Genomic DNA, 71,552 nt, shown 5'->3' on the forward strand with positions numbered 1-71,552 from the left:
AAGTAAACAATGCAATTAAATCAGATTTCATTTAAATTGATGTGTTATTGGTGCTTTGACGTGATTTTATACATTTAAAAATGAATTCTTGAATCATTGTGTTAACAAATATTTCATGAGTAGTGGTTGGTTGTCAATTGTTAATTGATATTAGTAAATAAAAACAAACATTTGTGTCCTGATAAGACTAACATAGAGTCTGTTGTGCACAGATATAAACACAGGTGTGCCTTGAGATTTTGGCTCGCACTTTGGTGTGCCTTGGGGCCAAAAAGTTTCAAAACCATTGGTATGGACAACAGATCAAGTTACTGTCAGATACATTTTGATAACTAAGGTCTGAAGTCATTTAGATTTTTACTTTTGGAATAAAATGAACAGAAATACCAACTTTTGAAGTTAAAATCCTGCAATCTATTAACAGAATATGCAGTGGGGAGAGAAGTGCGTAGACATTTTACTGAAGTAAAAGAACTAACAATACCACATACTACAATGTATACTGTAATGTAAACATACTCCATAAGTAATTAAAGCAGTCATTAAATATTAAAAAAAATATAGAGACGTTTATTTACATTTTACATTAATAATCTGAACATGCAAAGTAACTAGTATTGTCAGAATATAAATTTTGTGGAATAAACAGGACAATATTGGCTATTCAAAGTAAAGTCAAGTACAAGTATAAAGTAGCAAAAAGGGAATAGTCATCTTAAGCACAGGCACATCAAAATCGCGAGTATAGTGTAAATGTACAAAGTTAAATTCCATCACTGACAATATCAACATGAATGTTGAGGGTAGCGATCTGCAAAGGGTTTGAAAACGCAGCTGTACTCCCGCACTGTAGGGGGCGCTGCGCAGCTCTAAGTAACCTTACGTAGAGTCTTTTTGTCCCTACACGGTTGCCTTACACAGCGTGTGGAGTTCAATGACATTCGAGCTTTCGTAAGTCAGTTCAGTCCTGTAGGGTCCAAAGATGTCTCTATCATCTTTATTCAGAACAATTACCAGAGACGTTGCAAAGGTGAGACCATTAAGCTTTTCACGCAGTCATGTTTTTAATATTTGACCCGAGGCTCGAGCTGTCGCGAGCTAACTTATTAACGTTAGCTTCCTTGCTTTATGATTCAGTAGCTCTGCGTTACCGGTCAGTTCAATAAGTTACCTTCCTCATTTTTGTTCGATGTAATTGTGTCTGTATATGTGTGTAGAATATTTATCCTAAAAATGACTTTTGTCGTGACGTCGTTTTGGTGCATGCGACCCTCTACTTAAGACAAAGTAAGCCTGCGTCACAGGGTTTTAAAGTTGTACTATGCTCTGTGTGTTACACCTTCTCTTCTCTGTTATCCTCAGGTCAGCATAAGCCAGCATGTCCAGTCGTTACACACAGGTTGTCACCTTCTGGCAGCAGACAAAGCCCTTCTGATGAAATTAAGGAAAAGCACCGGCTACACTTTCATTAACTGCAAGAAAGCTCTGGAGAAGTTTGATAATGACATAACACAGGTAACCCCCTCTCTCAACCTCTCTATCTGCACTCATAATACAGATGTGGGAGAACAATATATCTATGTCGTGACTGCTGAAACAAACTGCTGTGTTGCTAATGTATTTTTCTGATCCTCCAGGCAGAGAGCTGGCTACATGAGCAGGCACAGAAGGAGGGCTGGAGCAAAGCAAACAAGCTGGAGGGTCGCAAAGCCAAAGAAGGCCTGATTGGCCTGTTTATAGGAGAAAAGGCTGCTGTCATGGTGGAGGTAAGGCTGGCAGCACAGGGATTAATAACCAGCATCACTATTTCAGTTGATCACTTTCCCGTTTGTTGACATTCAGTAATAACCGTTGTCTCTCCTCTTGTCCTCTTGATGCAGGTTAACTGTGAGACAGACTTTGTTGCTCGTAATGAGAAGTTCCAACAGCTGGTCAAGGATGTGGCGTTTGCTACTCTGGCTCACCACCAGAATAGAACCCAAAGCCAGAAAGGATATATGAAGGTAAAACCACAGACTGACATCAGGAGTTATACTACAACAACGTCTCTGTTCACTGTAGAGCTGCAAGCTGCAAGTTCCCATTATATGGTTTAATGTAATTTTCTCTAAATATGTGAAAAGGCACATTAAGTGTGCGGCTACACTGATCTGACTTTACATGCCAGTACAGCCAACTCAATGTAGAAAGCCTTTTAAACAGGAGTAGTAAACATTGGGGAAAACACTGGTGTAAATGATGAGTTTAACGATTTCTGATTTCCATTTAACTGCTTTGGCTTCACGGTCCTGGTATAATACATGTTGGCTCTTAATCACACTGTCATAGCTTAGAATATAACCAATCCATTGTAAATGGGATTAAGTTAAAGAAAGTCAAGCTTTTCCTGCTATGACAAGGTAGAATATCTGATGTGAAAAAGGCCTGTTGATCATTTACACAATTGCAGGCTCAACATTCACACTGTACAGCTCAATATTTGTTAATTAAGCTGTGACATTACTTATAATAATTGATTATTAGATGCATCCAGTGGTCATAAAACTACATGATCAGAGCTTTTTTTTTGTTTCTGTCGTCATGGATTTGCATTGAAATCATAGGACATGCACACACTATGATGTTATTAATCTGAGCTGGACAAGTTCATTTAGTTCAAACTGAACTGCAGTCAGTCATCTGCTGGCTTTTCTTTCCTTGGTGTGTTTATAAACAGTTTCTTCTGTTTTTAAATGATAACTGGGGGGAGTTAAAGTATTACCCACGCTTTCACATTTATTGTATATTAGTCTTATAGAGGTCAGTGTAACACTATATGGCTGCACACAGCTGTATGCACCGAAGTTACTGCAGGATGTCAGAATGCACTGGGCCAGTTCCTTTGCTGTGCTTTGATTCTGCTAACGTACTACATTTGTTTTCAGAGTGTCCTGGTAGGTGAGGAGTTAAACAAACTCTGTATGGATGAAGGAGTTTCACTTGCTGACAAGGTGGCTCTCACGATAGGTCAGTAAGAAACTGTTGTTTTTTGTTTTTTTCTTGAAGTGACATTGCTCAGGTTATCTCTAAAACACAGCTGGTGTGATCTGAAACACTCTTGTGCTCCTTCTACCAGCATTTTATGATTTTTGTTTAACTTAGATTAGATTAGATTAGATTATGACAGTGCAACACACATTTCTATTTTAAAGTTGATGTTGACTACATTCGTTTTCATGCATGATTTTGGTTCAAAACCTAGCTGGGCAGAAACATGTGATTCTGGATATGTTATAACAACCAAAGAGCATGAGAGGTTCAACATATGCACCTACATTTAGCATGTATTCCATACAGTTACAGACAAACATTTGTAAAGTTAGTTGGTGAAGTCTTCAGTTGAGCCATGACCTCACTGCAATATTTAATCAACATACTAGAAGTAATGAAACAACCCGTCATTATGGCACAAGGGATTAAACATTCTGTATATGGGAGAGCTGGTAATTCCACATCATGTTTATCTACTGTAAACTGACCTGAGTTATTGTATGCTGACATGTTCACAGAGATACTGACTTCAGTAACAAAAAACTGCATTAAACAACAGACAGACACATTTAGAGACTAGCTGGTTACCACAGCAGAGCATTAAGCAGCTAAAGAGTCAGATACTTCCCTCAGGAGTTGGTAAAGACCAAAAACAGCTACTGTAAAAGAGAGTGAATATTGGACTTACATTCATCAAGTGGACACAAATTACTGCTTACATTTTTTCATATCTGTTGGATGTTTCAATAAGCAGCTGCAAATCAGCTTAGTTTTTTTCCTATTGTATACACACAACAAATGAAACTCTGCGCACAATTCTCAACAGCAGGACTCCAGACTGCTAACCTCTCAGCACAATCCCATTGTTTTCACTTAAACAGAGATTCCAAATCACATTGTTGCAAAAGTCTGAGCACAAATCTCATCATTTTAACATACTTGGTTCACCTGGAAAACACTAACCTTCAAAATGCCACATGCTAAATCACCAGCTGGTCTCACTCATGTCTCACCTGTTCACACTTATTTAGCAAAACACTCCAATCACTTAAAGAGGCCCTATAAATATTTGTGTATTCCCAGAATAATCTAATGATGTTGCAGTGTCAACTACAGGTTTACAGTATGACTCCGGGAAGCTGGGTTGTGAGTTTAGCTGAGTTGGAGCTCATTGGACAGACAAATGTGTGTCCTGTAGTGACACAATGATTGTGTCAATGTGATATTTACTGTATATGATATATTAACAATACTATTTTACAATGTAATCACAATCTTTATGCTGTGTAGACTTTGTACTATAAAATTGCAAACTGTTTTGAGACGTTCATTTGATAGCTGTGTGAACTGTATGTTGGAAACAATCAATTTCAAGAGGAGAGAACATGGTTTTGAATGCAGTGTTTCATTTTGCAAAAGATTTTTGGAGTTTTGTGTTTAGAGAAATTAAGCTTTGACAAACGGAGCCATTCTTTAAGAAAACATGTTTAATCAATGGGGGAAAACTGTAAAAAGTAATATGTCAGTGGGTTTTTTTCCCACAACTCGTTTCTGCTGCCCCCAAGTGGGGAAAAAGTTCAGCTATTGCAGCTTAAAAAAATTGGTCATTGTTGAAAACACTTCTAGTATTCTGACATTAAGAGTAAATCAAACATGCCATTAAATACCATTACCTTGAAATCACTTAATCGCACCATTCATTGATAAAACATATTTCCCTCTTTCCTCTCAGGTCGCCTCGGTGAGAACATGTCGGTGAGGCGGGCGGTGACATTGGGTGTCCCTGCTGAGTGGCACATCGGCTCATACGTACATGGTGGTGTGAGCGACCAGACTGAGGTGGCTATGGGTCGGTATGGCTCCCTGGTTGTATTCCAGGGTGGAAAAGAGGGAGAACAGGAAGTTCTAGGGCGTAAGCTGGGACAGCATATAGTGGGAGAGGCCCCTGATTCCCTGGGCAACATGGATGACTTGCCTTGCGGTGAAAGTGAGACACGCCTGCTGCCTCAGACCTTCCTGGGAGATCCCAGCAGGACCGTGGCACAGTTCCTGAGGGGTCAACATGCTCGAGTGCTGGACTTTGTCCGATTTCAGTGTGGTGAGACGACCAGTGAAGATGCCAAGTGAAGAGAGGGAAGCCATTAGTTTAAAAGGAATTGACATGTGTCTTAATGTAATATGAAGATGAAATGCAGCTACCCATTTATTCTTTAACATCCAGACAGTCACACAGTGTCGTCATGAATTGCAAAGCAGAATATGTTCAGAAGGTTTACCTGCAGTGGTGCCTGATGAAGTCACAAGTCCAACAATAAAATTATTTTCTTTCTCTGTGGAAGTCCAGATTAATTTGCATATGTTACTTACTATTTTGAATTATAAGACCCACATGAACATCTTTCAATCAGGGAACCCACGGACACACACCAACCTACTGTCATAATTTTCTTTTTTGTATGTTTTCTTTGTTCTTTTTGTGAGATAAAATCCTTCCTGAGGCCAATAACATCAGATCTTTACCCACACTTGCTACTTTTCCAGTATAGAATATGCTGTCCATCAGAGTTTAATGTGAAATAGGTTCACTGAGAGAAACACTGGAGGGTTTCAATATTATATTCACCTTTAGGCTGTTCACATTCTCCTCTTGTTGTGGGCCTTGCTGCAGTGCTCTCCTATTGTAACACCCTCTGATCTCTACTCATTGCTCCTGTCACCATTGTTTCTTATCCTCTGAACATAGTGACATCACCTGAGTGCAGAAACACCAGTTTGAGTACAGATTGCAAATGCATACACCATTATCTTGTAGCTCTTTTACCACAGTTTGAGCAATGTGTTGCATCATGAATTAGAATTTTTGTTTCGGTCTGCAAATAGAAATAAGAACATTATGTATTAATTTACAAATACGGTACGGTAAGGTAAACTTTATTGTCCCCTAAGGGAAATTCATCTTTGGCAAAGTGCTACATTTCATTGCTTCACAGGACAAGATAACATCATCACAGGGACAGTTCTATCACATAAAACAGACATGGACTACATTTAACAATCACAACACAGAAACATACAGTGATGTCTAAAGTGCAAGAAAAAGTTGAGTGCTAAAGTGCTGTGTGTTTAATGCACGTTGCTCATTGCTCTATTGCACTAGTTTTTAACATTGTTCAACAGCTCAATGGAGGCTGGAACAAATGATACATGTAAATAAGGCCACAGCCTCTCAGAAAATGGCAGATTCTGAAAAAGCACAGTGCAAAACATTACAATAAAGTAATTTAACATAGACACTTGTGCAGTCCAAAGAAGGTGTGGCCTGAAGTTACAGCTGATAACACCTACCCTTTTAACAGCACATCATATGTAGCAATCAACAACAAAACAAACCAGAACAGGAGAACAAGGCAAAATAGCAACACCTGTTAAGTGTAGGTTTGCCCAAGAATTGTACTGTCACAATGATAACCATCAAGATCAACAGAATTGCAGTGTGAAGCTATGACATTGATTCTGTGGTATTCCTATTTAAGGTTCATTTTAAATCATGTGTTCTGTAAATTATATATGATTATTAAATATTCTCACACGTGGAAATGTCCCACAAAAATTACAGCTATGAGTTTGTTATTAGTAGAGGCTTTTTCTTATTACTATTAATGTAGTTAGTTATTCAGTCAGGATAATAGAGAGCATAGACATATATACATGTATATATGTCTATGATAGAGAGGCTGTGGCATGTCGCCGCGAGCAATGCGACTGTGAAATGGAGGCATGTGATTGGCTGTTGCTATTGAAGCTGAGGTGACATCATCAGGGATGTGCCATTAGCCGAGCTAGTCGGTGTCGTCCACTTTAGCTTAGAGAAGATACTAGACTCTCGCCCGTCTGTCGTCCAGCAGCAACCACAAACAGACATGGTGAGTAAAGATGTTGTCTCAGGCTAATTTATTACACAATTATACTTTTAATATTTTTATAACAAACAAGAAAGCGCTGTTTTTTTTCCATTGAAATATTCTGACAACATGTACCGTTAACACAGTTACCGTTAAGCTAACTAACGTTAGCTGCGTATCTCTACTGGCCTGCTCCAGTCAGTGTAGCTTAAACGTCAGTTAAGCCTTTAGCCAGCTGTACGTTAGCATTGATGGAGGATTAACTTGAAGCATTTGAACATCACACTAACGCCACTCTGTTACTCCCCTCTGCTTTTTTTTCCAACCCTGCCTGAACCAGTCTGACTTCACAGAGGACCAGATCATGGGTGAGTCAACATCTCATTAGCAATTGTCTTTCTGTTTTTAATGGTTACGGTTATATGAACATCGTCGTAATATTTGAAATAGCTTTGTGAATGCGTCATTCTGACCCTGTAGCTCGGCTGTTGTCTCTGCAAACCACCGGACCTCTTCAGGTACCTCATGCTGACAGACTGAGATACAATAAACTCATCATTTTCTAACTGTGTGAGGTTCAGTGTTAGTTTGTTCACGCTTTTCACCCGACAAATTACATCTGAATTCATCACGAGTGCCACAAAATGTTATACTAACCTGCAAAAAATGAAGTAGTAAAGCATGTTAGTGTTTCTGCATGCTGATGCCGAAATATATTATAGGTATTAGCAGTCATCTTAGAGACAGGGTGTGTTTTAGCAGAGTAGTGTATGCATTGGGGTGTATGGTGGGGTGTCACCAGCTACTCTGTGGTGTTGTTTAACATGACAGACGTCTCTCATTCAGTCGTCCACAACCCCCACCCACTGACACTGACACGAGTCACTGTAGGCCAGTTTTTAGATTGTTTGGTTGATCGGTTTAAACAAAACACAGCATATATTTCAGGCTTTCCTTGAAAGTCTGTTCAGGTAATACTCTGACTGGAAAACCAATCATTAAAGCTACCAATGCACTATCAGGCAGTGTCATTGTGTGTCATTGTTGATGAAGTGAATGCATCATCAGTAGGCCACAGTACTTCAAAGAGTGTTTATGTTTTATCACGTTCATGTTCCCAGAACTTTGGCATAATACATTTTTGTCACAACAGTGTCACCTACCTATGCAGCAGTGTTGGGAGCTGCTCCTGCCAAACAACTGGAAAAATGACCTAATTGCATGTGTCTACTGTCAAAACGACTTGCGCAGAGGAATCAGCTGATCTTCTACACAAACAACTTTAATTACACACATACAGCAGCATCTGTAGTGTTTTAAGCCTTGGTGTGATGCACATGTGTTTGCTTGCATCCTCAGCATTTGTGAGTAATGTTTATGAACGTGCTGCATAGCTGGATGTGAGTTCTACCTCTCTGTCTCCATATTAGAGTTCAAGGAGGCCTTCCTTCTGTTTGACCGGACGGGTGAGGGGAAGATCACCTACAGCCAGTGTGGGGATGTGATGCGGGCCCTTGGGCAGAACCCTGTCAATGCTGAGGTGCTCAAGGTCCTGGGAAACCCCAAGTTAGAAGGCAAGTCTCTGATTCACCAGCCATAACTTAAAAAAAGATCAGTTCAGCGTACTACATCATTGTTACCCTGGCTAACAGTTAAGTGTGTACAATGTAATCCCTCATTACCACCTCAGAGAATCAGTATGTGACGAACTGCTGTTTTTCAGTCTTGTCTGGGGTACAGATATGAGAATACAACTGTTTGATCTGAGTTTGAGAGAGAGAAAGCGAGGGATGGGGCTCTTAAGCTTGATTCTCTACTATACTATTTGTGTCTGTGGTGGCAGGAATATGTGGAAGTACAATCTGTGGTTCGAGCAACAGCCAGCCAAAATCTGCTGGATGATGCGAAACGCACTGTCAGTCAGATATAAGCAGAGACATGAGCAGAGAGATCTGGGTGCTGGCAAGATGGAGGGAAGTTAACTACAGTTCATTTACACATACTACCCACACTGTTAGGATACAACAGGCAAAGTATCCCTCTAACTTCCACTGAACAAACTGCTGTGGAAGATTAACAATGGCAAATGGACTGTGATGTGATACATATCCCTATGCTGTGAATGAAGAGAGACTCTCTAAATCCTGTGCCAGCTTCCTGACATCCATACAAATCTGTCCTTTTCATAACACTTTTGGAGGTTTTTGACCCCATTGTTATTGACTGACCCGCAGAGATGAACTACAAGATGCTGGATTTTGAACAATTCCTGCCGATGCTTCAGGCCATTGCTAAGAACAAGGACCAGGGCTCCTTTGAGGATATCGTAGAGGGTCTGCGTGTCTTTGACAAGGAGGGAAACGGTACAGTGATGGGAGCGGAGCTGCGTCATGTTCTCACTACACTCGGTAAGTCCACAAAAGCCTTCAAAACACAAAGAAGATTTGTCATTAATCCTTATCCAGCTGAGCTGACTGTCTTCTCGTCATGCAAAGTAAAATCCCCTCAGGCCGTTCTCTGTGCCAAGAACAGTGTAAACAAACGTATTGTCTCTTCTTTTAGATTGTCGCTTCTTTTCTTCTTTTCTTATCGCATCTCTTTTTGTGTTCCAGGTGAAAAAATGACAGAGGAGGAAGTGGAGACTCTTTTAGCGGGACATGAAGACGCCAACGGCTGCATTAACTATGAAGGTAAGAATGCACAGCATGTGGACTCAGAAGTCTCCATCAAGGCTATACTGTACATTGTGCCTCATGAAAATGTGTGACACCACTGTTATGGAAATACAAAACAACAAGAGTCATTGTGTCTTTGTGTCACATGCTCACTGACATGATGTTCCCGCCTCACAGCCTTTGTCCGTCACATCATGTCCGGCTGAACAGAGGGTATGAGCAAACCCTTGAAAGTCTTCCTCACTGCTGATCTCCTGACTCAGACAGAGAAACAGCTCACTACTGCACAGAGGCCTCACTTTCACGTATGGATAGTGAGTGAGGAAGGGAGACAGTTTGTGCACGTCTGAACATGCAGTGGCAGTGCAGCGCAGCAGTTTAGATAACTTTCTCACACCCAAAACATGTTAGGTTAGTTCCAAAAATCAGCTAGAGTGGGTTACCCATGGCGTCATGCTAACGGTGACAGCAAAACAAATACATGAAATTATAAGTGCATATTCTTTGAAAAATGTGGCCCCTGTAATATGAGAACTTTCATCGCTCTGTGGCCTCTGAGCATTGGTGTTGTTCTCTGCTTTTTGTCTTTCTGGCTTGTTGACCTTTTAACCTTTCTCTCCTGCAGTGGCCCTTTGCCTCCCCTGGCTGTAGCATCCCTGCATGTTTCTATTCAGTTTCTATTCTCCTGTGATCCACATCCTCTGTGGCTTTGAAATAAAAAAAAGCCCTACAGACACTAGGTGTACAAAAAGTGAGACAGTGAAAGTGTTGCAGACAGTTTGAATCTCATCTTTGATCACAACATGTCAATATGGACTTTAAAAGTAGGTTTCTTACATTGACCTGAGTGTCAAGAGCTCATCAAATCTTAACCATATTCTCTGCTTATTTAGTTAAACGGGCTGATTATGTCTTAAATGTTCTCCTTCAGTTGCCTTACTTGGGACGCTGCTGCCAGCTCTGTGGCCATGCTACACCTTCGTATTTATGTCTGAATGTTTTTGTTATCTTTCCAGAAGTCTGACCTCCTGTTCTTCCCCTCTTTTTTCCCCCCAGTTGTTTCTCATTTTTTAGTACTGTACCAAATGTCAATCAGATCTGTTTTATTTTTGTCCTCTATGCTGGTGAGGACAGAGCTTGTATCCCTGCTGACAGATGTTGTATGTGATGTTTGTTCCTGCCCAGATTTAACGCTGATGTTGTGTTTGTCCCTCTCTGTCGTGACAGAACTCGTCCGGATGGTGATGAGCGGTTGAGGATTTCAGAAACACTTCCAGCTTTGATTTTACTCATGAATATTTTTGTATTTTTTGTCTTGTCTCTCCCTGTCATCCACGTCCTCCTACCTCCAACAAGTCTGTGTTTTCTTTTCTCTCTTTTTTTGGACATCTTTATTTTATTTAAAAAGTGCCTTTTCTGTCTGATGTGAAGAAACCCTTTCATCTCATTTTGCAAACACTATTGAGCCTCACAGGACCTCCCTGACAGTAACGCCTCCTTGATTATGTCACCTGTTCTGTACTTCTCAATCAACCTATCAGTGTTGTTGTTACCGTTTTGTTTGGATGGATATAATAATGGGACATATTACATTAAACACTAATGAATAAAATGGTTTCCAAACTGACTGAGTCTTTGGCTTGGATCAAATATTTCTTTTTGGTTTGAGATATTACACATTTTCTATTGCATTACATTAGAAAAACATTATTATCAGTAAAATATTGGAAAAATTAACATGTTGGAAAAAATATCAACAGTGAAATTTTGACAAAATGACACTAAAATGTCTGAAAAAGATCAGTAAAACATTAAAGAACGAGCGACCATCTTGCAATGGGATCGCTCCAGCTGTGATACAGTGATCCGCCTCTTAGAACATATGTTGGCCCGCACAAGAATATATTTGGTTTAAGTGCTCTATATTGACTGAAATGTCTATACCCAGCAAAAATGAAGAAAAAAAGAGGCATCATTCAAATACAATGTCTTAAATCAACATTAAACCATGATAAAAAGCAGATTAACAGCTTGACAAAATAATCTGAACTCAAGGTCCACTTACTTGAGTGTTCTGGAGCTTTCGATTGTATCACATGGTCCTCACCAGCAGTTGGCAACTGGTTAGTATGTGTGAACTTTGCATGATTCTGAGCACCTACAGGACTTTGATTCAGTCATGAGCTTCGTTAGACTGTGTGACAGTGAGCCAGCATTCACACAAGGGCCATCAACTCAATCATTAACTTATTTATCTGTTTTTCCTGCTGTGACATGTCAAACATGTCCTCTGTGGATTAAGGCCTGTTGTCTGTAAACATTTATTAGCAAAAAAAAGAGTCTTGAAGTCTACAGTTGGTTGCCAATGGAGAGATTTCATATCAACATCAGTTGTGTGATACATCATTAATTCTCTTCTTCAGCATCCTGATTAACCTGCAAAGTAGTTTATTAACTTGTACATTTACCTCCTTATATGTGGGCTTATCTGTGTTAACTTCCAGCCTCCCTCTGCTCCCTTCTGTGTGTCAGCTCTGGTAGTTACCAGCTACGCTCCTCTAGGTGGTTGATTTTTAATGAACCCCAGGTTTTAACAGATCTGAGGAAAAGTTCCTTCTCCTACTCTGCACCTTGGACATGGAACAATCTTCAAAAAGATCTAAAATTAGAAACACTTACATCCATTGATGAATTTAAGGGCATCATAGACATATGACAGAGACATATGCTTGTTTTTCTTGAGAGGCCAGTATGTCTGAAAAGTTGTTGTTTTATTGTGGATTTTTGTTGTATTTGTTCCATTTTAATATGTTTTGATTGGCTGCTACCTTGGCAAGGTCTCTCTTGTAAAAGAGACTTTCAATCTCAATGGGACTTCCTGGGAAAATAAAGGTAAAATAAATAGATAAAGAGTCTGTGAGGTTACAGACAAAAAACACACCACACAGCGACTTCCTCTTCACATCTTTATTTTTTCCCCAACATTTTGTAATTAAAACCTGAACCTCTTTTGCTTTGCCTTCTTTCTTTTAATACAAACTGCCAGAGTAACTGTCAGCACGAATGTGATGATTTACGGAGGAAAAATTGATTTCTACTGTATAATAATCAATGCAATTGCTGCTACCTTCAGCATAGTGAAAAACATACAGAAACTTAACATACACTTATTTCATACCACAAAATCCACACAATGTAGTTATAACACAGATAAAAGAAGTCCATTTATGCTCACGGCTGTGGTGAGGTCTGCAATACTGGCTTGACGGACATCAACTGTAAAGTTTCACCATCTGACTGGACTATATTTCATGACACTGACGTGATGTGTCGTGTGCGGAACGAAGCATGTTATTTTTTTTGCGTTTTGTCGAACTCTGTGACACACGACAAATGGCACTGGAAATAAAACTGAACGGTAATGTGGTTTACAGATCTTAATGGCATGCGTTCACATACACACATGCGCACAGTCACATCTCAAGACAGGCCCGGCAGACCTGCCTGATCCATACACAACAGTGGAGAGGGTAAATATAGGCTACAAAGGTAATAATATACAGGTACAATGTCGACATATCAAAGAAAGAAGATGGAAAAAACGGACAGTAAAAAATATAAAAATCGATAGGATAAAAAGTGAGGATATTGTTGCAGATATTAAGGACACAATTCTCCATTGTCAGCTGTTTAAGGTGCGAGCTCCCTTGTTTTTTTTTGACAGCATTCACATTTCTTCCACGTGTAACTTGAAATGCACCAGCGAAAAAACAAGCTGCTTAAAAAAAAAAAAAAAAAAAAAAAAAAATCCTTTTCACTTCCCAAGCAACCACAATAAAACTCACTGAATAAATGTGAGATAAACATGACTATAAAAACATTTTGGTTTAGCAATCAACACAAAGTCATATTATGAATAAAACACTTAAGCGGTCGCTGATAGAATTATTATTCCCAGACTTTCAGATAAAACTACATTCCTCACAAAAACTACAACCTGGATGCTCTGAGTTCATCCAGATGTGAAAAACATGAAGCTCCTTGCCGACATGTTTTTCCTCTAAGTGCTGTCGAAAGGAGGGACATTATTGAGAAATAATAAAAGAGAGGTCTTTTCAGGATCTCATGCTGTCAGTACTTTCAAATATTATCATTACAGGGCAACACGAGGGTGTGTTTGTAACAGGAAATCCAGTTTACAGTACATTGTCTCAAACTGCATCCAAACCAACTTAATTTCAAACCGGCTTCTGATTTGTTTTCATTCATTACAGACATTTCTCCAGAGAGAGATGTTCGTTTTAGACATGTGACCTTCAGGCCAGACCCTGTAGAGTGACCGTTTGTCCATGTAATACAAATAAAAATAAAGGAAAAAAGTAACATTCCCAATCAAGTTTCCAAAACCTTCAGCGTGAAAAAGCATTTAAGACAACAAAAGGTCGATATATAAGTGCTAAAGTTCAATTTCATGGATGCTTCAAGTCTTTTGATGAGACCTTGGGAAACATGTCAAAAGTGCATTTTGTCTTACATATATTTTAATTAGTACCTACAGTACGAGGGGGGGACTCTGGAGAGACTGTGAAGCACAAGACTCCATGAGCTGTGACAAACTGCTGCAGCCAATATATGCAACAATTTCCGAAACACTAAAAACACAAGATGAGTCTTTTCTCTTCTTCTCGTCGAGCGGCAGCATGTTGGTGAGACCCTCTCAGTTCACCACGTCTCTGGTGTTTAGCTGAAAACTATGAAGTGAGATGTTGCAATCTGATCGACCGCACGCAGGATGAACAGCTTCTGTTTGGAGGAACATTTTTCTTCATAGGCAGATTCAATTTAAAAGGGACTTCTTTTTTCAACAGTCAGAGTAGAGCTGGTTTGATTTAGACGTAATCATTATTTCTTTCTCGCGTCAATTGTCCTGTTGGAAAAAACAAACAAACAAACAAAAAGAGCTGAACATGTAAAATGAGTTCTCTTCCTTCGGTTTATGACTTCTTCATTTCAGATGATACAGGCAGGATTCAGAGTGGTCAGAGTCATTCGGATTCTCAGGCAATGTAATTTTCTCTCACTGTGGAGGTGGGACTGGAGCTGAGGGGTGGAGTGTGTCCCCGGGAAGAGGGGCGTTGGGCTCTGTGGGGGGGGGGGACAAGGAAACACAACTGTGTTCACATTATATTAACAACTTCTTGACACATCTCTATAAAATGTTCTCCTTGCTTTGGGTGCTCAAGTAAAATTTCTGTTAACAGGACAAATAGTTCAAATAAAGCTCATAATATCCTCAAGAATTTCGTCTCTTACATGGGACTAAGGGGCACCCACCCACATAATATTCCTTTAATTATTTGATAATGGAAAGAAAAAAACAGCAGACAAATATATGTAATTAATGTATGACATGTATTAAAAAAACTCCGCTAAAGTTGATTAAACTAAATTTGTTGACTGTCAGAAAATGAATCAACCATTCTGATAATGTCTTACTAGTAGTTCCCAACTGGTGTGTCACGGTCCAAAAGTGGGTCACGGGTCCATTCTGAATGGACCGCATGTGACTCACAAGGGTGACAAGTTTGTGAAAAACACACTTTATTTGTAAGTACAGTGAATGTCCAACACAGAGCTTTTATTTTGAAGTGCCGTTTCCTGCTGAAGCGTGAGTGAATAACAGACAGCTACTTAACAGAGACAGCAAACTAGCTCAACAACATGGTCAAGTTTGACGCTACATATTTTAATCTGTGTGGACCTCAAACTAATGACAATGGACAAATCTGGACCCAGTGGCCGGACCAGCACTTCAAAATAAAAGCTCTGTGGCTGGACCAGTTGGCAACCAGTGCCTTAAACGATTAAGTCATTTCTAAAGCAAATTTTCTCATTCAAGCTTCTCATATTTGAGGTTTTCCCACTTTTCCTCATTTTTATATCCCTGTACCTTGAAGATATAGATAAAACAAGCTTTTTATAGATGCCAGTTTGGGATATTTCACCATTTTCTGATACATTTGTAACTTCAAAAATAACTAATAGATTAACTGAGAATGAAAATAACTGCAAATATTGCAGTGTTGCATAGCATTTTTATAGTTCAGCTAAATTTTTATTGTTTAAAAATGTGCAGTTTTAGTTTATTTTTTATTAGTTTGATTAATTTGATTAATTTTCTTCTATTTTTTTCTATGATATGAGGAATATCTGTCATGGGCAAGATTTAAGAAGTCCAGAATAGGTGTTACAACATAAACACTGTGAAGGCAGTTGACTCACAGTCTAAATAGACGTATGCACCAATGCCTCGTCATGCTCACTGTGTTGGTAAATTTAAACAAAATGGCAAAGACTAAAACTAAAGACATTTCCTGTATATTTTCATTTTATTTTATTGAGTTTTGTAAGAAAACAATATCATTTCAATTTGTTTTTTTCTCTTAAGTCTAGTTTTTCATTTTTATTCCATTCACTTAAATGCGTTTTCACACCTATTTTTAGTTTTTAGTTTAGTGTTAGTTAGTTAGTTAATTATAAAAACTCTGATCCTGCACTGAAACTAATTTCTGCTTTCTATCAACATAAACTGGAATATTGGTCTTCACTTGTATCTTTTCATTAATATGTAATTGCATATAAAGTTGCAGCACTGTGTACATTTCACAACTATCATGAAACCTTGGAAAGCACATATGAGATATTCACCTCTCATTTGCTAATTATTAAGGTAGTGACTTGAGCTGTTTTATAATGGCTGTCAAAAAAAATCATTGTTCATTAGGAAAGCCTGAGAATTATGTACCTGCAGTAAGAAGCACACTGTCTATCTGCTTATTTGGTTGTCTACAACATTCATCAGACAGTCTATTAAAGCCTATTAAAGCTTTAAATTAGAGCTCACCATGGAGTACAGGAGTAGTGCTGGAGCTGGAGCTGGAGTGGGCTGCTGGGGTGGCGCCTGGAGGGCAGGGCGGCGAGGTGTGAGCGCCCTGAGAAGGTTGGGACTCAGGGGCTGGGGCAGAAGCTGAGGCTGGGGGCGCGGGGCTGGGGGCCGGCTGTGGCGCTGGTGTGCTGGGAGCTTGTTGACTTGCAGTCGGGCCCTGGGGCGGCGGGGCTGAGGCGGCCTGGTTGGCATGAGGGCCCCCGGCCTGGCTGTGCTGCTGGTGCTGGATCTGCTGGAAGTGCTGCTGGCGGGCCCTCATCTCGGCGTATTTCAACTGCTCCATGTGGAAGGACTGACGGTCAGCCAGCAGCTGCTGACGCTGGTACTCCAACTACACACACACACACAAAATAAAAAGTTAAAGGTATTGTACTGCAGTTAGGTTGACTACTGTCTTCATATACTACACATCCCAGAATCCTTCACTCACAGCCTCCCTCTCTCTGTCCATGATGGTTTCCAGTTCTTCAAAGTGTCGCAGTTTAATCTCCAGCTTCTTCATTTGGGTCTCCACCAGCAGAGCAACAAGAGATTTGATCTTCCTCTCTTCCACTGCAGCCAGGTGCTACGCAGGAAGTGAAGGAGAAACTTAGATTAGAGAAAATGTAAAAAAAAAAAAAAAAAAAAAGGTGATGAAGGGTACAGCGAGTCGAGACCTGGTGATATTTAACTTTACCTTGGCTTTAACAGCAGCAGCGGCGAGCGCAGACGCAGCAGCAGTGGCCAGATTTCCCTCTCCCACATCCCGCTCCACCTTCGCCTTCCTCTCTCCTTCACTCTCTGCTTCTCTTTGTCCTTCCTCTGTTCCCTCTTTTCCATCCTTCTCCTTCTCCCCGTCGCCTGCGAGAAAAGAAAAGGTTCATTTTTTTTCACCTGTGGCAACAACACTGTATTTCCTGTATCTGACTGAGGTGCATTTTCGTACCCATCTCGGACTCTGTTTTGTCTGCATCCCTCTCTCCTTCTTGGTCTCTTCCTCTTTCTTCTTCCTTCTTCCCATTCTCTGTCTGCTTCTCCTCTTCCTCGGTCGCTCCATCTTTGCTGTCCTGTACAGGAAAGCAAACACAGTACAATGAGCTTTGCAGCAAATCACTCGCAAATCAGAAACATTATATTATGTTGAACATACGTCATACCTTGGCTTCCCTCTTCTCTTCGCCTGATTGGCTGTCACTCTTGCTTTCATCACTGCTTTCATCTGGAGAGAAGACAAGTCACTTTATCTTTTTCTGTCCAAAGTCTGAAGGTTTTTTTTGTTGTTATTATGCACGCTATGTGTGTGTCCATCCTACCAGGTCTCTCTCCCTCCTCCAGGCCAGTGCCTGCGATGCCACTACCCTCCAGGCCATACAGTGGGTCCTGTCGGCCACTGACCCTCGCTGCCTCCTCCACCCGCCGTACATGAGCCTCGACAAGCGCTGCAGGAACCTCTTCCTTCATACGAGAAAACTCCTCTGAGAGGAGCAAACAAAGATCAAGGTTATTGATGTAAAGCAAAATACAGATTTGGGGATGACTAATCAGTGATTAATAATGACCAGAAGGATTTCAATTCAAATTTATGATTAAAACATTTAATTATTCAAGTCAAAATAAGTTCCTTCTCACCCAGAGCAGATTTGGCCGCAGCTGAGGCCACTCGTGGGTCGACGACAGAGGCGAGGAAGGCCACCGTGCTCATGACGGGGTTTCCTGCCTGGCTGAAAGGTACCGGCTGGTAGGCCAGTGGTCCCAAAGATGAAGAGTGGTCCTCCAAGTAAGGGTCTTCAATGGGCAGCCGCAGGAAGTGCAGGATGCACTCATCCTGCGTACGGCTGCCCACATGTTCTGAAACCTTGTTCCAGTCGTCCTTGTACATCTCCAACCCCTGATGGAAGTGAGGGCAACATTTACATCTGCATTTCTACATTCTTATTTTCACATTTACAACAGGAATTATCTGATCAACTGATATTAAAAATAATTTGTACCTCAAGTAGTAGTAGTGTTTCTTGTTCTGTCCACTCCCTCATAGAGCTCGCTGTACTCTTGCTCTGTGCACAAATATCACCAACACTTTGTTAATATGTCATGTCAATGTAAATCACAGCAAAAGCATCATTCTGTCATGCATCCTCTTAGACTTGTACCTTTGTAGAGCCAGTCTTCTTGCTGTACATGTCAGTCCGCAGCCCAAAGTTTTGCAGATCTGCTGGTTTCTCCTTCACTTTATCTGGGAAGGACATCATCTGCTGGGTGGCAGGGGTCTGCAGATACACAGTGACAGGTGGACACATTGAAAATAACCTAGAATGTGTGTGGATGTGTGTGTGTGTGTGTGTGTGTGTGTGTGTGTGTGTGTGTGTGTGTTTGAGTGTATGTTCACCTGGGCCGTCTTGGGCTGCAGGGGCACCAGACTGGAGGGAGTGTCTGCTAGGACGTGGAAGTGAGAGGTCGGTGGGGGACCCATGGGTGTGGGTCTGCTCTCGGAGTCCACCTGGTAGTTAATCAGGCCCCACTGCTCCAGGAAGGCGTGGACTCTGCAGTAGAAGAAGAAGAAGCATGGTGTAGACTACACTGACAGCAGCTGGAATAAGGAAAGTGACTGCGTAGATAATAAGTGTTGTGTATTGGCAAAAATCTGGCAGTTAAACTATGGATTGAGTAGAAAAATTTAAATGTAGTCTCCACCTACCTCATGATTGCACACACGTCTCCTGCCAGGTTCCTGCGACAGGCGGTGGACGTCAGATACTCCTGAGGGTTGAGCCGGTAGGTGTCGATCATGAAGTTCCTGTACGCCAGGTAACTGAAAGAAGAAGATGCAAAGAAAAGTGAGATACTTCAACTAAGATCTGATGTTGTACCAGGTGTATTTACTTTTTACATTTGTGTCAGTGTAATAAAAAAAAAAACTGATATTGTTTTGTGTGCAGATCAAATACTCACATCTCTGGTGTTTTGGATTTGTTTTTCCCATTGAAAAACTCGGGCAGGGCTCTGCGCTCGATGGCATGAACACTGGGGGGAAACAATTACGACTTTGTGAATACTCACAGCTGAAATTCATCTGAATGACTCACTTTGGGCTTTTTGAGTCACGTCTCATGCTCTCTAAGGCTGAGACTACTGGTTTTCATCTCAACTAAATTCATACCAAATGATTTAAAATGGTAGAAAAAGTCAGTCAGTGTTTCCAAAGCCCAACATGACATCCCCAAATGTCTTATTTTGTCCACAACCCAAAGACATTGAGTTTATTGTCATAGAGTAAATAAAAAAACATCAATATTCACATTTAAGAAGCTGGAATCGGCAAAATTACTCCAATCGTTTAGCTCTAGATTTCACCCCCATGGTCTCAGTCTTTTCGTACTTTTCAAGTGTCTGAATCTATAAATATATGGCAGACATCTGTAAATTCAGTTCCCTACCTGTTGTAGTCGAACCAGGCAGCATAGCTCGGAATGATAATGTGATGAGTCTGCTCGGTCACGTTGTCCTCGTGAAGGTCCGAGCTTTTCACTGGTTCACCCTTCACGCTCGGAGAGCCTTCCTCCTCCTCCTGTTTAAACACGAGTACACGCACTCATGAAGATACACATGTTTACTGTCCTCACTGTCCCCATGTTTTCTTGCACTCTTACAAACTGCCTTACCTTGCCTGTTGTTTCCATGGACTCATCCTCTTGCTCATCTGCTCAAATCACAAAACAACAGGAAGTGAATATAAAATAGAAGAGCAGGTAACACTGTCAGAAAATTAGTTTTCAGTGAGAACACACTGAATACAAAATTAAGTGCTGACAGATTAACAACCAGGATGAGTAGAGAATTTATTCACACTTTGGAAGGTGTACTTTTCCTCCATGTTGGGAGAGACAACAGTCATGTGAAAAACAATGTGCTTTTATATAAAAAAATAACAAACAGAACCAACAATCATAAAGTAATAAATTAATGACCCAAACCTGATATTACTAACAAGTCAGAGAAGATGACTCTTGATTCCCCATTATTTACATGCATCAGCACAGATCATGTTTCTCTTCTGCTCATCGAAAGACCATTGTGCAGTCTACATTTACGTCTTAATTATGGTGATATTGTCTATATGTATGATTCTCCCTCCACCTTAAAGCCACGGGTAATACATCTGTCACTCACCGTTGCTTCTGATATGAAAAGTTGGGGTGGTTCTCCTTAACAAACACAATTGCATGTTGTTTATTTATAAAGCTTTACTGCAAAAACTGCCTGGTTACCTCTGCTCTCTGACTGCATTTGAATACAGAGAGACATCTTAACATTAGTTACAGAATGAGCTCCAAAAACATATAAGTTATTCTCTTATTCCCACTGAACTTTTTAAAACATTGTACACATGTACTTTAAATCACAATATTGTGTGCAGGTGTGTGCATGTGTTATTTTTGTGTACAGGTCTCTCTTGAAAAAGAAATTCCGATCTCAAAGAGACCACCTGTTTAAAAAAGGGCCCATTTTCTTGTGAAAGTGGGGACTAGTGGCCATGTTGGAGGCAACACATAAAAACTTTCTGCTCACCCATATCTGTTCCTCCCTTGACTGGAGTTGAATCAGAGTCCTTCTTGGTGTTATCTGCAAAGAGGCAGTATGATGTCAGCCAGTAACAGACTACTTTAAAGTCTTGAAGGTGACAACTGAGTTTATCTTTAATGGTCATATATGCTTATTTTTTGTATATTCTAAACAAATGTGTACTTGTCTTAGGTGGGTTTCCCTCTTCAGATGCTGGAACAGGTGACGCTTCATCCAAGTCTTTACTAAGATCCTCCTGTTCCTCCTCCCTTTGGCCCCGTTTAGACTTGGTGTACGGGGTCGTTGGCCTGTCCACACACACAAAATGGACGTTATTTAACGATACTGCACAATGTCTCTGACACAGCTCGTTCTTCATTCTTTAAAAGCAAATGAGTGTGACATCGTTGCATAAAGACGTCTAGTCACTGACCCTTTTTTGGTATTCTTCTTCTTGCTCTCCTGAGGCGGAGGGGTCGGGGAGGGCGACGGCGACCTCTTCCTCTTCTTGGCACTGCCAGGCTTCTTGTCCCTCCGCTCGTCAGGCGTGGTCACCTCATCTGTCAGGGTCTTGGCTGAGATCCTTTTCCTTTTAGGGCAGCCCTCTCCCACTTCATAGTCCTCCTCATTCATCCACTCATTATACTGGTCCAGGTCTAAAATCCACTTGGCATGAACCTGTGAACAGAGATCATGCGCTGTATAACCAATACTGAAATACGCCTGAGTGAAATGTCACCAATTTATTCCACAGTTCAACCAGGCAGTGTTGCACATTTTCTTAGCTACATCTTCTAGAAATCAATCAAACAGTCAGTTTCAACATGCCACAATTTACAAATGTCTAGAAATTAAATTAAAAATTCTTTATGTGGATCCACGGCAGAGGTGATGTTGCTAAGAACATTAGTGGGGGTGTCTTCTGGATCCTATGTTGGTTTTGTGGCTGAAAATCTACTGTTGGGCAAATAAAGCTGGCTTAAAAGGAAAATAAATCTGTTAATCTTCAAAGGAAGTTTTCAATTTTTTTTTCATGTCAAAGCATTTCTAAGATTTAAATACAGTATGCCAGCACACTACGGGAGCAGTCGCTAATTGAAGACAAATGCAATTAATCTTGATTACGTCACTCTGAAGTTGTGGTCTTGGGAAAACATAACCACTGTGGGTAAACAGAAACAGGGTTCTCGATAGCAACCTAACTGAGTGTGCTGATTTTTGTGTGAATACAGCTCCAAACATTTGGACGCTTCACTGCTCCTACTATCATGTCCTAGTGAGCACTGAATGCCTTGAGCGAGTGATGCTCTGAATACACAATAGGAGCTTCCGACAGTGCTTTGAATTTATGGTTCAGCCAAGTGCCAGAGTAAGCTTTGTTGCTCCAAGTGCCAATTTGCCACAGCACCTCATTCTTGGATGTTTTGCACAGAGAGTGAGAGTGCTGCTGCCAAGCCAGGGAGCTATCATCTCTGTGTACACAGTCCCCTGACAGGTTTGTGTAATGACGAAGAGGCTGAGAAACATAAAATTAACTTCCATCATTAAAGACTCAAGACTTACAGCCCACGTAAAGACGTTTTCCAAAAATCATGCACATAAAATGGAGCACAGGCATCTATAATTTCCCATCTAATGTAACCATGCATCATGCACTCAAAACAAAGTAAATGTGATTTATTTAAATATGTCACTCATTCTAAATGTCACTTAGGCTCAATAAAGATCAGGAACAATCATATACAACACATACACTGTATATATATGATGTAGTTGAATAGTGTGAAATACGTTAAATTAAACTAGGGGAGATGTAAGCAGATATTAAAAATGGATTTGTTGAAAATGTTAGATAGAAGAAAGAATAAAGGACACAGATTTTTTTTAAAAAATGGGAATGGGTGACAAAACAAAAAGAGAGACAATAAGGAGAAAAAACAAAGAATAAGTCAGTAGAAATGAAATACCTTTCGGGGCTTTTCTGGGCTGGGAGGATCCTCCACAGCAGCCTCGATCTCACTGGCTGGGATCCAGGTGTCATAACTAAGGTCAAAGGTCATAGCAGGAGAGAGATCACAAGTTGGGGCTTGCAAAAACATCTCAAGTAGACAAATGTGTAACTTAAAGGGATAGTTTGAATTTTCTGAAGTGGGGTTGTATTGGGTACTTATCCATAGTCAGTGTATTACATACAGTAGATGTCAGTTGGCATTGTACTGCTGAGGAGGAGTCAGCAACTAAATGTATTTTAACTATATTAAAAAATCAATGTCAGTTTAAGTGAATGCTATAATTACAGCATTTTCACTGCTTTACCTCTCTGTCAGACAGCCCATTCTGACAGGAAGTCATTGACAGCTTCAGTTCCCCATCTATGCTCTTGTTAAAGCCACCAGACCCCATTGACAAAAGCAGTAATTTTAGCTCACTGAACATGGAAGCTGCTGGTCTACTACTGCTTCAATCACTTAGTTAGTTTGTATTATTGTGTGACTTAAGTGAATCCAAACGAACCCTTTAAAATGCCAAAGTCACAAAATTACATAAATAAAATAACTGATCAAGGCAGTGGTAGACCAGCAGCTCCTGTATGTTATATCATTGTTTTTCTCAATGGAATCTGGCTTTAAAGAGAATGAGAAAAGGCCCTCACTTCCTGCTGGACATTGCTCTCTGACATTAAGGTAAAGCACTGAAACTATTCTAAATAAAGCGTACACTTAAACTGATTTTTCTGAGGTGACACTTGTTTTTTAGGGCGCTTAAATTACATTTTGTTGCTGACACCTCCACAGCAGTAGATTGCTTAGCTTCCATGTCACACTCCACTCTGCTTCTCCAAACCGGGGCCACTGTATGTTATATACTGTCTGTGGATAAGCACCTCACACAATCCCACTTAAAAACATCTGCACTATCCCTTTAAGCTTGTAGAGTTTAGTCAAAGTAAAACAAGATTAGCAGATTCCCTCTACACTGAGGGAACTGTGTTATAATTCCACAATATGATGAGGAAACAGTTTACAGTTAGGTGTAAAATGCTGGTGTTGGTGTTGATATCTCTGTAAACTCAGCACCAACCTGTCAGGAAAATATCCCCAGTGGAGCAGCACTTGCTTATCTCTCTTCATCACGGGACGCACCCACTCCTCTGGACAGAGAAGAGAAAAGGACATCAGCACAAAGCCAGTCCAAGCAGCAGAATTCACAATAAAACAAGCTGTGCTTAGACACAAAGTGTGAAGCCTTACCTTCCTCTAAGCTGGTGGGAATAGGAACAACAACATGGGAGCTGGAGGCCTTGTCCTCAGTTACTGACCCCTGCAACAGATAAAGTCACAAGGAAATATGAGTTAAGCTTACAGCGCACAATGTCTTTCAAACAGACTAATGGCCTCACATGTAGGCCAGTTTTATGTCTGTAATACTGAGACTTAAAAGGACAGAGCAAAAAACACACCTGATGCCTTTTGATGATGTCTTTCAGTTTCCCCAGCAGTTTTGGCTCTATGTCAGAGCTCAGGTAGATCACCGGTCTGCTCAGGCAGTTGTTCTGAAATGACAAAATGTAGTGTGAATGAGTGAATAGGCAGAAAAAATGTCTATAAATCTATATTTTTAATAATCTCAGTTAAATCAGGAACTCTGTGTGTCTGTGTTGTCAAGCGATTCAGATGAGGAGAGCTGGATGATCTTGTAGTGTAACTGCAGGACTGATTAAGTAGGATTACTGTTCAAGTCACATGACTGTGTGCCCTTCATTATTTCTATCTAAAGCTCAGGCAGCCTGATTCTGAGCCTCTTCACAAATATGATGTAATAATCATAGGAGACGTGCAACCTCTCCAACAGAGTGTTTTCTTTGCATTCATTTAGCTCTGGTGCCTGCGGCAGAAAACAAACAACAGAAATTTGTCTCCTGCTGGAGCTCACTGTTGATCTGTTAGAAACAAAAAATGTAATTACGGCATGTTGTGGGAATGTTGTAGAGGCTTTCTTTGATACATAATATAATATAATATAAATAAACACTCACAGAATTAGAGCTTGAAGCATTTATAACTGCATTCTGGCTGTTCAGGTAATGTGTGTTGCAAACATACATAGAGAAAAGCTCTGAGGCAAACTCACCTGCACTAAGGACTTCTCGATCGTCATGAACATCTCCACATTTCGGTCCATCCTCGACGGATTCTGGAAGTCAAACCTGCGCCTACCAGGAAATTAGACTGGAGTTACACATGAAACAGCAACATAGCCAAAAAACAACTCGGATCACTACGATAACACAATATAATATTTGAGTTTGTACGTTTAGCAAACATGTATATCAGCTAGAAAGAAAGTCCTACCATCCTTGGTCACTCTTGAACTTGTAGGCAGCAGCCAGGATGTGGCAGAGAGCCCCTCCTGACTTGAAGTCCAGGAAACACTTCATCTGCAGACACAAGACAAAACAGTTTCTAAATGCCCTAGTGGGGTAACGTAATGTGCATGCGTGCACATGACAGAGATAAAGGAGATGTACCGGCAGCTTGGTGAGCGGTGGGTTGCTGACATGTCGACCGAACACCTCCTCCTGGAACTGGAGTAGCTGGACCACCAGGCTGGACAGAGACTTGTTGGTGGGGGGTTCGGCTTGGATGTACTGAAAGGACAACCATACAGAGATGGTCAGAGACACATAAACGTAAACGACAGCATGTTGATTTAAGGGACTGTTTGTTATTTATGAGAGCGAAGGAGGTGGTGCGAAAAGGGGGAGGCATGTTAAATAATTTCTTGAGCACTGGGAAGGGACTTGTGTTTTTTATTTTGGCTTTAAAGAAGGAGCATACAAATTTTAATGGCTGTATTTTGTATTAATTTTACCGCAGATTTTTAAATAAAACATGCCAACCAAATGCTCCAACTACACCATTTATTGTAGCCAGAAACTGTAAAATCAGAAATTATCTTTGGATTTTCAAATTTACATCATCCTTGAACACATTACGTGGATCAAACAAAAAAATAATATTCAGATCTCGGGTTAAAATGGTGATATTTCATCAAAATCACATTATCCATGTACACTTACAATTTGCTAAAAATAAACAGTTTGCATTGACTAACCAGCATGCATGACAAGAGCAAAAAAACACTGCTTGTTTTAACTACAGGATTTTGTATCTAAATTTCAACTTTCACACATCAAAGGGTACGTTTTTAAAATCTAACAACTGATTTATGGTGGAGGCAGGGTCACCCGTTTTCCCCAGGTCAGTCAGGGAGGCTTTAGGAAAAACTATCTGTAACCTCAGGTTCAGGGAAGGTCAAAAACAGCAACAAAACGAAGTCACCACTCAGCCATCTCCCCCGTCCTCTGATAAGTACAGAACAGTCCCTAAGTGCTGTGTGTGGTCACATATGTCTAAAAGTGGAGGGAGAATTGCTGTATGCTTTATTATTCAGAGTAAGTTAATCATTCAGCCTGGTAATATCTGATATGGAGGTTAAATGGTAAATATGGCTTATTAGTCTTCATTATTAGCGTGTTTTTTAAAGAATTAATGCAGTTTTTCGGGGTAATCAATGGGTCTACACAGCAGCACACGGCTCAGCATTATTCCAGACGGCCCAGGGCTTCAGTCAGCGCGGCGCGCCACAGAGCCAACATCTGGATCTGAGCTGCATTACCGTTAGCCGATTAGCTAACTAGCTAGCTAGCTGGCTGCCCGGCCGGCTAAAGTCACCCCTTTTGCAAAAAATCCTCCCCGCAGGACTGATTGTGTGCTGCTTCTGCATCGGGTTAGCGACAATACCATCTGGGGACACCGCCATTCGCGGCTGCATGTGTTGCAGCTGTTGGCTCAGCATCCTTTTGTATCCCGGCTCGAGTGAATCAAACAGCTGGACGTTCAGCAGCACCCTCCCTCCTCTCTTTGTCACTGCCTCTGCCCAATAGGTAACTGCCCACGTTTCAGGGTGAAATATGTGAGCTTAGTGTGTATGGATACAAAGCATGCGGTCAGTACCTTTTTGTAATTCTTTCCCAGCCAGACGCGGACATTATCAAACTGAGAAACGGTATCAGACGCTTCGAAATATTTTACATTCGGGCCGCCGTCTTTCTTCCGCACCGCCATCTTTGACTGCAGACAACTAGTCGACGTCGCCTGCCGCCCGCCGGCCAGAGTCCAGTACTGCAACTGCTGTGTAGCTGTAATAACAGGCAGTGTACAGCAGAGGGAGCAGTCATACAGAGAACCATTAAATACTACATGATGTGTGTGTGTGTGAGAGAGAGAGGCAGCTGCACTAGGCCTGGAGGAAGTGTTAAGTTATTTACTTAAAAACAAAACCAAATTCTAAAAATACATGAATGAGACTCCTGCATTCAAAAACGTGTTAGCAACAAAATGTACTTCAAGTATCAAGAATAAAATCACTCATCATGTGTCATACTGGATCATCATTATTGGTGTATGAATATGTAAATAGTTAGATACTTAAAGGTTAAGGACAGGAGTCTGCAACTTTTACAATCAAAAGAGACATTTTTGATCAAAAATAAATGACAAAAATCTGTCTAGGGCCACAACAAATATTTGAGCCTGAAGGTAACACAGCTTGTTTACTCTAAATTAGCATATCAACATTACTAACAGGGCTAAATGAGCATTCATTAATATGTTTACCACAAGGTGGCTACTCTACTATGGTATTTATAATTATTTGGTTCTTTAACTTTGCAGAGTTGGTGGTGAAAACAAATAAATCTGTCCACGACTATTACATTTCCTGTTTTCCTCCGAGACTTTTACCTTTTTGTGTTTGTAATTCAGAGAAAAGGCGGGAAGCCGTAAACATATGGAACATTTTAGTTGTTGAAATGTTAAACTTGTGTTGAATGTTAAAAAAAAAAAAAAAAATCAGTGTATAGGCTACACATTTTTAAAATTTGAGAATGTAGGATTTTCTTAAGGCCTACAATTATTATAAGTGAAAATTAGAATGTTAAAATGTCCATAGAATTTTTAATCAAAGCCACAGGGAGCCACTGGAGAGGGGCTAAAGAGCCGCGCGTGGCTCTGGATCCACAGGTTGCCTTCCTCTGGTCGAGATGATGCACCTAATTCTCACTGCTTTATGCATAGGTGTACATTTTGGGTGGGGGGGTGCAAGGGACACATCCCCTTACTATTTAGAGTATGTGCATTTGTCCCCCCCACCCCCAATAAAAACATGAAGGTAGTCAGGGACTTTTATTTTGACAAAATGAAAGATGTTCGCACCATAGATTGATGCAGAAAATGCAAAATGCATGCATTACATAAAAATTCACCAGACTGCAGAAAATTAAGTGTTTCATGCTCAAAATTTCCTGACGGAGGGCCTCAAGCCAAATTAATCAAATTAATCCTACAAACCTACAACTTCATGCACACTGATGTGTTTTACACTGAAAATATTATCTGGATAAATGTAGTGAAAATGTAAAAATTCAAGTAAAGTGCAAATGGAAAATCATTACAACACAGTAAGGACAGAGAAGGCCTGGAGAGGGTACATAGTGTTCGCGCTAAACAGGAAGGCACAAACTAAATAAATTTATTCAAATCAGCTAATAGCCCCAGCCTCTTCTTTTTCTTTTCTTTTCTTTTCTTTTCTTTTCTTTTCTTTTCTTTGGTAAACAGATCTTGACTTGTTTCTCACACTTTTAACAAACGGTTGACCTTGTATCAGTTGAGAGTGAGGGACTGAGTGACAGGTGCTATGTTCACTATTTATCTGCATGTGCACTAGCAGAGAACAAGGGGCGACATAGTCCAGTCGATGTAATGTCTTCATATCTTCTCACACATGGGTCAAGTTTAATCCTGGAAGATCCTGTCAGAGTCATGGTTGTAACAGGTAGGTCCACAGCAAACTGTATGTCCTGTTAACACAATGCAACTTAATCTTTAGGAGCCAAACAAATGCTTTGTGGGACCACACCAGTGAGAAAATCCTTATAATATAATGGTATATAGACAGAGATGTAAAGCAGTGCACACTTTATGGTCTAGTGAAGAACTAAATGTGTAGTGTTAACTGATGAGCGTATTTTTTTGCATCCCCTTTATCAGTTTAATCTGCAAGGCCTGGGGAATTTAGCCAACATCAAATGATGACATGACTGTATGGGGAGAGCATTACACAGTACATCTCAGTCTGTCTCTTTGTGCTTCCTCACTGAGAATGATTTAGTGCCTGAATCACTGCCACTGCCTCAAATAGATTACAAAATTGAAATCACCAAAATAGCACTAACTTGTAAAACGTGGGCAAAAAAAGTAAAAGAAAATGTAATTAGATTTTTAAATTGGTGATGAATGACCTCCAAGTGACTCACTGACCTCCTGCAGCAGGACCTGAGTAACTGTGCTGATGAGGCACTTGAAAAAGAAGGCAGGCAATGAAATAAGACCCATATCATCAAAATTCATTTAAAGGACCAGAGTGCGCATACTAAAATGTGGTTTTAATAATCTATTTGATGATTATTCATGTGAATTCTACTAACAATTAACAAATAGATTTCACAATTTCAACATTCAGTTATTCATGAATGTCCACTATGTCTTGCTAATTATTTTCTCTTTATTTCGATTCATTCAGGAGAGTCATGGTGTGACAGCAGCATGGCAGTGAGAGGAGGTTTTAATCCCAATTTAACCTCTGGTGTCATTTGCTATGTATTTCTGGCTAAATGAAACAAATGTTCATTCTGTAGCCCAGTGATAAATACAATGTGCAAGGAATACACTTTTTAATTGGCCATTTTTAAAGGTTTCATGGTATAAAGAGCAGGGATGATAACACCAGTGTCAGTGTGCATGTCGCTGTTGAAGACAGCTGTTCTGAACCTGGGGAGTGGGAATCCTCCAAGGGGTCACAAGTTTAATCTTGGGATCATGAAATGATTAACAGGGTGGGAAAGAATAAAAGGAAACCAGTCTGCCACACAAAATATATCTACAGTTTTTTCTCACTTGTGTCTGAAATATTTGATTGAAGATAGTTTCCTATTCAGGCCTCAAAAATACTCTAATGAAACAATCACAAAAACTGCATTCAATTCGCTGACATGTGCAACATGTTGCAGCTGCGCACTGCTTCATTTTAAGGCATCATACTGGAAAAAATCAGGAAAAGTTGTGTGAACAACAAAATTCAATGATTAAGATGTTGTCTACTATTTGTTATTATGTCAAATATTTTATAATTGTGTTACTGGTATCATTTGACTTGGTTATGCAAAGCACTTATCTTAATATAAATGTAAGTAAAAATGTGTGTGTGTGTGTGTGTGTGTGTGTAGTACTTTAATGTCCAATTAAAGCAACAGAATAAAGAAATGACAGACCTAAGCCACTAATTCATGCTCTGTCACAGATCTGCTATTATATGACTACGCCTTAACAAATTATAATCCTACAGCACATCCTGTAATATCACAGAAAAAATAAAATTTCCCATGTCGTGAATATATGTCAGGTTTATATGACAAAAACTTGTATGCATAGAAAAATACATTAATGCAAGCAGTCCCTAATTTGTGGGGAATCATATTCCATAAATTAGACTCGATATAATGTCATAGCACTACAGCAAGTAGTGTTATCCATAGCCCTGTAATGGGATGGTCCAGAAAAAAAAACTTTTGTATAACACTCATACAAAGTGGAAATTCAGCAGACATGAGAGTACAGAAATAACTGAGCAAAATATAAACCGTCAGACTGCTTTCATGTCTCTGACCTTTTTACTGGCTCTCTGTTAGTCAGAGGCTCAAATTAACCTTCATTAACAGAGAATAGGTGTGTGTGTGTGTGTGTGTGTGTGTGTGTGTGTGTGTGTGTGTGTGTGTGTCTAACATGACCCAGGCTAATTTGTGAAAGTCCAGAGACAACACTGAAGAGAGTAGTGCTCCTTGAACTAGTATTCCTCAGGCTGTCTGTGTGTTTGTATTTGCTCATGAGCGTGTGTGTGTGTGTATATCTGTGTAACAGGGTGTGTGTATGTGTGTGTGTGTGTGTGTGTGTGTGTGTGTGTGTGTGTGTGTGTGGAGCACCCGTCTGTGCTGAAGGAGAGAGAGTGAAGCCTATTGATTATTTTAATCCTCCTATTTGTGAGTCTGTGATCCTCTCGGCTCAGCCTTCCGCTGGGGGATTGCTAATGGGGCTGAACGCTTCCCTCCTCAGCCCTCTCTCCCTGTCCAATTAACTTAACGCTGGAATCTGCGAGGAGGGAGTGCTGGGACTCAGAGGGTGGTGATGGTGGTGGGGGTGGACACACTGCTGAGATACAACCCAACCAACAACCCCCGGTCCAACATCTCCCAAACCTCTCATTTGCACCACGTACAGCAAGAACTTCCTCATCCAGAATAGTATTACCTCTCACCTTTAATTAAAGATCCATCTGCTTGTTTTATTCTGGTGAGGTGAGACCTCCCTTCAGCCAGTGTTTCATTTTCACGGGGTGGCTCTGCGGAGGGTAGAAGCAGCAGCAGGTGAAAAGGTATGTGTTATAATGGGATCGCTGCCTTCAAACAAGCTGCTGCAGCTGTAGTTCTGTCATTTCTCTGAGTGTTTGTCCAATTAGTGTTTGTGTTTAACTTTCTCCCGAAGCTACAATTCAGCGAGACAAATCTTTAATGATGGACTCATTAATAAGGGAATTGCTTCATTTCACAAAACCTGCAACAGAGAGGTTGTGTCAGTGTCCACAAAGTCACACTGTCTTACTAGCATTTGTATTTTACTAAACTGCTTTCTTAAATCACATTCATATGGCAACCTTACCACTGCCTAGATTATGTGCAGAGACAATGTTTCTTTCATGTAAGGAAACATGTCATTCCTGTACCACGTAGACATCGAAAGTCGGGCAGATGTGGGGAAGATGGCAGGTGCAGAAAGTGCAGGACTTTGACACCGAGACGTGGGGTTTGCATCTAGACTGGCTGTAAATGCAGTTTAAGATTATATGGCACTACTTCTCTAAGGCGAACTTCATCAGATCTAAAACAGTCAGTGCAACCTGGATGAAGCCACCTCCTCCCAGAATGTGTTGTCGCCCAGACTGCTGAAAGGTATGATGTGATGTTATATCTGAGACCACACTCACTTTAATAAAACCTTACTGCCAACAGTTACTTTGACAGCATTTAAAGAACGTCACATAACTCCACCAGATCTGTGTTAATATTGTCTCATTACTGCAAAAAAAAACTTCTGTTAACATGCAAATTAATACACATTTACAATCTGTATCTGTAAAAATTCCCATAGTTTTATCTGTATTTTGATTTTTGGGATCTGTACCAGAGGTTGTTAAACATTGTCTACTGCCATGTATACTCCACATCCATAGATGTATAAGTTTAGCAGCCCACAAGATACACAAAATATCATCTATAACATTAAATTTAACCATACACCTAAATTAATCAAATTATAAAGCATGCCTTGAGGCTATTTGCACCCTACCATGAAAACAAAAACAACAACAAAAAGTAAGTCTAACTAAAAGCTGTAATGGCTCAGGTGGAAATGAATATAGAAAATTAAACAGGATGTTTTAATACAGGAAAATCAGAAGTCAGAATTGCATTTGGCAAAGTTGCTTAAAAAATGAAAGGGTGTGTATGTAACAGGAGGAGATGAATGTGAGGATGGCCTCAAATGTCTAGAAACAGTTAGATAACTCGTGGGGCCGTAATAACTCATTGCCCCATATTGCATAATTTAAAAAGAAGGAGGCTGTATATGCGATGAAAGAAAGTTCAGATGAAGATTAAATTAGTTTGAAGTTTATAATTCACCATTCTGATTTATTTTATTGAACTGAAGCACTCAGTTTGACATCAAAGCACAAAAAGCGAGCATAAATCAGGCAAAACATCTGTCGCTGTTTTTCTGGTATGGCCCTGAAATGCTGGATTAGATGCTCAATCTATCTTCTGTGTTAAAGATGTGTTTATGTTTACTATATATCAAACCAAATCCTTCAATATGGCATGTATATCTAAAGGATTGGGAAGGGAGTGATTGACTCAGGTTGCTTTTTTTGCCTTTTTATGGATCACTGTGTTCATTGTGCTTAGATGGCAGAGTGCATGTTGATTCCACAAAAACAGCAAATATGATCATTGGCTGCATTATTCTTTCTCAATGGATGAAACAAAGACATGGCAGGAATTGTTGGCTCTTTCTTTGAAGGTATTTGTCAGCTGTTTTAATATCTGGACTTTGTTCTATGATATGTTTAAAAGATGCTGATAAAATCTTTGCATTAAAACACATCCTGAGCAGTGAAAACATAGCACGCCTGCTGAGTTCTTGATTTCCCTGTAAAGGAGAGAATAAAGAAAGAAAGCACCCGTTTCACTCTGATTCAGTGACAGCAAAATAATCCTGAATTTTCCTTTGTTTATTGTGTTTCATGGTCTTCAAGGGAAAGAGAAAAACCTATGCTGATTCCATACATAACAAATACACACAACTCAGCTTGCAAAGTACAGCGACGACAATGAATCCACACTGCTCGTGAACAAAGGTAACAGCGCCAGAAAACACACACAGTAGGATGCAGCATGGCACAGAGGTTATGTAAAGCCACTCGGGAGGAATGTCTGTGTATGATACGCGACGTCGGGAGGAAGTTTCAATCACAGCACAAGAATGATCAGAAAAGTTCACATCCACATCTCATCGGGGTGCAGTCATGCTGTCAGGCTTCAAGGCTGGATCACCTGTTGGGCTGATATGAAGCTCTCTTCTTCTGTGGCACTAAAACTACAACACATGTGCTCCAAGTAGTATTAAATTGTACCCGTCTAAGCATTATATAATGAAAAAAATAGAACTGTTTAATATAATAATTTGTTTACATCAACATATTTATAATTGTTTCTGGATACAACCTTTAAACAACACACTAACATGCTTCTGTTCTGTTGTTTGTTCCCACAGGTGTTTCCCACCGCACAGAATAAACCTTCATCTCCATTTTGGGGGCTTTTTATTTACAGCAGTGAGTTACATCCAGTTACATACAAAGAGTCACAATCAATGTCAGGTAGCATCTGCATCGTTTAAAGTGGGTAACAACATGTTCGTGGACTGGTTTTCATCAGAAATCCTTGTCAGATTGCTGTTTGTATCAGCTTGTTTGTAAACGCCCAGATTCAACGAGTGTCTCATGCATAAAAAATAAAAATTAAAAAGATAGTGTAAGGCACAGAAAACCTATAGGTATGGCATATGGCAGTAAAACATCAACAACAGTCACCTGCATTTAAAAAACATCTTTACATGTGTATAGTCACAGTAAGATTAAAGAAATAGTTTAACACTTTGTGGAATATGCTTATTTGTTTTCTTGCCTAGGGTTAGATGAGAGGACTGATACCACTGTCATATCTGCTCAGTAAATATAAAGCTACAGCCAGCAGTCAGTTAGCTTAGCTTAGCATAAAGACTGGAAACAGGGATACAGCTAGCCTGGCTCTGTCCTCAATATGCCAACCAGCAAAACCCAACACGTTCTCACTCCGACCACATCCAGATACAACGTGCAAGGTACCCTGGGTGCGGTGGTTGTTGACGTTCTGTTCTGTTCTGTTTTCACAGGAAATTTACCATTTACATACAGTCTCTTTCAAAATAAACGCACTATGCACACTACGTACACTATAGTAAAATTATGGGATTGACATTTTTTTCCTTCAACAACTAATGCACGTGGTTAGGGTTAGGTATTGGCTTTAGAATCTTACGCGACGCAACACGGCTCTCCAGAGTGGAAGTCGGTGTTTGTTGGACCCACCCGCCCTACTCAGACTTTCACTGCCTTAACTTTCGTCCTTGTCCCGCCGCGTTTCCCCCTGACGCCGCAGCGCCATTAAACTATAATGGCAACTGGTCATGTATCATGCTGACGTTAAAGTGTCTGACACTGCAAGTCGCTGCCCAAGTGTTGGATTTTGACGACTTTGGAGTGAGACCGGGTTGGCTAAAACACTTATTCTTGTTTTTACAGTAAGGTTTTTGTATGAATTTAACAGACACACTACAACATGTTATTTAGTGAGTTTTAAAGGGTCTGGTAGGTGGACTGTTTTACCTTTTAACAGAACAAGGCTAGCTACAATTCTCCTGTTTCCAATGCTGTGCTAGCCCTTGAGGTGAAGTCAGCAATTACGGAGAAAGATTTTAATATCTGAGCTTAAAACTCAAACAAATACATCCTTCCTGTTGGTGCTCCTTCAAAAGCCCCACTAATGTTTCTGGTATTATTTACATTTCGATACTATTCATGTAGCTCCATTCTGTGTGGGTGAGGACATGAAGAGAGAGAATAGCTGGCACAGTGTCTTGTAGCTCAGTCTGAGCCACTTTGCTTTTTCCCCATTTACAGAGTCAGGGCTGTGTATGAACAGCTAATGTTAGTTGACTATGAGGAGATATTCACTGAATTTGACAGAGAGTATTGTATTACAATCACAGGCCGCACCTTTAAGCTGCCAGTATGATTTTCAAAAGTGATTGTCAGTGGGTCAAATATCTTCGCTCCTGCCACACCTGTCTTACTTTAGATTATGGGGGTGTTTAGCCACGTCAGTAAGTTTCCGATCCAACATTCACACCTCTCTCACATCCTCATATTGGTTAGCTGTGAGGAGATAAAGGAGCCAGGGTTTTAGCTTTTTCTGTCACTTTCATGTGAGCAAACAAGTGCAACACTATCAATGTCTTCCAGGGGTGACTGTCTGAAAATGTACACTGTTCTACCCATATTTACACAATGCCACAATATCATACCCCACCCCCCACCCACCCCACACCCCACCCTTTTCTATGACTGTTGGCTTTTCACTTGTCCTTCCAGTGTAACCTTTCAAGTGATTGATAAACTCTTTTCATTTTCAGTGTGGTCCAAAAACATGTCGTATGAACCACCTCTTTTCTAGTATTACTAAGAGGTTATCTCCCGATCTTAAAAGTGAAGGCAATGCAGATGTGCCTTAAACCTGCATTTTTTTAATGGCCAACAGGGGGCGACTCCACAGGTTGCAAAACGGAGCCTGATTGTATAGAAGTTAATGAGAAAATTACCAAACTTCTCACTTGATTTATTACCTCAGTAAACATTTCCCTAATGAGTTTATGAGTCTATACGCTAGATTAAAGTCTTTGTCAGTACAGCATGGTGCTCATTTTGTAAATTACAGTTACAGTTACATTTAGAGTCAAATAGATGATTCAGCAGGGTATGCTTTAGGGCGTGGCTTCCTCATGACTGACAAGTCGCTACCATGGCAGTTTCCTCAGGTTCATGGTCAGATCCACCCAGTGGTGTAGCGGTAGTTGATGAGGTGGGTGTACTACTAGGTAGATGGGTAGGCTACTGAGAAGGAAGTGGGTATACTCTTTTCCAGTGGCTCTGTGGCTGAGGGGTGGGTATCTGTAAACGGCCAGAAAAAGAGGTGGGCACACCCAGTATACCCTCCACAACACCAGTGGATCCATCCCTCGCTCCTCCACAGCTCCACCCTCTCCTCCAAATGGGGACGGTCAGAATTCCAAACTCGAGGCTTCAGAACAGATGCCCACTAACCAATGGGTGACATCACAGTACCTACATCCGCTTCTTTTATGCAGTCTGATTGTAACCCAGCCCATGTGCTGTACGAAGCTAACAGGCTTCTAACTGTGCTGTACAAATATGAGAGTGGTATCAATCATCTTATCTAACTCTGCAAGACAGCACATAAGTGCATTTCTGAAAATGTCAAACTATTTCAGCAAAGTCATACATACAAACTATGGATGCCAGATTTAACTGTGACAAAACAGATGAGGCAGTAGAGGAGGCCTCAGCTTATTAGCAGGACATGATGAGGCTCTGCTATGAGCTCCACGCAGGGTAAATCTCAAAGCTAAACCTCAGTATCAATATACTGTGTGTGTTAAGGGACTGTTACCGACAGCTTGACACCTCTTCTTTTAACAGGAGCTGGAGAGAGCGAAAGTCAAACCAACAGCAATGTGATGCTTTTACGCCTCATGTTCACACACATGTATGCTTGCACACAGGCATGAACACAGACATACAACACACTGGATTATGCTCATGGTGTTGGCTGTATTATCAGCTGCGATCAATATATTCATGACTTTTCTTGTGTGGAAATCCATCTCACAGTGAAGGCGAGAGGCTGCAGCCACGTACACACACCTCGATTTACAGTCTACATTCAGAGATCATTGCAGTCGATTTCAGACCGGTGGCTGAAATGGTCATCTTGTCTCAGTGTAACAACTGATGGCAGGAGTTCAATTCATGTGAGCACGCCTTTGTGTGTGTGTACAAGCCAATGTGTGAATGTGAAACAAGTGTGAATCATGTGTTTTTAGCCATGCTTACACATACTGTACATGGCACAGAAAATGATTACACAAGTGTGTGTATCAGAAGTAAATGTTAACTGGTAATATATACAATACTATATTCATTTTTACACAAATTCTCTATTTGTTAACTGTGATCATGTTATTACATGTTTTGTGTACTGGACAGCGTTGAAATGACAAATTACATTATGGAGGCATGGTGGTGTTAGATGCAGAAAGAAGAGAAAACTTTTTGCTTGATTACAGAGAGAGAGAGAGAGTATATAAATGTGAGTATATACTGTCAGTCAGGGTAGATGAGAAAGCCAGAGAAGGTGCTGTATTTGTTGGTGTTTCCGCCGTGAACTTTGCCGCCGTCGAGCTGTACGCACACTTCATCCCCCACATCCAGGTGCAGGATGACGCTGTTGGAGGCGTAGTCGTAGTTCTGATCCGCATCTTGAGCAATTGCACTGGCCCTAACCTGAGATAGAGACAAAGAAAAGATGTTGATCAACTGCAAAGATGGAGAAAATAGGTGATGATGTCATGGAGTGCTTTGGTAGCCGAGTGGTTACAGGGCATGCCATATAACCACAACTTTGTTGCATGTCATACCCCTCTTTATCCCTCTCCCATGTCAACACTGTCATCTGTCAAGTGAAGGTGAAATGCCTAAAAAAATGAAAAGTGATGTCATGAGTGTGTTTTGCAGAGTTTTGTGGCCTGTGGTGAAGCAGCTGATTGTCAATATGCTCTGCTATATTTTTTCATGGGCATTTTAAGCCCTTGTTATAGACAGTGAAGAGATGAGGGAGATATATGTAGCAATGGTCCCTGGCTCTAAGTCTCAAGGATATAATAGGAACAGTTCACCACAAAATCAAAAATACATCTCTTCCTCTTACCAGTAGTGCTATGTATCACTTGTTTTGGTGTGAGTTGCAGAGTGTTGGAGATGTCTGCCTTCTCTCGAATATAACGGAACTACATGGCACTCTGGCGCTTGTGGTGCTCAAATCCCCTCCCACCCTAAAAAATACCTGGTTAATCCACAGACCTTGTTGTTGTGAGCAGTTTCATGAAGGAACTATTTAGAGTGCATTCAAAGCTAGTGTTAGAGCTCAGCTGAGCAGGTCACCGTTAATGTTTACATCTTGTGCTGTCACAAGCACGCAAGCTTGCAAGCAAGCATGAGGAGAAGCATGCACCACAAGCCAAGTGCCATTTATCTCCACTATATTGATTTTTGGGTGAAGTGTCCCTTTAAATCTTCTTTTAATCTCTGAAATGTATTTTTTATACCATATTACAAGGACCTGTTGTTCTAACTGAGAGTCTTCATGCATCTTCCAGTGGGAACCTCCGCATATTTTACAAAAATGTGAGACAGAGACGAAGATTGAGGTTGGACAGAGGAGGAATGTAGAGCAGTGTTTCATATCTATTTTGAAATGTGAGGTGATGGCATGATTTTTAAGATATGTACACAAACACAACTGCAGGTCAGTGTTTTTGTTCAGATATGGAAAGTTGGACCCTCATTTTGTTTTTAAATTTCAGTACTAAATGACACTGAACCATTTAACTCAACTCAATAAAGGTCTTTTTGTTTGTAATGACTCCTCAAGGCAAGATAATACATCCCACCTATTACTATGTACTACAAACTATACAAACACCACCAAGGCATTTCATAATTTTTTTTTACGGAGTTTCACTTCAGTTTCACAGCAGTTTTGGGCCCAAGCCTGATTAAACATCAGAATTCCTAGTATGAAAAACATTACTTTTCTTTTAATATTAGAACTCTACAAGCTCAAGTTAATTAAAGTCTTTTCGGCACATTTGTGACACAAACTCTGACATGCACCCAGTTGCACTGAATGTTCAGCAGAGCCCTAACACTGTAAAATACCATATATATTAAATAGAGATAGTATAACTTTTCTCCTCACTAATGAGAGGTGGGTGTCAGGATGGGTTGATGGCAACACAGCCCATACATTATTCATAACATTACATGGACTATAAGGTCTGTATTTAAAAAATAAATAAATAAACACATGGTTAATTCGATGCAAACGTGACCCATTCAAATCCAGGGGAATTTGGGAAATTATGGCCCAGCTCAAACCTGGCATGTTGGGTTGGGCCCAGTCAGGCTCGGGCAGAGAATCAAAGCCTGTTCACTTTATCTGGATGTAACCGGTGCCATTTTATTTCCTGTTTCGTTCTGTCATTTTGGTGTAATGTCATCAGTACAGATGCCTTCCTCTCCACTGGGTAGATAGATGAGATGTGCAGTGATCTTTGGCCTCAAACCTCCATCCGAGAGCACAACCTGTCTTAGCTGCCATCAATTTTTCCAGAGGATTGTCGCTCACGCCTGATCCACCTGTTGCAGAGAAGAGGCTGATAGGGATTGTGAGGAAGGCATCAGGGAGGACATCGGTTCATTTGTTGAGCAATTACAGTGAACAGAATGAACGTGCAGACATACACATGTTGGCTGTCGTTGTTGAACTTCAACAATTGTTAATCCGTGGCAATGAATTTCTGGTAGATTTTGGCCGTTATTTCACAGGTGGCTATTCAGCTTTGCAAGGCTCACATATTTACCTTCCTGTTCCTCCAGAATGTTGCAGGTTGTTCTAGGGTTTGTTGTGGCCTGAAATGCCATGATGCAGTGTTCATGAGCATTTTTTGCAACGAAATTGTGAGTGCAAATAAAAATTGCAAATATATTGTCGGCCCTGTCTTGGTTTCGGGGCCTCTTGTTATGAGCATTCAGTGTGTCAATAAAAAAGTTGTGATTCCCACTCACGTTTTTACCTTTGCATTATTTAAACAAGGTCAACATTTGGTCTTTTCTCAAGACATGTTGTCAAGATGATGAGAATCATGATTTTTTATTGAGTTCTTATTGAGTTTCTGTGGGACCTGATTCCCTGCACCACTAAATAGGCAGGAGGTGTGCATGTTGTCCTTGACTCATCCAGCATTCAGTGTTTCCCATGCTGTTTAAAGCAGGGACATCTACCTGAGCTGCTCTTCTCCTGGTCTCTCTGATTGGTTAGCACAAGCTAACTCAGCAGCAGCAAAAACGGCTTGATTACATGTATGTTGTTAAACCCGTTATAACCGTTGGGTAATGTTAGCCGTATGATGCTTGTGGTTAGCACTGTCACTGTGTGTGACTTTGTCCCAGGTGCTGAGATCACACTCCTGCAGCAGGAGCCCCATGATATACAAAGGGAGAGGAGGGGCTGAACAAATCAATAGAGTGCTCCAGGGATGATGTTTTCCTGTAGGTCAACGCAGAGGTTAGCGGTGCCCTGGTTCCCTCATCCAAAAGCATCTGGGACTTTTCCATTGGAATTAGGATTATTGCAGAAAACAACCTCTGTTGCAAACAAACATATACAGTATAATACTTATGTGTTTTGTTCAGCAAGATAATTTTCACAAATAAACACCACTTTACTGATTTTTGAAGCCTAAATGCAGTTGTCAGAGGTAAAAAGCAAACGTGAGGCTGTAAACAAACCACACCATGGTTGCATGACTTAACATCCCTATCATAGCAAGCTATTTGTTTGAAACTGCCTTTTCTTAAGACACATGAAAGCTTCAAAGGTCATGAGTGGCGTATTAACTGACATGTTTTATGTTGTAGAACAAAATGTGAAAGTCTCTTAAGCTTGTGTTAATCACAGACCTGATTTCAGGCATCGAACCAAAAACCCATTAACAAAAAACTATTTACTTTGAGACAAGGGAACTGGTTTTAAGACTCATTCCGGTGGCACTCTACACACTGCAGCTCTACAATGAAATGAGATTTGACCAGGCAATTGGTGGTAAATTTGTGGTGATAAGACAAAATTACAAAATTATGCAGAATTCAGAGGGACTGGCTGGATTTGGGGTAATCGTTACGATTGCAATATCCTGGAAGGACTGACCTTTGGTGAGGTTGTTAGCAAAATCATTGCCTATTTCATATCCAGTTGATACGGAGCAACATTAGCATTTATTCCTGATGGATGTAAGTCCAATATTTGCTCTGTTTTTAGTATGGTTTCTGGTCTGAACCAGTTCTGAGGATAATATCTGTCACTTTAGCTGCTAGATGCTCCTCACTGTTGCTAACTTTGACTGTCTGCCACTTACTGCTTTGTAGGTAGTGTATGGTGGGTTCAAAGAGCTTTTCACTGAAATTACGTTGGTAAGAGTATACCAAAAGAAAAAGAAGAAAATAATCAAAACTTGTGGGCTAGACAATAAAACAAAAACAATGAGCTGAAAGACAGGCTTCATAATGATGAAGGGAACTGTGATCAGTAAGTAATTCTCAGTGGGTTCATCACTGCTAGCAACCCTTATCACTCTACGCATTTGATCAGTTGTTATGAAAATATAAACTGAAGGGGAACACATCTTTGAGTCAGAGTCTGAGCCGGGTTTGTCTGCACACGGGTGGCTGAACTGGTGACTAGTAGCTAACAGTGCTAGCAGCGTAAAAATGGCAACAGTGCTGACAGAGCTAAGGTGTTAATTTGGGCAAACTGAAGAGTGGGTGCTTCACTTCCACATCCCATAATCGGGATGGCGTTATCAGTGGTAACCACAAGTAATGCAGTATGACAGTGGTTAGGTAACACAAACAGGGACTCACATGCTATCCCACCAAAAACAGAAAAGCTCAGATTACAATACACACAGAGGGAGCATGACACCATTCTCTGCTCAGGATGCCATTACTCTGCTATATCTTTATAAAGCAAATACTAGTTAGCTGCTATATTGATGTTCGCATACAGCTCCATTAAATTTGAAGAAAGAAAATTACATTTACAGCGAGTGCATCAGTAGCTCTTGTTTGGCAGAATTATTTGGAGTTTGACAAACACTTTTCTATTTGATTTTTTTTTTTAAACACGAGGAAACGGAAATATTTCTTTAAATTGCAAAAAGGGAAAAAAGAGAAATTCTAACATATATAATGTTAAACATAGACAATATGCACTGACATGGACAAAAACAGTCAGACAACACCATAGCCTGAAAATTACTAAGCAATAAACAACATAATCAGCACCCCAATGACACAGTTACAACAAGAGCTTGACATTAAGAGCTTCATAAAACTGGCATCAATGTCTGCCATCCAGCAATATCTGATATTCAAAGCCAACAAACCAAGGATAAATTATCTGGTGTGAAGACCACAGAACCTGGAGTCTGACACAATTTTAAATAGTGATATGGTCTGATGAGTCATTCTTCACTCTTTTATGTACATCTGGACAGGTTTATGTGTGTGGATGTGATTAAACATGATGCTGGGTCTACTGGTATGACCAGATATTCAAGATGAAGTCGTTGCATCAGACGATTACTGCACATGTTTACACAGCAGTTAACACAAATTTGATACCACTAAGCACAGATCTAACGATGCCCGCATATTCCAAGATCAAAACGCTCCCCTACATGTTACTATGAAGAAGTGTTTTCATTATGACCTGGCTGAAGGCAAACCCACAGATTTGCTAAATGTAGTCGCATGTTTTGTGCTCAAAGAATTGGCTTTTCTTCATTTCAGCGTGGGTAGAGAGCTGTTTTAATAGTGAATAGGGCAGCCTAGTTCATTATGTGGGTGATTCTGTTAAAGCGTACTTTTGGTATTTTTTAACATGGACCTTATTTTCCCATGTTTTTGTGTCTTAGTGAGTAATGGCAACAACCTTTTTTAAAACTGGTCCAGTGTTGAGAGATACTACAACAGCAGCAGCAGCAGCAGCTGCGAAACAGGCTGCAATATAACCACTCTGGGCATGTTCACACTGTCAATTTAAGTCCACTAAAAGTGCTTGTTTTACGACTGACAGGCTCAGATTATTATTTTAAGTGTCTGACAATTTGTGGAAAGGATCCCAACAGAAATAGACCCTTTATTAAGAATAAGATAATTTTTTGTTTAATCGCCATCACTAAACACATCAGATTCCATTTAAATAAACATTATGTTTAGTGTGTATAGAACCAGTATATTTTCACGTCTAACTGGGTAAATAAAGGGTTTACTTCAACCTAGTCTCTATATACAGACTCTACATTCAGTGAATGTAGAGTCTGTAGGCAAACCCCGGAGAGATCTTGCCTCCGGAAGAAGAGTGGAAGAGCCCTGGTTTCCCGTTGTAGGCTGTTGTAGTCCGCATGATATTGACCAATCACGTTTGAGCCGGCTGCAGTTGTTGCCAGGTTAAACGGTCCGTGCGGTGAACTAAGGACTACGAGGAACTACGAGGCGGAACATAATTGGCGTTACTGCAAACTCTGAATCCATTGCAATGGTTCAGCATATTTACTTTTATATAAACAGAAGTTGGAAACGGAAATTCGCCTCCTCCACCCAAATCAAACCAGAATGCCAAAAAATTGGGGGTCTGCCCCCAGAGGCTGTATCGCCACCTGCTGGAAGTCAGACACTGAATACAGCTGATGGGTTCTGAGAATGACTTCAACCTAACCAGGGTTGATGATTGTTGGAGCAGTGGAAAGATAAACGCAGATGACTTTTGTAAGTTTCATTTTGTTTCTTAAGACATTGAAGGAAGTGTGTTTTGCAGGTTAGGGTTAATAAAATCACTAGGGTGTTGGATTTAGTGCCATCTAGGGACGAGGTTGCAGATTGCAACCGACTGAAACTTTTCTTTTCTCTTGTAGAAGTACGGTGGTCGACATGAAAACAGAAAAATGCTGATGGCCAAATCTAGAGCCAGTGTTTGTTTGTCCATTCTGGGCTACTGTAAAACAACATGTGGACTCCGTAGAAGAGGACCCGGTCCTTTCTACCAGCTAATTCTAAAGTAACAAAAACACAGTGATTCTTAGTTTAATAAGAGTCTGGTGAGTTTGGCTATAGCGATTTTGGGGCTCATTCATTTGTTCATTATCCATAACTGTTTATCCTGTTAAGGGTCATGGGGGGGCTTGAGCCTGTCCCAGCTAACATTAGGCGGGAGGCAGGGTACACCCTGGACAGATCGGCAGACTATCACAGGGCTGATACATAGAGAGAGGGACAACCATTTCTGCTCACATTCACACCTGCGGACAATTTGGGGCCACCAGTTCACCTCACTGACAACATGTCTTTGGACTGTGGGAGGAAGCCAGAGATTCTGGAGAAAACTCGAACCTGTAACCCTCTTACTGTAAGGCAGCAGGGCTGATTTTGTGGCTGTTAAAAAAAAAATCATACTCTTGAGCAATAAGGTCTATCTCTGTAGGGATCCTTTAATGTTGTAAGACACTTTGGAAAACATTCTGAGTCTGTCAAAGGCAAAACAAGTTAGTGGATGTAAATCGTCAGTTTATGATTGGTTATTAATTGTCGATGGTTACATTGCAACCTGTTTCACTGCTGCTGGCTGCGGCCCTCTTGCTCAACACTGGCCCAATTTCAAAAACCGTTGCTCCAATTAGTCACTTGGACACAAAAACATGGGAAAATAGGGTCGGGGTTAAAAAATACGGAAGTTACCCTTTAAGTTCCAAGTTGTTTTTGTACCCAGTAAGCAAATCTGCTTATAATAAATTGCACTATCATTTGGTAAGTAACCAACTATTCAAGCAGAAGATCCATTTAATAGTGGAAAATAAAGTACACAAGCACATACATATTAATGAATGCAAATATGATACCCTCGCTCCATCCTTGTCTCCAGCTCTGGGTCTCACTGAGGATATGGTCCATCATCTCCACCAGTTATCAAGCTTCCCTGACTCTCTTGTGATCACTAAGACAAATCAAACAAGACTAAACTACCCATTTCTCCTCATCCCCCATTCAATGAGGAGTTTTTTTCCACACCCATTTCATCAATTCAACCCAATATATTTCTCCATACAAGCATTTCTCGCATGTAGAGATGGTGAACATTTTTCTTCCGCTCCTCGAGACAGAAATGAATCGATACATTTCCTTTGTTTTAATTCAACTCACATCACTCCATTAATTGTTGTCTCTCCCTCCACACCTCACGCCCCCTTCCATCACCCCTCTCCCATTCGCTTCTGCATTGCTATCTCTTCATTCTGGACCCATCTATCCATCTTTTTGTGTCCTTACACTCCAATGAGATGCAGGTCACGCACACATTTTCTCTCCCCCGCCATGGCAATGTTGGCGGGAGCAGCGACTAAGTGTGTCCCTGTCCGGTCTAAATCGGATTGATTAACGGCGTGCTGCTGTGGCAGGTCTCCTGAGGACCCCCCCTTCCCTCTGCACCCCCCACCCCTCGCAGCATCCCTCACCCCTCCCTACCTCCAGATGTGTCAGGGTGGGCTATACACGGCTGCAGGCCTCGGTAATTGGTAGTCGGATAGCCATGGCAGCTCCCTGCCTAATAGGTCCAACTCCTCAATAACTCCATACAATCACAATAAATGGGGGCACAGGATAGGCTACAGTGGTCAAATGGGCCCATGAAACACTAGCAGGAGGTCAGGATTAGAGCCCCCCAAATACACACACACACACACGCACAATCTATCTTGCTCTTGCTCTCTACATCTCGATAAGAGCAGCTCTCTTTGTTTTTTATGAATCTCAAGTGAACACCTGAGAAAAACCACGTAGCATATGAGACGTTTTGTTATTTTATACTGTTGGACTGTTTTGTTCTGAAGGGACTGAACAGCTCCCCTGAGGAGACCTAATAGGTTTTTCGGAAAAATATAACAGTAAAGAGATTCTGACATCTTGTACGTCCAACATCTGTCTACATGGTTGAGCGGCAGGATTCCCCTGACAGTATTTTCAGCTGACTTAGAGGCTGACAGGCTGCTGTAGCTTGCTACGACTACAGTATAGTATTACAATTAAAACGGGTTTACATCTCTGCATGTGCATGGACGACATTATTACAATCCCTCCTATTAAAATATGTGATTAAACTGCATGCAGTACGTTAAAAAAACGACTGCTACTCACTTGTATCAACCATGTTTAAGGGTCATGCAGAAGTGATATTCACACCACCTTATTGAAATGGCCTTCTAAACACGAACAACAGCTAATTATATTTATCAGCCAAAAGGACACAATGTTATTTATGGCTTCTTATGGTTGACTTCCTCATGAGACATGTGGGTTTACTTAGCCTTGACATTTAATATGTTATGATTAATTCATGGTTGCATTCTCCTCCTATATAGTGTAACCCACTGGACAAGTTAGCTATCTTATACATTTTATGCACATATTTTTTTAGAGTGTGGCATTTAAAATATCATCACAGCCATCACCAGTATTATTGCCACAAAAGAATGTAATTAAATATCTGAGCTGTATTCAGTAAAACAAAAAGTACTATTACAAAGTATTTGTTTATGATAAAAATGTCTTGCCATCAAATAAAAATTCAAATATGTGTAAACAGTATGTTAAATGGATTGCAAATTGAGAAAAATAAATACATTTACTCAAGTACTCTTAGGTACGATTTTGAGGTATATACTCTACTTGAGCATTTTGATTTTATGCAACTTCTTCTACATTTGAAAGGGAAATATCGCACCTTTTACTCTAGAATATTGTATCATTCACAGGGGGCATTTTTCTGCAGAATGCATAATCTAACTGGAATACTTTAAGTACTTTGTAAAAGCTGATAAACTGATCTTACTAAAAATAGATAAATGTAACTATTTTTTAAAAGGTATTTATTTTATACACACCTTTAAGTTTATACCTTTTTAAAAATCTGCTAATAACACCTTTGTGCTTTAATTTAAGTAAGAATACAAGTAAAGGACTTTTACTTGTAATTGTTTTTTTGTTTTTTTTTACAGTGTTGTAATGGTGCTTTTCATTAATTCAAGGATTTCAACACTTCCTCACCCACTGTGCAGTTTATTATAATTTCTTGGACCGAGCCCAAGTTGGTGACATTGCAGAGCTTTGTGACACTGAAACCAGCACAGATGAATCTGCAGGTTTGGCTGTCAGCAACAATCACAGTGAAACCCTGTTTTCTTTAAGTGCGCAGGAGGCACCGGGGCTTTGGGAGTGAAAACAAGAGGGAAAGGCAAATCAGGATTATTGTCAACAGCGGCAGAGATTGATAGCGACGAGGGAGTGAATTTCTGTCTGTTGGCCCAACGCTGTTCTGACTTGATCTGCTGCTGGGGAGAAGGGAGACCCGCGGGACAATAGAGAAGATTACACTGCCTCCACTTTTCATTAGGGGGCAACATTAAATGAGAAGAGAATGACTGAGGAAGGTGGGAGAGAGAGAAAGAGACAGAGGGGAAATTGACAGCATAGAAATAATTCACAAACAGTGCTAAATGCTCAATAAAATCTACATTCTCAGCTGTGAGCCACTGATTTGTGTGACATATTTAAGGGCTGACACATACTGTATTTCAAATTTATTTAGCTAAAGATTTTCATCATTTTTATGTGTATCGACCAAATATCAAAGTGTGTGTTCATAATGTTTATGTCTGAGCTTTGTCTCAGAGAAAAATGATGGAAGGAGGGCGTGGAGGTGAGGAGAAAAGAAGGATATGTGGTGAAATGGAGGGCGTGTAGGCAGAAATTTGGATAAGGACACACAGGCGGGCGAGCAGCTGCATGCACTTTTAACAGTCTAAGCACAGGATTCGGGTAAAGGATGCCAAAGTTGAGAGGGGCTTTGAGTGATGGGGAGGGAGCTTGTTGGATAACAAACTGATCAAGCATGCCTGCTTCAGAGGAGGGGGTGGGGATATAAATGAGGTTGGGGAGGCGGGCTGTCCATGTAGTGTGTTATTTTTTTCAGTTTTGTTTTGTTTCGCAGTGGTGCCTTGATCCTCTGGTAATAAAACTGACAGGATTCATTCACTGTGATGTACAGACCTCTCAGAGCGGAGCGAGGCGATTGAGACGGGGTCTCTTAAACTTACCTGAGGGACCTCTGAGGGTGAACTGGGAGACAGAAGAAGGGCAATTGAAATGGCCCTTTTTTGTGAAAGCCGCTGTGTTCTCACCGCCTCCACCTGTGTATACCAGCCCGAGGTGTCCTGTTTCTATTATGCAGGTGGTCATGTAACCCTTCTCCTACACTGCAGACTCACACACTAATTGGCATGGTAAATGTTAATATTTTGCCATGACACTCAAGACCCACGGTGTCAAGATGTTGATTAAAAAGTCTCTAATTGGCTCTAGACTGAAACCTTTGAGGGTAGAAGAGGTGTCTTAATTGGATATAAATGGGCTCTGTGGACAATCAACCTGCAGAGCATCAGAGCAAAACCTCAGCTGTGGAGGTACATTATAGTATTCCTTTATGACATACTGTTCACTGCCTCATATTAACTCCCCATGTTTTTCACAAAGGTATGTGCACAGGGACACAAACAGCAACACTCATTTATTGTCTAAAATCTGTTCACGGGTTGGAAGCTAATATCCCTCTTATGCTGACATACCTTTTTCATTTTAACAATCCAATGTACATGTTACCATTGTCAATATTTGCTCTACCACCATCAAACCCTGCGAAACACTGCTTTTTATAAAAGAGACAAAATCCTGCTTCCTTGATAAGAAGGAATAATGATATAATGGGCAGGCAAAAGGCAAGCACAACAAAGGCACGGTAAAACACAGTAAGAACCAGCCGAGTCGTTTTCAGTCGACAGAATATAATGGCCTCACCCATTATAACAGGAACATACATAGTCAAATAATGGCTGTGTGCATGAACATGTGTATAAATGTGTGTGTTCTCAGAGCAAAAGACACAACAAGGGCAAGCTGCAGGCTATATGAGAGGACCCGGTCTGTTTGCTCTACAAGAAAAGCTGTCTGAAAGGTTAGACTTTTATCCTTTATCATAAAATATTCCCCATTATAATGTGAGGCCATTTAACACTAAAGCAATGCACCACACAGAAAATCAGTCTGGATTATTAATCATTCTACCAACACAAGCAATCGTTGAGGAGAAAAACATGGCTCCCAAAAGGCAAAAATAAATCTGAAACTGTCTAATGAAGTGCCACATGAGGCCCATATTGACACCTTATCTGACGTACTGTAATCAGCAGCTTCCACCTCTCACAGTGGCCACATCACACCTACCTACTGGAGCCGTTCCTTTCCTCTAATTAAGTCAGAGCTTATCATCACCACAACTTTTAAGGGGTATATTTAATTATCGAACTTGTATATATACCTTATTAGCTTGTTTTCTTATGTACATGCATGAATCTTGGTTATCAGTTTATACATCGTCTTTGCTGTCTGCTGAGAGCCAGCCCCAAAGACATTAACTAATGAGACATTTATTCATGCACTATTATAAAAACCAAAATATGCACCTTTATGAGAATATATGGACCTGGACACATTTAATGCACCTTTTCTCCAAAGTTTAATTCTCTAGTTTTAATTAATCTTCCTCTCCAACCTTTACACCTTACATTGTTAAGGATGAGCCACATGTCAGACATTTTGTTGGGCTTTAATAAGGCACAGCATGGTCCACCACTCTCCTCTTCCAGTAAGATCCAACCTAATGCCAACACCACATAATGAGGTCACCGTGTGTCAATAGCAGATGAGATGCTGAAATGCTACTACCAGGGACGGTTTTGGAGTCAGTGGAGATCTGGGGATTGGCCCTAAAACCTTTGAATGAGTCTGGGGCTACATGTATAAACACATTAATATTATCATTATTATTATTATTAGTAGTAGTAGTAGTAGTAGTAGTAATAGCATTATTAATACTATAGATCTCCAACAAATTGAGCTGATTCGGCTGTGATCAGGCCACTAAATGGTCATTATCAGTGGTGATAGGCATCATAGATATGGGTTAATTGGGGCCTGCCACACCTACTATTGGGTTGAAAAGGCCATTATCAGGCCATGAAATGAAATTTTCTGTCAGAAAGGGCTTTAATGAGACTTTCTTCCTTGTGTGCGAAAGCCCCTGTATAGGGGGGGTTGGTGGCTCACAGGACTTTTTTACACAGTGGACAAGGGTTCAAGTCCCACGTGAAACCAATATTCACACCCATCCACGATCTTTTCCTGAACCTAACCTTGTCATTTTGGTGCCTAAACTCAAGGAAAGGTAAATAGAAACCTAACAAACAGGTAAAGACCATTGAACTGGCTGATAACAGCCTTCTGAACCTACAAGCAGGTGTAGCTGACTCCCACCACAGATAATGGCCATTTAATGGGCTGATAGCCTCCCACAGAGATGCTGATTGAACTATGTTTGTTATTGAGGTTGTAGCAACATCTGAACGTTAAACACTTTATTTCCTGCATTCTGGTAAATTATTTCTGCACCAATTTATGGTGGAAATGTCATAACACTTAATGCTTCAACTGTGTGTAATTGATCCTTCTTCTTTATGTCTAGATTGCTGTCATTGCTTTGGAGGTTGCATACTGCCACCACCTACTGAAAGGACAGTTCATCCCAAATTCAAAAATACATATTTTTCCTCTTACCAGTGGTGCTGTTTAACCGTCTAGATTGTTTTGGTATGAATTATCATGCACTGGAAATATTGGCTAACAGAGGTGCAAACGGAGGCAAAACTCTACACCTTTAAAGGTGTTTTGTCTGTTTACTAAAGCCAAACAAACTATGCACTTTCAGGTTTTGAAAGAAATCCTGATGTTAGCCTATTAACGTAGACATATATAATTATATTTTTTCACTACGGAGTGACTCTGTGGCTTCCTCTTATTCCAGGTTCAGTCTACACAATATTAGCCGGATAACAGCCCGACATGGCCATCCTACAGTGTTGGCTCAGATCGTGAACAATAATGAGTGTTGTTCATGATAATCCACTGTTGTGTTCCCTGTAGTGTGTCCTATAGATGACAACCAACGGTGCGTCTGCAATGCCTCACGACGTCCTGACAGAAAGACTAACATGTTTGATCTTCTTTCGTCTTACACGACTCTTCTTGTCACAGCGTCACTTTGACCAGTAGGGACACATAGCAATCTGCTGCCAAAGACAACTGTATGGCAACAATTCCCCAGCCTTTTTGATATTTCCTTTAGGCATGTTACCATGAGAGAGTGAAAAAAAAAAAGAAAATGCTGGCATGAAATAGCAGAGGCACTTAAGCAACCCCATGAGTAATGCCATTAGCATCAAGCTAGCAAAGAATGTTCATCCTTCATACTCACCACAATTACAGAGGGCACCAGCTTTATCTGAAACTGGCTACACTAGATACAAGCCTTAATTTCTCATTCCATCTGTATTTTTCTATTTTTATTGAAAAAAGAAATCTACTCCTATTTGCCCTGTAAAGTTTAATGCATCATGCCATCGTTTCAAACTCAACACTTTCTGAATCTGTTTGAAATTAAAAAACCCTTATTGTTTTCGGTAGAGAGAATCCCTTCATTTTCTTAAAAGACTTTTATTGTGAAACACTTATGAAACTGTTGTGGAGCACTCAGGGACTTGCTTGGTTTTCATGCGGTACTGCAAATGTAGCTGCTGCTATCTGGTGGCACTTTTATGTTACTACAAAACCAGTTCAGTTGGGACTTGAACACTTTTATATTAGTAATAATGAAAATAGGAAACGAATAATCCGATGACATCACACACATTGTGAGAAAAGACCAGCAATGATTGGTCGTGGACCAACTTGTGGCCTGCTGTGTCTGTCAGCCAAGTCTCGACAAGATTTTAGAATGCCATACTTGCCTAATCTGACTTAGTGACAGAACATATGTAGTCTGAACCCGACATCATTTGACGTGAGATTTTTTTGGTCACCATGAGAGAGTGTCACTTTCATGATTTTGCATTGGCATACTACTGTATCAAAAGTTCAGAGCGACGGACTAGGGCTGACCCAAAAAATTCAAAGCTTCGAAGCTTCGTTCGATGGCACAGGATTCGATTGTGAAAAAAAAAAATTCAAAGCTTCTGCGCTTTTTTTTCCGTTTTTTTGGGGAGGCCTTAAACGCAACACTAACCCCCACCAGTTCGATACTGACAACGAGCGCACTCAGAGCTGGCAGACATGTCCAAGAGATCATCAGATGTGTGGTTGCACTTTAAAATATGTCCCACAACCCCCAGAAAGCAGAGTGCCAGATTTGCCAAAAGCAATTGGCATATCACAACTCAACAACAAATTTGGGAAATCACTTGAAAAACTTAAGTAGTGACTAGTAGGCCTAATATGCATTTTCCAGTTCCACCGGTCCACTCTGAGTCTGGTGTCAGAGACACTTCTGATGCTCTGAGTTGCGCATCTGTTTGATTGTGCTGCAGTGTGCGTGAGGGTTTTAATTATTGTTCAATCAAAAGTTAAACACTACTTATCACCGACCATTAGTGTTTTTTCGTTTGTGAATATTTTTATCTTAATTCTAGTGTTGGAAGAAACTACGTTTTCGACATTTTTTTTTTTTAAAAAATCACCCACCCCCCACCCCCCCCTTGTTGAATGCTTCGAATTAAATTCGTTCTGATCTCCAAAGCTTTGAATGTCCATAAATGGATTCGAAGGTCAGCCCTACGACAAACATCCTCGTAACCATAGTAACTCACTCTACCTCCCAACTACAAGTGCCAGAAGAGCAAGTGACTGAGATTACTCTGAGCAGCATGGGAATAAATTACAATACAATAGATCAGTGTAGATTTTGCACTTTCCCCCTGGTGGCCTGAATAACTCACTAGATTTGTGGCCAGTTGCCTTTTAGAACAAAATTACCTGAGAGGGTCTGAAAAGTTGCTAACTCCAGCGAGAAAAATACCAGGTCGGCAACAGTGAGGGGGCGGGGATACCTACATTTGCCACAAATTATATCAGTTGTATGAGCTTATAGCTCATATTCAAATACATTTTGTCTGGTACTGAAAAAAGACCTGTAGCTAAAGAAAACAGTGCTGTAGCTGCAGCCTAATAGTCAGGCTCTAAACATGCCCCTGCCTACAATGATGTCATCAAAACTATGGAGTGCGTGCGTGTGTGTGTGTGTGTGTGTGTGTGTGTGTGTGTGTGTGTGTGTGTCTGTACTACAGGCTGACCAACTGACCAGCCTAGTTTCTCCCATATTGGACCAGCTATAAATATTCACACTTCCTCTCCATGCTCATCATTGTAAAGGGCAAAGTACATATTGGTGGTGAATTATATATCCATTGAAAAGGTCATCTATCTCAACACCAATCTTTTGATGAGTGATGGGACACCATGAGTGAGGATGATTCCTTGCCTTGACTGACTCATCACTGCAAACTTGGTGCAAATTTGCACATCAGCTACACATGTCATTGGCCAACAGCTGGCGACACGAGTCTGATTTGGTTCTTATATGTCAGTCATAGCTTTGTCTCCTCAACACCTCCAATAGGACAGAGAACACTCTCATGTTGCATTTTTTTCTCATCGTCCTCTGTCCACTCTCTCGTGTATATCCATCAATCCATCTCTCCCTTTCTGTCAGCCCACTTGTCTGTGTCCTGCCTTTCCCTGCAGTGATCTCTCCTTAGGATGTGTCTTATTCTCAACTCCCTTTGACAAGACATTGATTAACACACATATATCAGTCTGACAATTGTTGCACAGGCACACACACACACACACACACACACACACGCACACGCACACGCACACACACGCACACTCAAAACACACTACTGAAAGGCATACAACACTATAAAGGAATAGTTTGGCATTTTGAGAAATGCGCTTATTATTCACGGTTGCGCTCACATCTGTAGGGTAAATATTTAGCTTGAGCCCGTAGCATGTTAGCTTAGCTTAGCTGAGTGTAACAGTTTGACACTTAACCCCCCATAAAATGTCAAATCAAAATTTATCATCATCTTTACACTTTTGTTTTTGTATAAATTCAACAAACAACATATAAGGTATTAATCTGCTAATTAGTGTTGGGCAGTAATGCAAAAGGTTTTTTACAGTATTATAATTACTTATTTTCAGTGACGAGTAGTGAAAGTAATGATACAACAGTTGCTCATCCCAGGGATTTTACCAGTTTGTCCCCCTGAGCTGAGGGGAGAGACTGTTGCAGAGCGAGTTGGCTTGGTTTATGTGTTGGAGGTGTTAATCATTGCACCAGCAGAAGGGAGGGATGTTTGAGACTAACATTAAGCTAGCTGTTGATGGTAAATAAAAACTTCCTAAACATAAACCAATGCTGCCAAAATATTAAAGTTTTTTTTTATCGATATGTTAAATAGTCAACAAGCAGCGATCTCCGGGGCTGAGAAATGAAGCCCACGTGGAAGTGCCAAAAACTGCAGTTCCTCAAATGACCACTTGAGGCTGGCTCCAAAAGTGAGTCAGTCCCATAGACCCCCATGTTTAAATTGTTAACTTTACAGCAGAAATAAACATGTTTACAGCTTGGTACAAAAAACTGTTTTATCTCCATAGCTAATATCAACAATCATGACAGCTGTGCGGGGGCTAAATTTTGCCCGTTTGAATTTCATTAAGGGTTAAAGTTATGCGTTGATTAAGGGTGTGACCACTTTGAGTGACAGGTTGTCTGCCAATAGTCAGATCCACCCCTCCCTCCTCCACAGCTCCACTCTCTCATCCAAATATGGCCACTTCTGGCTAAAAAAAAAAAAACCAAGATGGCGACAGCAAAAATGCCAAACTTGAGGCATCAAAACAGGAGTCCACAAACCAGTGGGTGACATCACAGTAGCTACGTCCATTCTTTTTATGCATTCTAATATGTGATGTGGGGGTGGAGACTTTGTTTGTGGAGTTGTTTAAAAGAACATTTGAAGGAGCGATGCCGAATAGCCAAAGTGTAATGTAATTATGTCATTAATTCCTACTTTTGCTGTTGAGCACTTAAGTTAATGACTACTTGTTTACAATACAATGTTTTCAACAACTTGCCCAACGTTCATTAATGAGCTTTACAGGTACTGTTAAGTGTGTTCTGTTACCTTTGGACAGAGCTGGGCTAGCTGTTTCCCCATTTCTAGCCTTTATGCTAAGCTAGACTAACCAGCTCCTGTGACACAAAACTGTCAGACCTTTACTTCAGTGCTTGTTCTCACTCATAATCATCTCTCAGTGGGATAATGACAACTTCAAATCTACATGAACAAAATAACCATTCAGAGAGATTTTTACAGTAACAATGACAGAGTGATGTCTTTACAAGTCTCTAAATTGACAAACTTTTTCAGTGTTGCCCTCAAGGTTTCTCTCATTGACCTCAATGGCTCACTCTGTTACAAGAGCACTTGTCTATTCAGAGAAAAAAACATCAGGTGCAATGAAACTGTGAGGGCAAGATCAGCACTGAATTGGGTTAAATAATTTAGTTGATGGAAAAGATAATTAATGGGGAAGGAGTCAATAGCCAGTGTGGATGGAAAATTGTGTGTGTGTGTGTGTGTGTGTGTGTGTGTGTGTGTGTGTGTGTGTAAAGGAGGGGCACAGGTGGAGGGGAGAAGATCTCATCTAAAGGCTATGAAAAATTTAACAGCAAGAGAAGACAGGAATGACAATGTCTGTGAAGGCACGCAACAAACCAAGTCCCCCAATTATATCTGGCATTTAACTGTCTGTCCTCTTTACTCCGCACTTTATGCACATCCTGTCAAATCAATGAAATAGGGAATAACTGTTTTTATGGACTAGATCAGTCACAAATAAATCTATAATATAATGATGTGTGTATTTGGGAAGTCTATAAAACCAAAGCAGTAAAAACCCCCAATATATTTTATATTCAACCTGACATTTTATTGATTTAATCATAGTTGTGAGCACGTATGTTAGTTTGCTGAGAATCTCAAGGCTATCATAGAATATTCTAGTTGAATTTGAAATTGATTAGTTGTTTCAGGAATTTCTAACATTCTCTGTTTCCAGCTTCTGAAATGCAAGAATTTACTGTTTTTCTCTGTATTGAATCATTGTGAATTTAATATCTTTGGGTTTTGAAGTGTTGGTCAGGCAAAACAAGCAATTAGAAGATGTCACCTTTGGCTCTGGCAGATTGTGATGTCCAATTTTTTTCACAATTTTTAAGTATTTGATAGACCAAAAGACTATTAGAAAGAAAAAAAAATACTGTTAGCAGCCATAATTCCATATCCTTCTTCATCTCCATCTCTACCCAAATACCCATTGTGGTAACCTGATCTAACTATTGTGGGATGCATGTGGCAGTTAAGTGTCATTCAAGTAGCTAAAAATGTTAAAACAAATGTCCTTGCAATATTGCAATTATAAGAAAAAAAAATGTCAATGAATGAATTTCTTGGCCCATGCCATAATTTGGACAAAATTTCAATAAAATATGTCCACAAGTTTTTGAGATTTCCCACTAAAGAACAATCAAATTAAACCAGGTGTGCATGGGTGGTGCAGAAAAAACACTGCAACAAACCCATGTTTGATTCCCAGCTGTGGGCCCCATGATGTTGTTGTCGGTCATAGAAAACATTATTAAACTGTGACGAATGGTGGGAAAGCCAACAAGACCAGCTGCATGACCTTATAGCTTCACTTGTCACTCCTACTGATAGGCAGAGGTGTAACGTGAACCCCGGTAAAGCTCATTGTTGGCGATAAGAACCAGCAGGGGTGCGGCTGCAGCTTTCCATACGCCAACAGTAGGGTTAGCAAAAGAATGATAAGCAAGACTGCAGGAAAACAGAAACTCAAAAATTGAGGAAAACCTTAAAAAGTCCACACAAAACAATAACCAGATTGCTGACATAGTTAAGACTTGCATGTTCAGTGTTTCATTTAAGCTGTGGACTTTTGTTGCATATAACATATGTTTCCTGTCTATCTCTGATGTCTACCACAGAAAACAAACCAAACAAAAAACCTTAGACGTATAATGCCACACATCAAGCACTGGTCAGACAGTGACGCCATGTCCCCTAGCCAAAAATGCAAATCCCGAGCAAAAGCATTGTGGACATTGACACAACTTTCATTTTGGAGCTATCTTTGAACCACCACAATGGGACATCTTGATTGAATGTTCATCTCAACGTTTGCTGGTCAACTTTGCATGTTCACATAATAAGGAACAACCAAGCGGCAACCTCCTGGGCTGAAAAAATGATGCCAATGTGGAAGTGCCAAAACCTGCAGTTCCTTAAATGGCCACTTGAGGCTGGCTCAAGAAGCGAGTCAGTCTCCACAGAGCCCCCTATGTTAAAATGCCCAACTTTACAGCCGAAATAAACATGTTTGCAGGCTGGTACAAAAACTGATTTTTGATCTCCATAGATAATTTCAACATTCATGACAGCTGTACGGGGGATGTATTTTTATATAACACACCTGTTTACATTTTATTAAGGCTTAAAGTCTTGCATATTTCAAGGTGGAGCGGCTTTGACTGAGAGGCTGTTTGCGAGTCATCACTGCGGTATATGAGTGAGACATACCCTCCGCTCCTCCACAGCTCAACCTGCTCGTCCAAATATGTTCACCTCTGGCTTCAAAAAACCAAGATGGCAACTGCCAAAATGCCAACCTCTAGGCTTCAAAATGGGAGTCAACAAAGCAATACGTGACGTCATGGTAGCTTTGTCCATTCTTTCACACGGTCTATGGGAACAACTTCAAACTGGGTATTTTTCATATAAGATGAGTGAAGAAGGTTTCAATGGAAATTGCTGAGCTGCACCCTGTTGAAATTGTACTTGCTGTAGGCTATCTGAAGTCTTTTACGATGTTAGATATAAGCCTATCAGTGAACAGCAGCTCCGTAGTGTGCTGGTCTGCTTAGTAGCAAATTGCTGTGCGTCCATGTACTGTGTAAATTACCTGTAACATCAAACACTACTTGACTTGTAACAATGCAACACACATTTTTTTTTTCTTCTTCTCCGGTAATCCCCAGGACGTCACTCTTCTGTTCCGTAGCACACATGTCAGAATCAGGGCTCCTCAACAGAGTGAGGGCTTAGTACTTCAAGCTTGTCACGGATCTCCAGATGGAAGCATTCAAGGCTTTTTTCCAGGCATTTGTACTTGTTTATTTATTAGTGTTAAAGTCAGAGTTCCTCAGAGGACAGTAGCCAGCTGTTGCATTTTGGCTTTGTTCCACTGAGACATGGAGGATTGTTATCATCTTGATCGCTTGGCTGTCACTCTCTCTCTCTCTCTCTCTCTCTCTCTCTCTCACCCTTTGTGTGCAGGTTGTACAATTAATTGCAGTTTTTGTTTTCCATGTTAAGCTGTCCTTAGTCCCACCTCTGTTTCTGCTCTCATGCTGCTTTCATTCCCTCTTCTTTGTCCTCCAAAGTAAATCAATGACTTTTACAAAACCTTTTGGAACTTTTTCTGATTAAACAGAGGGTTGATATACAAACACTGAGATACAGTCATTTTATCTTAATTTTCTTCTAAATAAACAGCATTTGGATTATTTCTGCTTGATTTTATGGAAACTTTGCTTTAGACTTTTCTTTATCTTCATCAAAATTCTCTCAGTGCGTATTGTCAAGAAACAATTTTTGTTTTCAACATGGTCAAAAACTAAGTGCTAGTCAAACTATTCCACAATAACAGCAACACCTGTGCACAATGCTACCTTTGTGATCCTTTTAATTATCACAATTTGTTGACCCTGTGTCAGAGAGGTGACGTTTTGTCTCACCAGAAAAAAAACAGCGTCAGTCATTTCAGCAAATGCCAAAAAGCAACATATGTTTGAGTGACAAAGCCCTCTAGTGTCTGTCCATCTGGAGAAAAAGAGAAAGTTGTGTGATGGTGTTTTAAAGCTCCAGAGTCTGCAGAGGGTGGAGGTTGGTGTGGACGGAGGGGTCAACATTGGAGTTTGGCATGTGAGACTGCTGTCTGCTTCCTGTTACCTGTCGACAGTAAATGTTGGTTTCTTGTGACTGATGTTATCCTGACTTTAACAATTACTTATTCTAACCTAAGTGAAGGACTTTAACTTTGTCGTTTTTGTGACTAAACATAATCAAACCTTAGTTAGAGTGGTGTCTGATAAGGAAATGATTTCATTTTTCAATGTTTATGTTTTATAACTGTTTGAAAGTATTAGTTGAAAACTAATAACCACTGCTGCTGGTGGCACAGAGTGATACTGAATCTAACTGTTCTCCCTAGTTTTGGTTGGCTAATATCTGCAGAGTGAAAGTTTGTTTCCAAAGGTAGAACTTTCAGATCACAGAGGGACACTTCATACACACAAACACCCCACAGAAGCCCTCACCTGTCCGTTCTTTTTCAGATCAGCCCACATGCTCGTCCCATCACCTCCTCTCATCAGGACGTGGTAGGTGAAGTAGTAGATGCCAGGCAGAGGGCAGGTGAACTTGCCGGTGCTCGGTTCATAGTAGTTCCCTACGTTGGTCACCACATCATCAAACTTCAGTATTTCACTCCCTTCGTGTTGTTTCCGCAGGCCTGCGTAGAAGGCGATTTTGGGACTGTAGAATGATGGGCCATAGCCACCAGGCCCAGGTCCTGGTGGACCAGGGGGGCCCGGCTTGCCGGGCTCTCCGGGGGGCCCTTTAGGACCTGGAGGACCAGGAAGTCCAGGGCTCCCTCTGAAGCCCTGCTTGCCCCTGCGGTTTGAGAAGTCTGGGGGCTGAGGAGAGACGGGTGTCAGCTCTCCCTGTGGGGGGGTGAAAGTGTCACACACCATCTTGCAGCTCCCGAGCATCTCATAACGCGTGCCCCCTCCTCCGGACCCTCCCCCCTTGGTGGTGTGGACCAATAGGGGAATGGCCACCAGCAGGACCAGGACCATGGCCACGCCGACTCCAGCCCCGATGACACGTTTCTTGCGGCTGAGCCGGGAGGCGGCCAGCGTGAGAAAGTCCTCCTCCCCCTTAGCTGGAATGGTTGTGCCGGCCAGACTGAAAGCTGAAGAAAGTAACTACTGGATTGAGAAGGTGGAGGAGGAAAATATGTGACTGTGGGGCAGAGAAAGAAAATGCGGGGCTATTCTATAAATGGGACAGGCAAGTCTCAGACAGGAGAAAATCAGGAGTCAGGGGGAGAAGTTTTTTCCATTTCTTGGTGTTCAGTACATTTGTTTTGTATCCTTAAATATTTCAGTGTCCTCTGGCTCACGGTGTCAGAGGGCTGTCGACCTGTCTAAAGATAATACATCAATTTGCAGGACAAAAATAACAAATATTTTAAATGTATTTGTCAAAAATGAGCATCACCGTTGAGATGTTGGATTTTTGGTAACTGTTTTTTTTTTTTAAATCCAGCTCTGGGGTTTTGGAGGCTCCAGTGAAAAGCTTTCAGTTGATCAGGCAGAGAGCTGTCAGGTGGGGTCTACAGTATTCCCACTGGAGTTCATCTCACCCACCACATACGGGGAAGGGCGCTTTACTTGTCTGTCCACGAATGAGAAGAGAAGAACAAGGGAACTGCTAAATCTCTGCTCTTTTCTCCCTTCTTGTGTTGTGGTTGATGGGCTCACACCTCTCTATAGATGCTGTTATAGGAGCCGGGATTAGATTTATCTCAGCAGTCTACCCCTCCATCCAAAGTACAGATTTGTCACAGGTCGTGAAAAGGCAAATTCTGAGGAAAGGGCAGGCCAAATCGCATTGAATGTGGGACATTTCGTTTTAAATGCAGCTTGGATGAAGCAGAGAACATTTTATCGCAGCATCACAGGAGATCACTGAATGTGTTGCAATCTAGAAGGAAAGGAAGACACACAATTAAATAAGAACTAACAAAACCAAATCCCTTTGCTGTAAAACATATTAACGTTTAACTGAAAATGTAGAAACAGATTAAACACTTCCTTTTGTATTTAATGAATATATAAAATTGTATTCAGCAATTTATAAGAATAATGAAAATGTTATACAGGATACAAAGAGATTATTCATACAGTATCTTATTTAAACATGTGATCAGTGATAAAAGTGCACACATGAACCTCATTAATTTAATAATCAAACGCAGCGGGGTCACAACTACTGATTTTATGACAGGCCTAAATTCATTATGGAGAGAAGCAAAAATACTTCACTATACTTCTAATAATCTGGTTATACTAATTCCCTTTAATTAAAATGGTCATTTCAATTTTAAACACTCGTCCAGATTTAACCAGAGCAAGAGGAAATAAGGATTTCACCAGTTAACTTTTAAGAAACTTAAATCAGCTTACCTAGTTTTTTTTCTGTCTTTTATACCCGGTCCTCAGTGATATTTTTTCCACGCTGCGGGTTCAGATGGAAACGCCGCAGGAAAATCTGCTCCAGGACCGGAATGAAATCCCTCCAAGACTGTGCGCTTTTCACTGTCGCATCGGGTGAAGTTTCGCTGCAGCTACAAACTCAAAGTCACACTAATATTTCAACTTGCAGCATCTCATCCAGGACTCCTGCATGGTGGCCGGGACCGCACCGTGAAGGCAGCGCTCACACCGAGCAGACACGGAGGGAGGGAAATAAGAAATAAAAAAAGAGTAACAACACAATGCAAAAGTCGCGCAGCGCTCCCTCAGATAAAATCACACATTGCGACGAGTTACTTTTGCAGACTTTCGCCCCGCAGAAATCCCGCTGCAGAGCGACTTTATTTGCAGAGCAACAGTTCACTCACTTGTTGTATTTTCCGTCCTGCTTCTCTCTCCTCAGCATCTGCCTACTACTGCTCCCCCCGCCCTCTCTCCGTAACACACACACACACACACACACACACACACACACACACACACACACACACACACACACACACACACACACACACGCGCGCACACACTCCCCCGCACACACACCCTCCCATCCTGCCTCTGACCTTTTCACAAATCAAAATGACTACATCTGTTTAATAGTTTAATCAAAGGTTGTCTTTTTCCTTTCAAATATTAAAGATTTATTTGCACCACAGTTAAACATACAACCAAATACTGATGTGATAATATTTACAGACTGTTTGACATTACACTTGTCAATTACTGTCATAAAGTTTTTTCTCTAATGTAATATTTCCATGGTGTTCCTCTAAATATATATGTTGGGATGGCCTTATCAATTCTTCAAGAGGGCCACACTCCAGACTGCACATCATACAGTCAGTATGCACACCTGCTTACGCCTTAGGATCTAGCTACTTGTGGAGCTGTGTTTGGCTGAATGGCAGGTGTGAATAGACTGAAGTGTGTATATACTAAACGTGGGCTACAGATGTGAGACTGACACGCATCACGCAGGATGTCCAAGTGAAAAGGATAAGGTGAGAGGAGGAGAGTGGTGTTCTCAGGGTTGTTGTCAATGTCTGTGTTTCTGTAGCTTTCAGACCTCGTTAGAGATGAAAGATGTATCGCTGCTGACAACCTCCCCGTCCTCCTCCATCTCCTCCTGGTCTCTTTCTTTTCCCTTCTTTCTCCCTGACTTTACATTAATAGTATTTACAAATTAAATCTCAAACTGGACATTGTTTTTTTTATGTTATTATATTTGAGAGCACTAATGGTTCCTATAGAGTAGAGGTTCCTCTGAAATATGAGATTTTTCCAGTTGATTCTTCCTGTTGGACATCACTCTGCTGTATTAGAAACACTGATTTGACATTAGAAATCCTGAAATGCAGCATGTTGCTTACATTTTATCAAGAAAAATTGGTCTGGGGGCATCTACACAAGACACAGGCGAGTGAACCATTTAGGCAGCCCCCCAGTCCTCTAAGGCACAAGTATGTACTGTCAGTTCTGCTCCTTATTTATTCATCTCCCAACTTTACTGAGCAGGAGAGTGTAGCAGATATTGAATATGGATCAATAGATCACTCCCCAGAATGCGTACTGTCAGCCGACTGAGCCCTCAGGCAGATGCCAAGCCTCTAGTCACATTTGCATTTGGAGACAGAAAATAACTACTGCTTGTCAGAAATGGGGAAACTGTGTGGTTTCTATATTTTACAAAATTGGCAAATGGCGTATGGAGGCTAAAGAATTGACTGCATTTGTAAATATGTGATTTTACAGTGTACTCTCTGCTTATATCCACGGCACGCCTGGCCGTGCTTCTTTATGTGCCTTTATGGCATGTGTGTGAGTGCCTACATGCATACATATGTGCACACATACACGTATAATTTACATGTGGGCTCTGACACACTGGTGACACACTCAGAGGCTCCCTGCATTTAAATTATTATTGCCAAGAAGGGAGAACAATTTAGAGAGAATGAGGTTTTTAGAGCCCTATGAAATATTAACTAAGCCGATGAATATATCAGCTGTGAAGCGATAATGTCTGTCTCTGACTCTGTTTCCTCATGATATATGATATCATGTTCTTGTCTGTACTATATCATCCTCTCCTGTGTTCAATTAAAGCTCAGGTTTACAGGAAGAAGCAGTTTTGATTTGTAGAATATTGAATTTTATCAGACAAAATATTACATTATTATTGGTTATTAACACAGTGTTGCATCTCCTCCCATGTTCTTGACTCTGATGTCTCTTTTCTGACCTTCAGGTGTCTGAGCGGTGGAGATTTGATTGATATAAAGGCTTTACAGCAACAACAGACTGGAAGATCTGAGCACCAGAGGGTTACAGGGTTAAGTCTCAGGTGGGACATGGCTGCTGTTGTTAACACAAAGGTCCGCTGACTCAACCCCATCAATAAGCCGGAGCAGGAGAAAAACTGAAGTCAACTGCTGGAGCACACGATAGCTGCCTGTAACAGAGGATGCCTTTTTCCAGTTGAGTAAATCTTGGTATGTCTCTGTGATAATTTGTCATTAAAATCACAAGAGTGGGCTTGAAGTCAAAAAAATGTAATCTGTACAGCCCAAAATCTCAAATTTGGGAGGGGGCTGCATGTGAAGATCAAATAATGGACAGACAGAACAATATACTGCACCTCCTAATGGGCCGTATGTTTGATATACATATATATTTTAGATGGTATATGTATATACAGTATGTGTCCTTACATGTATGCATATATAATTATGGATATGTCTTAGGGTGAACAAGTAAACCATTATCTTCATCTGTATCTGTTCAACCAACTAAATTATCGGTATCCATATCTGTACTTCTAATGGGTGGGGTTTGAAAGGGCACTGGGTGGGGCTTAATCTAAAAATAGCGTGGGGCCGGACCAGAAGTTGTTATTTGAAACTTGATGTTGATATGATTTGATCAGAAGTAGCTATATTTATTAGAAAAGTATTCACAGAACAATATCAGGATTGAGCATCATATCATTTTTGATTACAAGAGTAGAAGATTGAACACAGCTACCTGAATAAGGGTTTTCCTTCATCACTAGTACAGATATTGACACACTTTATTCAAGATGATACTTGTACAGAGTCATTCCTGTACAATTGCTGTTTAAATAATTTGCTTAAAGTCATCAAGTAGTCCACTAACAGTGTTCATTTTGAGTCTTTCCATGTATTGCAACATTAATTTAAAAAAAAAAAAAAAAAACTATGGTCATTCTAATTTTTACACTTTACTCCAACCAGGACACTTTGCCTTGCACGTTGAAATCGTGCTGGAAAAAAATTCTCTCAATGAAAAATCTAGTCAGGTTACCTTGTGCAGTCTACTTAGCCTGGTCCTGTAATGCCTCCTTGAGGGGACCCTTGGTGAGGGAAAATGCAGAACATAAATAGGAAAGATGTCTGTGTCATTATATTATATTCATGTAATAATTACACTTATGTCAATTACATAGTAATATGCATGAGAAAAAAGAAAAAGAAATTCAGTTATGATAATCATCTGCATATAGTGATCAATTTGACCTGCACAGATTTGATTACTATAAGGGGTTTTCACTGTGTATGACATGAAATGGGTACTCGGAGAGCGCAGACCTCTGCCAAGGCCAAATGCCCTATCTCGTAATGCTAACGAAAGTGAAAAATAATTTGTTAATCCACCCTGTGATTTGGAGCCACTTCAAAATGTAATGGATTCTTCCTACACCATGTCATTCCACCAAGTCTCATAAAAATTGGGCCAGAAGTTTTTCCAAAATCCTGCTGACAGACAAACAAAGAAACCAAACTGAGAACCTAACCTCCTTGGTGGAAGTAGCAAGGAATTCATGACACACTTTGAGGAACTGTAGTTTAGTTTTGCCTTTTAAATTATCATTCTTAAATTAAAATTGTTTTGCCAAAAAAATCTGGAGGTTCACTTTAAAGCTTTTAAGTGCATCGCATGGTCTTCCTCAGCAAATGGAGTTTGATAACATGTGGATGCATGATTGTTATCACTAAAATACTGTTATTTGTCACAATAATACATTTAAACATAACACATCCTCTTAGATGACACTGTCTTCAGTTACATAACAGCACTGCAGGAATCTTACTTGTGATGCTGAAGCTCCTCAACATGACAGTATGAACTCAGGTCTCTGCAAGCCAACAGGCTACTGTGTTACTGAATTTATGGTCATTAAAAACAGGCTCTGCGTGTTGGAATGGGTCATTCCAGCTGATACACTCTGGTTTTCCGGACAACAGCATGACGAGATAGGTAAGACTGGACAGAGGTGATTTACCAGCAGGACAGTCACTTTCTTGGTTTAGAACAATCAGTAAAACCAATCAGCACATGAGCAGAGAGTCCGCATGTGATCAGCGAGGTTACCATGGTATTAGCAAGCTCATTCAAGGTGGAGGTGCTATCAACACAGCGAGACACAAACACGAGCCAAGTAAGTGGCTGTGGAAAGGGCTTAAGCTGACCTGCAATCACACAGGTCAAAGAGCGAGCCAGAAGGAGAGTGTGAGAGCCCGAGAAGGACAGAGGATGGAGCGGCAGTGAGGGTAATGGAAATGTAGGGGTCATAGCATCACAGTGTATACAGTAACATGGGATTGTTAAGTATCTGTGTACGTCTACCCAGTGGAAAGTGTAATTTCAATCTTTCTGCATGGGATGGTCCGACTGTCCTCACCAGAAGTTGTTTCTTCAAATGCAACCTATGTTTACGTTTACCTGACAAGGACCTCTTAAGGCTGTGCACATTATAACTCCTGGGCGTCAGGAAAAATATGGAAGTTAAGTGACATTGTTATAACACCTCTTATGATGGAGACCCACCTCAGCTTGATCTTCAGCAAACATTGTGTGTCTTTAACAATTTATGTTACTTTTTGCCGGGAATCAGTCTATTTTATTTTGTATGTGTAATCTTGGAGGCAAGGAACATACAAACATGTATTTACAGAAGGTAGTGTACCATATAAAATGAATAGGAGCAAACTTTGCATCAAGTTGTGTCGTATACAGTGCAACTATTAGGGAAGAAGTCAGAGAGGATGGATAAGTGAGTGTCTTTAAGACAGGAGAGCACAGTTTGCATGTTTGCATGCCATTTCCACAGTTAAAGGTGTTAAAATAAATTTGTATGTATAAAAATTAAGATAAAACATGCCACTTGATGTTGAATGCCTTTGATAATGTTGATCGTAAAATACTTTTTAACAGACTGGTTTTCAGTTGGTTCATACTGTATCTCAAAGACATGGGTGATGATAAATCTGAGTGGATAACCATGACGTGGAGTCCCTCAGGGTTTGATTCTTGGGCCACTATTATTCAACCTTTAGATGATCCCTCTAGGTCAAATCATATGCAGATGACACACAGATTTACTTAGCTCTCGTCGACTAACTATGGTCCTCTTGACTCATTCTATCAAAAAGTCCTACAATTAAATAAAGATATCAGTTGAATAAGTTATTGTATTTGGCAAGACGAAGGAAAGAATGAAAGATGTGTTGTTTAAATAGACTCAGATCTGAGCTTCAGTAGTCACATCAAGGCAATATCTAAATCAGCATTTTACAAACAAAAAGTAACGATCGGATGTCTCATGTCAAAACAAGATCTAGAGGAACTCATTTATGCCTTTATTTCCAGTGGGGTGGAATATTGTAGCAGACTTCAGCTCAATCAGAGCTCTGCTGCTAGAGTTCTGACAAAAACCAAAGAAACCCAGCACATTGCTCCTGTTCTTACATCTCTATACTGGCTTCCAGTTACTTACAGAGCAGATTTTAAAGTGCTGCTGCTAGAAACATGTCTGATCTCCCTGAAGAATAAAGGGCTTTTTGATCTTAAGGACATAGTCAGTTGGTGGACCTTGAGTCAAAACCAAACAGGATGAAGCTGCTTTTTAAATTAATTCAGTTTCCTAATTATCTCAATTACACCCCAACCCTGGCCACTTTCAAACCTAAAAACTCTGCTGATCTCCTGTTTCTTTAATTGAATGGTTTATCTTTTCTTTATCCTATCTTTGTTACATTTGGGGCAACATATAACTTATCACTGCACTGTACCTGTATTTTCAGTGTTTGATAATTTTTGTCTATTTGTATTTTATGTCATCACAAAAATGCACACACAATGGTTCATGTGGTATCTAATGAATTAATGCCCCATTATATAAAGTTACTGCGGTTACGTTTAGGAAAAGAGACATGGTGATGGTGTACCTTAAAATAAGTTCACTCAGTTTCAAAACTGTTTCTAATCATTGGTCTTCTGGGAGAAAGTCCTGTGTTTGTTTGACCCATCCAGCACCACAACCTACCTCCCTACATGGATTTTAGGCTTTATACTACTTTCTCCTTTTTAATTTCCGGCAGTACATTGGTCATGTGATTGCAGTCTTCCCGATTACGTGGATTATACACAAATTACTGGTTCATGATTACGTTGGTTATATACAAACTGTGATGCATTACTTTTCATAGGTAAACATGCAAACAGTAAATGAGAACAGCTTTGCCTTACCAATGAGAGACATACCATGACCATAATCCTCCCTTACTTTAACCTAGTAGTTTTTGTGCATAGACCTAACTTAACCTTAACTGTAGAGGTGGTGGATCATAAATCAGTTATATGACTTATTTGTACAGGTGATGTCCTGACAACAGGGGTACAGGATGGTAAAACATTCTCATAGGTCATTTGTGAATGACAGCTGATTTTGTCAAAACTAAAAGTTCATAGAACAATAACTTTCTACTATCAAGATGCAGATGTTAGTAAATAAAATAAGCTATTAAGATCCAAACTTGTAAAAAAAATAAGTCATTGTCTTGTAATTTCTGATATATTCATAAATTGACTTTCGTACTGTCAGAGTTGTAGAGGAAGTGAATCCTAACGCTCTTCAGCATTGTCTTCCTGATTCAACAGTGGGTTCTTGGTTTTAAATGGACATTTCTTCAATCAGAGAACATTTTGAGAGACTCCATCTCCTTAAAGGGCCAGTTTAGAGTTCAGTTTAAGGGTAAGAGCAGAGTTATGATTGGTCAGGTTAAGTACTCAGGATAGTTTAGGCCTGGAGACTGACTCCTATTCTAGACATTCCTCGTAAGTGTAAAAAGTGTGTATGTGCAAGAACCCCCTCCTCTCCTACATCTACCTCTGTCTGTGTGCAGATCTGATTATGGTCCTTGATTGCGAGTGACAGTGTGCAGATTGAGTTGCACAGCCTCTCTAATTCTCTCTATTAATGAGTTGCGCTCCACACTGCTGCCCCGGACCCCATCTATTAATCACAATTTGTCATCTGTCTTGTGCTCTCCACACCCACCCTCTCCTCTACCCTCTTCGCCCCCCTCCTCCTCTCCAAACCACACTATCCCTCCTCTACCTGTCCCTTACCTCCCAGCTGCTGATTCCATCTCATCCCTTTATCTCCTTCACAGATTCTCCGCACAACACTCGTCCCTCAATTTGCTGTCTTTCTGTTCGTTGTTCTGTGCTCTGCACCTGTTCCATTTCCTGCCATTTTCACTTGCATCTCCATCTTCAGCTCTTGCACTCCTTTTTTCCCCCCTCTTGCACTTGTGTCTTGCTCTCCTTCCACGGCATGGTCGAGCATACTGAGTGGGTTTTCCCCCTGAAAATCCACATTTTAATTCTACCAGCACTCCAAGGTTAAGTAAGCCCTCTCACATCGGTAAATAATGATTTATCACTCCAATTCATATCCGTACTGGTACTTTATAATTAGATATTTTGCCATAGACATACGGCTATTTATCTGGCAAAATTAAAAAATACTTTACAGCTTAGTTAAGAGCCACCTCTTCCTTTTCTAAAGACCCTTGGTTGTGACTGTATAGGCTGTCAAATGTTTGTAGTTTTGATGGTGCCATGACAAACACGCTGTGTGAAAACCAGCAGTTTCTGGTACAGTTACAGTGACATGTCAGGAAGTTGAATGAAATTATGTGGACAGAAAGAGAGGCAGAAGAAAGCTACCATGTACAGTTCATTACTCATGGATCAAAAGTAGCTCCCGAATCCCTACTGAGCAACTGTGTCAGAACTCCTCCACCCCACACTGAACATTAATTAAAGCCCTTGTCTGTCCCAACAACCTGCTGCTCCCGCCTGGAAATCTTTGTTCTGAATCTCTCCAATGTGGGAAACACTTAGCGCGACCACACCCGGTGAACGACACACGCACACAAGCCTGTAACAGATGTGAAGCACTGTGGTAAATGTTCCATATTAAAAGTAACACTGTGACTTTTTCATACAAACAAAAGTCAGTTTTGTGCTGTCTGCTGACAACTTAAATGATCTTGATATCATGTTGGATTGAAGCTTTTTGATAAGTTTCTGCTGAAGAGCATACGTAACTTTCACACATGCTGTTATGTCATTTCGAACCCTGAATTAAAGCTGGTGATCTAAATTCTCTAAAGTTTCTAAAAAAACAAACATTAAAAATATATATCTATGTAAGGGATAAAATCATACCTGATAAAATGATTATGAAAACCATTAACGTGTCATTACTGAACTACAGTTTTTTACAGTTGTTTACGCACTAAAATGAAAATTTTCACACAATTAACAGCTCTTTACACTCAAGAAGCAAAACACCTGTCCATAGCTGCACAACAATAAGCACAGACTCAGCTTCACACTTTTTGCAAAACATCACACACAGTGATTTGCAAAACTCTACACGCATTATCACACCTTAGACACAGATAAAGATTGTGAGGTTACTTCCTTCTCATTACAAAGCCCCGGCTTGCCAACGACCACGCTAATGAATGAATTGGATAATCAAATCCACCTGGTGTGGAAGCACACAGGTGCTTAATTGAAAATGCAGCACTCAGGTAGGTGCTATAAAAGGCAGCACGTGAGTTCACCTGTCTTCAACAAATAATGGAAAGAGAGGAAGAGGAGAAGAAGAAGAGGAGTGAGAATGGGGGGGGGCTCAAAGAGGAGAAGGAAGAAGAAGAAGAAGAAGAAGAAGAAGAAGAAGAAGAAGAAGAAGAAGAAGAAGAAGAAGAAGAAGAAGAAGAAGAAGAAGAAGAAGAAGAAGAAGAAGAAGAGGCCTAGGTAGAGGAAGAGGTAGAGAGGGACCCGAGGAAGTTATAGAACCTGAACAAAGAAGACGAGGACCAAATTTAACTCAAGAAATCCGTGCAACACTTATTGACCACGTTATCAACCATGGACTGACACTGAGAGAAGCTGGACTAAGAGTCCAGCCAAATCTCAGCAGAAATACTGTAGCGACAGTAATTCGAACATTTCGTCGAGAAAACAGGTAAACTAACCGCACAGTGCATTGAAACTGCAGCTTACTGTACTTGTCATCACTTCTGATATCCTTTCCTGTGACATGTGTTTTTTGTCTACATAGGATTGAGGGTCGAGGACACCAAGGTGGAAGGCGCCCCATGTTCACTCGGGCACAAGAGACAGCCATTGTAAACATGGTTTTGGCCAACAATTGTATCAGACTGAGAGAAATCCAAGCCAATGTCATCAATGATCACAATATTTTCAATAACATCCATGAAGTCTCTGTCAACATTGGGTCGAATCCTCAAAATAAATCAAGTACACATGAAGCAACTGTATCGAGTACCATTTGACAGAAATTCAGAGAGAGTGAAACGTCTGCATAATGAGTATGTGGAGGTATGTATTGTTCACCTTACTATGGT

General features: G+C 40.6%; 4 protein-coding genes across 6 annotated transcripts; 2 read left to right on the forward strand and 2 right to left on the reverse strand.

Moving 5' to 3' along the window:
- The first annotated feature begins 905 nt into the window (after positions 1-905).
- tsfm (Ts translation elongation factor, mitochondrial) lies at positions 906-5,379 on the forward strand. The gene is made up of 6 exons (XM_049583501.1): positions 906-1,030; positions 1,363-1,515; positions 1,638-1,766; positions 1,881-2,003; positions 2,925-3,006; positions 4,763-5,379. The coding sequence occupies exons 1-6, from the start codon at positions 983-985 to the stop codon at positions 5,155-5,157; spliced, it is 930 nt and encodes a 309-aa protein (XP_049439458.1). The 5' UTR covers positions 906-982; the 3' UTR covers positions 5,158-5,379.
- Positions 5,380-6,842: 1,463 nt separating this feature from the next.
- On the forward strand, positions 6,843-11,234 carry myl6 (myosin, light chain 6, alkali, smooth muscle and non-muscle). 2 transcript variants are annotated; one of them, XM_049583525.1, is made up of 7 exons: positions 6,843-6,953; positions 7,273-7,300; positions 8,363-8,506; positions 9,167-9,340; positions 9,545-9,622; positions 9,785-9,820; positions 10,835-11,234. In XM_049583525.1, exons 1-6 carry the CDS (start codon positions 6,951-6,953, stop codon positions 9,811-9,813), a joined length of 456 nt encoding a protein of 151 aa, XP_049439482.1. In that variant the 5' UTR covers positions 6,843-6,950; the 3' UTR covers positions 9,814-9,820; positions 10,835-11,234. The 2 variants fall into 2 exon arrangements, with proteins under 2 accessions (XP_049439482.1, XP_049439491.1); XM_049583534.1 differs by lacking the exon at positions 9,785-9,820.
- Positions 11,235-13,388: 2,154 nt separating this feature from the next.
- On the reverse strand, positions 13,389-27,233 carry smarcc2 (SWI/SNF related, matrix associated, actin dependent regulator of chromatin, subfamily c, member 2). 2 transcript variants are annotated; one of them, XM_049583377.1, is made up of 26 exons: positions 27,110-27,233; positions 25,621-25,740; positions 25,445-25,530; positions 25,224-25,299; positions 24,553-24,645; positions 24,344-24,413; positions 24,174-24,243; positions 23,060-23,135; positions 21,526-21,770; positions 21,276-21,400; positions 21,099-21,152; positions 20,192-20,229; positions 19,967-20,097; positions 19,482-19,553; positions 19,228-19,341; positions 18,919-19,072; positions 18,683-18,799; positions 18,524-18,586; positions 18,162-18,420; positions 17,846-18,007; positions 17,690-17,751; positions 17,479-17,599; positions 17,230-17,393; positions 16,984-17,118; positions 16,512-16,884; positions 13,389-14,749 (listed from the first exon to the last, which is right to left on the reverse strand). In XM_049583377.1, the coding sequence occupies exons 1-26, from the start codon at positions 27,218-27,220 to the stop codon at positions 14,685-14,687; spliced, it is 3,156 nt and encodes a 1,051-aa protein (XP_049439334.1). In that variant the 5' UTR covers positions 27,221-27,233; the 3' UTR covers positions 13,389-14,684. The 2 variants fall into 2 exon arrangements, with proteins under 2 accessions (XP_049439334.1, XP_049439326.1); XM_049583369.1 differs by having other exon boundaries at positions 25,224-25,305.
- Positions 27,234-35,999: 8,766 nt separating this feature from the next.
- c1ql4b (complement component 1, q subcomponent-like 4b) lies at positions 36,000-62,186 on the reverse strand. The gene is made up of 3 exons (XM_049583514.1): positions 61,735-62,186; positions 59,803-61,252; positions 36,000-38,003 (listed from the first exon to the last, which is right to left on the reverse strand). Exons 2-3 carry the CDS (start codon positions 60,340-60,342, stop codon positions 37,824-37,826), a joined length of 720 nt encoding a protein of 239 aa, XP_049439471.1. The 5' UTR covers positions 60,343-61,252; positions 61,735-62,186; the 3' UTR covers positions 36,000-37,823.
- Between the last annotated feature and the right edge of the window lie 9,366 nt (positions 62,187-71,552).

Source organism: Epinephelus fuscoguttatus, linkage group LG1 (assembly GCF_011397635.1).
Source record: "Epinephelus fuscoguttatus linkage group LG1, E.fuscoguttatus.final_Chr_v1".
Classification (NCBI taxonomy): domain Eukaryota; kingdom Metazoa; phylum Chordata; class Actinopteri; order Perciformes; family Serranidae; genus Epinephelus; species Epinephelus fuscoguttatus.

Bases quoted from the DNA above. Each gene is read 5' to 3' on its own strand.
- tsfm (XM_049583501.1), top strand. From the start codon at position 983: ATGTCTCTATCATCTTTATTCAGAACAATTACCAGAGACGTTGCAAAG. The intron at 1,031-1,362 runs GTGAGACCATTA...TGTTATCCTCAG, and splicing joins TTACCAGAGACGTTGCAAAG to GTCAGCATAAGCCAGCATGT. The intron at 2,004-2,924 runs GTAAAACCACAG...ATTTGTTTTCAG, and splicing joins GCCAGAAAGGATATATGAAG to AGTGTCCTGGTAGGTGAGGA.
- myl6 (XM_049583525.1), top strand. The intron at 9,341-9,544 runs GTAAGTCCACAA...TTTGTGTTCCAG, and splicing joins TCATGTTCTCACTACACTCG to GTGAAAAAATGACAGAGGAG. The intron at 9,623-9,784 runs GTAAGAATGCAC...CCCGCCTCACAG, and splicing joins CGGCTGCATTAACTATGAAG to CCTTTGTCCGTCACATCATG.
- smarcc2 (XM_049583369.1), bottom strand. From the start codon at position 27,220: ATGGCGGTGCGGAAGAAAGACGGCGGCCCGAATGTAAAATATTTCGAA. The intron at 24,244-24,343 runs GTAAGGCTTCAC...TTCTCTGTCCAG, and splicing joins TCCCACCAGCTTAGAGGAAG to AGGAGTGGGTGCGTCCCGTG. The intron at 21,153-21,275 runs GTACACATTTGT...GCCTCTTTGCAG, and splicing joins GGGAAACCCACCTAAGACAA to ATAACACCAAGAAGGACTCT.
- c1ql4b (XM_049583514.1), bottom strand. From the start codon at position 60,342: ATGGTCCTGGTCCTGCTGGTGGCCATTCCCCTATTGGTCCACACCACC. The intron at 38,004-59,802 runs GTGAGGGCTTCT...TCTCTATCTCAG, and splicing joins ATCTGAAAAAGAACGGACAG to GTTAGGGCCAGTGCAATTGC.